A 66,441-nucleotide genomic window follows, 5' to 3' on the forward strand; every position below is an offset into this window, starting at 1 on the left:
ACCTGGAAAATCTCCGGGGCTTGCTGCACTGACCATGCAGTTAAACCCCGGAAGATTTCCGTGGACAGCTCTAGTGCTGAAATGCTGGCCAGGACACACAGTTATTGTGCCGCTGTACATATTTGCCACTTCGAATTACCTCTGGAAAATCTCTGGGGCTTGAAGGAAAATAGAGTTCGAGCTCACGATCGTAATTGGCGTTTTTAAAGTCATTCCCAGTGGGCCCTGCAGCGCCAATGTAAGAAAATACGCTGAAGCAATGGCAAGCAACGATCGGAAGAAATCCTCGGAATAGCAACAAAATGCCTAATTAGGGCAGCGCTCTTCCTTTCCCAGTGTTGTATGCCAAGTAACTGATTTTAACAGTGGCCACTAGCGGCGTTCTCGCCCGTTAACACATGCGGTAAAGCTAGGGCAGGGCTTATCTTTCCGCATTTTTATTCGAACTTGCGCACACTAGTTTGAACAGTCTGAGAAAAAAAAATACGGTTCATGCACAACTACGCCGCGTAGCCATCTGAAGAAGCCCTCATTATGGTCCTCTTCAAACCTCGTTCATGTGCGGATATGCTGCGGTGAGCGTATTTGTACGTACGCTCGCGTCAAGCCATGCTAAAAAAAGTAAAAACACTAGAATAACTAATGTAAACCACACATCACTCCCCGTGAAATCAGTTAGTTTTAGGGTTTAGTTTTTCTACGTGCGAGAAAAATAGGGCAGAACCTATTATCGTCCTGCTTTGTTTTTTTTTTACAGCACGCAATACCAAAAAATGTAAATAATAAATTTGACTTGTTCGTGCGCAAATACGCTCTGTAGCGGCAAAAGGATTTGTGCATATGCTTGTCTGTTTGAGCTAGAGACTAGAGATGAGCGAGCGTACTAAGGCTAAATACTCGAGCAAGTATTGCCATTTTCAAGTACATGCCCGCTCGTGGCAAAAGATTCAGGGGCCGGCAGGGAGGAACCAGGGGGAGAACGCTCTCTCCCTCTCTCCCCCCTGCTCCCTCATGCTCACTGCCGCAACTCACCGCTCACCCTCACGCGCAGGCATGTACTCGAAAATGGCAATACTCGCTCGAGTATTTTGCCTTAACGAGTACGCTCGCCTACTAGAGACTCAAAAAAATGAAAAAAGCATTTTTTCCAAAGCCATTTTTTCCAGAAAAATTAGAAAAAAAAAAAGTTTGTAGAATATGTTATTCTCCAATGATAAATAATATATCGATGACACGGAATTCAAACGATATAACATAAAAAATACGGGGATAAAAGGTTTTTTCCAGACCTTTCCCTTAAGCCCTTACACTGACAGAAATCACACTCACTCCTGTGAATAAGGCCTAAAGTGAAGCCAAACGAGCGTAAAACTCTGTCTGATGGCCAGAATGTACCTGATAGCGGCAGCACTGAGTGTATCACTCCGCCATTTGTGGTTGGGGATTGGCCACCTCTGCCAAACGTCACTGGTGCCCATCATATAGCCGTTGGCCAGAGGAGAGTTCAGGTGGCGAATCCGCCAACCACAAATGGCGGAGTGATACACTCAGCGTTGCCCCTATCGGTTGCATTCTCTTTGGTTTCGGGACAAAATTGTGTCCCAAGGCAGACGGGGTATATCACCTACAGTTGTTCTTCTCTGCCACCTCCCTGATCCGCTAGTTCTGGGCAGCCTTGTCATTGGCCCTCCAAGATGGCTGTAGCAATTTTCCAACTACCTACTGGCCAATCAGAGAGCAGGTATAATGCATTAGTTGTCTAACACTACCAATGCACTGTGGGGATTAGGTAGTCTGAAGTTTGCAGTGGCCATCTTGGAAGTCTGAAGATGGGACCTCGGACCAGCAGATCAAAGGGACTGCAGGGAAGGATAACTGCAGGTAGTGTAACCCCCTCCCCCTCTGGTCCCGGGACAGAATTTTATCCCAAAACCGGAGGGTCGCCTTAAAGGTTCTCACCTCAGAAATTTTTTTTCTTAGATGTCTCAATTAAGATGCTTTTAAAAGTTATCCAAAAACAGCGCCACACCTGTCTACAGGTTATATGGTGGTATTGCAGCTCAGCCATATTCATTTCAATGGACCGAGTTACAATGCCAGACACAACACATGGACAGGTATGGTGTCGCTTCTGGAAGAAGGCAGCCATGTTTTCCTAATCCTAGTCAAACTCATTTAAAGGAGTACATGCCCTTTAAAAGCATTCTGGAGATTGGACAACCCACTGAGGGAGGGGCAATCTTTATGTCTATGGTCTCCTGTAGGGAAAACGGCAATTTAGGAAATTTTTGATTGCGTCATTTATCAATTTATAGATTTTTTTTTTGATTCTCTACAAAAGTCATTTGCGAATCTAGCGGTCGTTTTGCAATATCAGGTCTACTTGTTCTCTATCATGGAATGTTTACATTAGCGTTAAGGATATTTCATGGCGACGATTGTTCCAGTTTCTGGTACTCGGCTGAATTATAACACATAGCACAGAGACATCAAACTAAGGACACGCTAAGTCATTAGATGTATTTCTTCTTTAAATACCAGTAGGCAAAATATCCCATCCCCCCTAGTGACCCCATAAGGAAAGATGCCCCGAAGAAAGATGGCGGTTTCCGTTTGACGAGGCGGAATGCGTTGGGTAGAACAGCTGATAGGAGAGTGGTGTGGATGTCGCCCAGTACTCTCCGGAATGCATAGCGCTTCTGTATTCTCTCGAAGTAGGACTGTAAGTTTGGTCTGCTCCCATCTTCCCAGTGTTTTTTGGAAAGTCCCAGGAACTTGAGTCGATGCAACGTGGCTCCTAGAAGGATGTCGGCTAGCGTGAACGTGTTCCCACAAAGCCACAGCTCACATTTTCGGCCTAAGGAAGAAACAAAATCATTATTTGCCTGATGACGGTGGGTGACATCATTTTTCTTCTCCATTTACATCCAAAGCTCAACCTTGAATTTTGCGGATTCCTTATTACTAGAGAGCAAAGGATTCTGGGAATCTATGACAAATGGTTGTAACATTGTGCAAGCAAAATTCTACTTTGGCTATAAAACGAGAATAATGTGCTCAACATCAGTATGCAATAAATAAAGTATCGGCAAACTCTCCTTAACCCTTTCCAATCGAATTTGTATCCTGGTTTTCCTAGGGGGCTTACTCTTTTTCTGCCGTTATATGACGGCGCTATCTGCTGGCTAAAGCCAGTACTGCATGAGGTGACACATTGGATAGGCTCCGACAGCAGAGAGGCTGGCAATATACAGTAAGAGAACCCCGACGGACGTCTACCAACATCGGAGCTGTACAACCTTAAATCATAATGTCTTCAGACAGCGGATTGGAAGGGGTTAACCCTTTAATGACAAGCCCATTCTAGGCCTTAAAGACCGCCTCCGCCCCGCCCCCTCCCATTGCAAAGGGTGGAGAGAAGAGAAGAGAAAGCGGAGGGAGTTTAGCAGTCACGCTGCTAAACTCCCTCCCACCTCCCTTCTCCGGCCGCTGTCAGCCTATAGGAGTCAATGGCAGCGGCCATGGTCTGGCCGGCTTCCTGCCCAGAGCTTTTATGCCGCGGGAATATGCCTATGTGATCTGATGTGATGCATTGGAATCCAAGGCATCAGATGGTAGCGTATATCGGACGGTTGTGAAAACGACGTCTGATAATCGCTTGTGCCCGTGATGTCACCTCGAAGAGCTGGCAGTTAGGCTCACTTCTATAATTACACCAGCCCTCTTCTCCGTTTCTGCATCAGCTGGAAGGGGGCTGACTTGCTTAATAAAATGAGCCTAACATACAACCCCCTGAGATGGGGTTTACCTGTCGTGCGGAGGGTCCGGCCACAGCTCACCGCCGGAGGTCCCATTGAAGTGAAAGGGGCAGTGGTGCACATTCCACCGCTGGCATACATTACCGGATGAGCTGTGACCGGACTCTCCGCATAGTAGGTATAACCTGTCCTGATAAAACCCTTTTAGGGGACCCCCATTCTTGCATCAATCCCACCTATCAGGCAAGAGAATGTCATAAACACTCAAGGTGGGACTATCCCTTTAAATGACAAATTCGGCTCCGCTACCTCCATGGCATGGTATACTCTGCAGTGTGTGGTATGATGGGGCGTACAGATGGGACTGTAGATTAATAATACAGGAAGAGGATCGTGTGAGATAAAAAAAGAACAGAGTAACAGATATGACCGGCAAGGTCAAAATCTGAGAGGTAATTTATACCAGATGTCATGTGGTAAAGGTGCCAGAAGAGGGAGCCAGAGAGAAGCGTACAAAGTATATAGACAAGCTCTGCTACATAGCGGGATCCAGGCTGGCTGCGCACCTACCTACCTATTAGGGGACGTTCACACGGGTCGAATTTGCCGTGGATTTTCTGCACGGAAGATCTGCAGAGTTTGCATGGGTGATATCTGCTTTGAATATCTGCAGCTGCTGTTGCAGATGGGATTATATAAAATCGCGGCTTTCTCTATCTTTCTGCGATGTGCGATTTATTTACTTTTAAATCTTCCATGTATTCCTATGGCGGGTTCTTTTTATTGCAACGCTACAAATGTGCGCTGTGATGCGATTTTAGTGATTGACTTATGCAATAAAAAATTGCGTGAATTGGTCGCACGATCATATCGCGGGCAGCAGCGATGAAAAAAAAAAAAAAACACATCGCTGACGCTCACAAATTCCAGTGAAGAAAGATGTGATTTGGCCGCGATTTTCTTGCGGCAAAATCACGATCGCCCGTGTGGAATTAATCTGAGGCCGTATCCACACGGGCGATTTTCTCGCGCGATTATGTAGCGTTGCAACAGTGCTACAAATCACATGTATGTGGAGCCCCTGCTTTCCTATGGGTTCTTCAACACAAGCCATGTTTTGTAGCCAGAGAATACAAAATCGTGGCCTGCTCCATATAGCCACGAATTGCAATGTTTTGTAGCCCATGTGTCCCTATGGAACCGCCTTGTTTATCGCGCTGTGATTCTAACATTAGAAAGTCCTATTAACCCTTTCCAATCCACTGTCTGACGTCTTCCTACATTCTGATTGAAGCTCGTACAGCTCCAATGTCAGAAGACGTCCGACAGGGTATTCTTACCATCTATTGCCAGCCACTCCACTGTCGGAGCCTCTCTGGTGCACACACTGGCTTTAGCCAGCAGATGGCACCGTTGTAGAACAGCAAAAAGAGAAAGCCTTTTAGGAAACCCCGAATCCAAAATTGGATTGGAAAGTGTTAACCTTCTTGCTACAAAATTGTGCGAGAAAATCGCGGGCAGCCGCGACACAATGCTACATTCCCCACCCCCAAAAAGCATCACTGAAGCTACAAAGTCGTGTGTACATGGCAGGGATATCGCTGTCACCCATGTGGATGCAGCCTAAAGAGGCTTTTAGGCCTCCTGAACACTGGCAACAATGCATCGCCGCAAGAAAATCACAGCAATACCGCATATCCTTTACTCGTGGCAATACCACGATTTTGTAGCGTTACAAAGTCGCATGTGGTGCTACAATATCACGCGACTATAATATAATAGGGCTTGCAACTATAAAGGGCTTGAAATATAGACCGTACCCCGAAAATAAGCCCTAGCTGCAGGTCGAAGATGACAGCGCTTCTAAGGTGATGTATATATTTTTTTCCCTGCAGTTACGGCTTAGGTTAGGGCTTTGACAATAGGATTTCCTACTGTCAAAGTTGCATCGCATCGCACAAAAAAAACGCGTTTTCGTGCGATGCAACAGAGAGAAAGGTTCCATAAGGAATCATGGGCTACAAAACCTCACGAGTCGTGTGCATATCACCGGACCCGTGAGGTTTTGGACTTGCAATGTCACATGCTACAAAACATCGCAAATGTGAAGGAACCCATAGGAAAGCATGGGCTTCACACACATGCGACTTTTAGCTTTGTCGCCTGTGTGAACGAGGCCTTAAGGAGTTTTCGGGGCAATTCTTATTGATGAACCAATCCTCGGGTTAGGTCATGAATTGATCAGCTGGGGTCGGTTACTCGGGACCCTGACTGATCAGCTGTTCGTGCGCCCATTATCAGCGCCACAACACAGTGTTTGTCGTGGAAGCAGATCGCTCTGACCCCTGTGTAATGACTGACACTGCTCTCACTGTGCCTGACAGAGGCGTAACTTGAAGCTCCTGGGCCCCAATGCAAAACCTGGAACGGGGCCCCCAACTATAATGCTTTATTCATAGTACTGAGCCTTATGGGCCCCCCAAGGCTCCTGGGCCCAGGTGCAACTGCATCCTCTATAGTTACGCCCCTGGTGCCTGAGGTTACCAGCGCCGGCACTACACAGGGGTCAGAGTGATCTGCTTCTACTCCATATCCGTGTGTCGTGGTGCTGACAGCGGGCCCTAAAGCAGCTGATCGACTGGGGTCCCCAGCAGCAGACATGATCAACTATTGGTGACCTATCCTGAGGATTGTTCATCTCGAAAACCCCCTTCAATCCAAGGATCCATAATATGCCTTAATGAACTAATGATAACGGGTGCATCCATAAATGACTTCCCAAAGTCTACTTATCTGTGACAAGCTGCATTATGTGATCCCTCTCATTTACATATAACCTACTGTCTCCGCTGACCTCCTTAAAGGGTATGTACACTTTGTGCAACTTTGCCTTGATTAAAAGTCCCCTACCGTTTGGGGTACACAGCTTCTATGCGTCTGAACACCAACTACTAACTTCGTATTCTGCAGTCATACGTTGTGTCTGTTCCCTATTCTTGCTAATTTACAGACAATACATGTAGCATTAAATCATCTGAGGTCCCACAATGCACTGCTCTTGGTAACAGGAAATGAGCAGAATTTTGAAACAAATTCAGTTTTTAGCTAAATCTGCTCTAGTAACATGACAAAAGACATATTCCCCTTCTTCACTCCTCTACAGCTTTTGTTCCACCACCGCTCAATCCCTTCTGATTTTAACTTCCAAGAAGCAGCTGAAGGGAGCCAGTGATTGGTTGCAGCAGTCACATGGCCTGGTGATGTCATTGCTAGTTCCCTGAACCTGGAAATGAAGACCAGCAAGGACCAGGCACCAGCAAAACAACAGCGGAAGAATGAGCAGGGAAGCTGAGTATGTCTTCTCTTAGGCTATTAAAGGGGTTATTCGGTGACTGGACAACATTTCCATTTCAGTTCCAACTTTAATAAAATAACCAAAAAAAGCAGTACTTACCCCTCTTCTGCCATCCAGTGCTGTGTGTTGTGCAAGATGATGTCATCAGAAGTCACCTGACCACTGTAGTCAATCAGAGGCTGGAGTGTCACCGCCTGTTCTCTAGGGGGTCATGATTCCAGGAATACAGAACGGTGATGCTGCAGCCTCTGATTGGCTGCAGCAGTCAGGTGACATCACAATAAACACCAGTAGTACTGCGGGGCTACAGCACTGCATCCACATGGCAGAGGACAGGTAAGTACTGCTCTTTTTGTTACTTGAACACAGTTGGAGCGATAGGGGCAATGCTGACTGCTGGATAGTGGAGAACCCCTTTAAAGAAGTCTGACCCAGTTCTGGAAAACTGGAGAACCCCTTTTAGAATTTCCTAGAGGTTCCCAGAAAATAAGAAAGTTCCTGACTTGAAGGTTGCTGGTTCAATCCCCGCTTGGTTCAGGTAGCCAGCTCAAGGTTGAATCCTTTGTGTAGGTGATAAATATCTGATCAGTAGGGTTCACACTGCTGAGACCCCACTGATCGATGGGGGTCCCAGCAGTCAGACTCCCACCAATCAAACACCTTAGTTGTTTTTGTAGGTCGACCCTTTTAATGTTTATGTCCCTTTAAGAAGATACAGTATATATTATATATGATTACTAAGCATTAGCCAGCAATTACCAGACATCCTGCTATACAGCAAGAGAAAGCTGATCGCAGCTCGGTCCTTAACACCATTAAAGCCATCCTTTAGGTTAAACACTCAGGTTGCTGGGATCGTGGCGGGAGAGGGCTGGATGGTGGGGTGGGGGGCCCTTCTACGCTAATAACTGACTACACAGCGGAGTTGGGGGAACAGATCCTAATGAGACTCAGGAAAGGTCACATCAATTATTCATTTTCTTTCTAAGCATTAACATGGGGGAAGGTAAAATCAAATCAGGTAGAGAGAGGGAGCCCAAGAAGTCTGCATGGGGTGAGTACTGGGAGGTCTGCAGAGCGGAGACATCAGTCCAGGAGGGTTGGTGGACAGCGTGTAGCGGGAGGTTGGTTGCCTCGGGGCATGTGGCATGACCTGGTTGGTACAATCCTGAAACATGGTGGATAGAAGGGGTTTGGTGGGGAAGGGCTCTCAGCATGAACTGCAACCAAGAGTTAGGAGGAGTAAAGTTTCTGCTTAGGAGGAGCACATAGTAGATGTGAGAAGACTTATAAGGACATACATGTTCCTCTGGGAAATGTATGTAAAGGGAGACGGAACAATGCCTCTACAGCGCCACCTATTAGAAGGCAGCACTACTGCAACTCAATTTATGACCTTTTAATGGGCCTATTGGGGATATAAGTCAAAGCAAGAGTCTTCACCAAAATGAAAAAAGAACCATGTACAGACAGACTGTTTTTGGATGCCAGCCAGAAACCTACTGTACACTGATGAGGAGCAAAAACATGGAAACTGTCCATGCATGGTTATCTTTCCCTTCTGGAGAAGACTCTGACTTTGGCTTATATTCCCATTCATTGTTCCAAGGCCTGTTAAAAGGATAGACAATGACTTGCAGGAATGCTGCCTTTTAATAGGTGGCGCTATAGCGGCATTGTTCCATCTGCAACCAAGAAGTATCTGTGCCCTATATTAGAGTTGTAACCACCAAGTCTACTGTGCAGAACGATAAAGTAAATTTCCTATTTGAACTCATTTAGTTCTATGACTCTTTCTTTAAAGGGGAATCACTTTAATACGGCGTTACAAGCCCCTTTCTCTACCGCATGACTACAAGTATAGAGCATGTTTACGTAGATCACCATGTGGCCCTCCTAGTGGGCCCTGGAATCTGCACAGATTTGCCTGATGTTGACTGTCTGATGTAAACCATTCGGTGGGTATAATAACTCGAGTAGAAGCTTTGAGGGTCACAGCAAGTAGGATGGAGCTGCTCTGAGTATGGTGGGGACAATGTATCTCCTGTAGAGTATAATGGCAGTGATAATAGCCAGCAAAGGTGGACCAGGGACCCTATACTATGAATTAATGGGGATCCCAATGTTTGGACCCTAACGGATCAAATGTTTATGGCATATCCAATCCATGTGCCTTTTAGGAGTCTGATCGGTGAGGGCCAGGCAGTTACTGCCATTGACAAAGAGGGGGAGAAATTGGAGTGATAGAGTAATTGGGGAAGATGGATGATGGATCTCAAACCCCCCCAGGGATCACGGTGCTACATGCCGTAGATGTGAGTGGGATCTGCATCCCTGTACTGCAGCATTCTGGTAGTGAAGCTCTTGTCTGGACTGTACAGCGCTGCCTCCTCACATCCCGGTGGCCGGGCATTCACTTTGTAATAATGAACAGGAAATTAAGGCAATTATTGATTTTGCTTTTTGCTGGGTTTGGTTTGCTAATTAAAATGGTCTTTGTGCTGTTCGATACAATGATTTAAGCTGTGGGCATTCACTTTAAAGCAAAGCAAAGAGGACTTGTCTTCAATGTGCTGCGCGCAAACACAACAGATCTCAAATTCAGCATGATATCCGTTATCCACAGACACAAGTATCTATACTGGACTTTACAGTCAATGGTCATTTTAGGGCCTTTTACACGGCCTGGTGGTTGGGCGATAACATTCCTAGGAATATTCGTTTGCCTGGGGGCTCTTTCACACGAGTGCATAAATGGCGACAGCGCTTTTACGCCCGCTCCGTATAAGTGCCCGAATGGGTGTTTTTCCGCGATCACAGCCAGCGTTTTCTCGTCCATTCACACGACTGCGGGCGTCGTTTTTAGCGGAAAAAATACGCCGCACCCCGGAAATCCCTTGCTCTGCCAAAATCCTCGGAATACCTTCCAGTGCCTATATAGAGGCACCTGTAAGTTTTTCGCAGCGTTGGACGCTGCATAAATGCCTCCCCCTCTCTTCTTTCCCTGCTCCCATAGGAGTCTATGGGACCCGCCGTCCAAAACATAGTTCCAGAGCTATTTTTTGGCTGAGTGTATATGTCCCGGACGCATATGTGTTCTAATTTTCACACTGCTGGTGTATTTACGTGCCGTATATTTGCGCATGTAAATGGATGCATTGAAAATCAATGCCTCTTGTGGGCGCGTATATACGCCCGGACATGAAAACGCGTCGTATATGTGCTCATTTAGAAGAGCCCTGATCTTCAGGTGATTTGCATCTTTTGAGCGGCACAAAAAAGCACCGTTGTCGGCAGCACATCTTCCCTCGTGGACAGGGATGTGCTGCCAACAATGATGAAACTCTATGGGTCATATGAGCAATCATTTATCTCACTATAGAGTCTAAATCAACTTGTACAAAGGCCCAGTGGATGATCACTGGTCAAAAGGATCACAACACCATGTAAAAGGCCCATTAAGGAAAAGGGATGGGGGAGGGGGTGTCAATAGAAAATGACCTGATATAGAAGTAACATTTTTGTGTTAAACATATTTAAGAATTTGTGGTGATTTTTTTTTAAAATTTTCCGTCACAATCTATATATAAAAAAGAAAACAAAACTAAAAAAGCTTTGCAGCAGTCATCTCACTTACATCACAGGCAGGATTACACTGAGAGGTAACACCTATATGTAGATGACACAGGATCCACCATTCATAGGCCGCCTGCAGAATTCTCACCGCGGGACCCGACCTGAGAGCCTGCAGGGACGAGCGCGTACTCACCCGCGCCTGGCGGCCCCGGCTCTTTCATGTGCCGGCTGCAGTGCAGACCGGAGCCGGCGGCCGGGTGAGTGCGTGCCCCGCACAAAAATAGGACATGCCGCGGTTTGTTTGCCGCGCGAGATTTCGCGCGGCCAAACCGCGGCCATCTGCATAGGAGTGCGTATTGTAATGCACGCCTATGCAAACTTTCAGTGGCGGAAATCCCGCGGGATTTCCGCCTGTGTGCAGGCGGCCATAATAGATGACAAGCTGTAACTATCTACTCCCCCCTCCTGCAAAATTAACCTCGCAGAGGTCACAGATCATGTCTAGAACAGTCTCCCATACAACTCAATGGGTCTGCTGTACAGGAAATCTTTAAAGGCTCTAAATGCTGTTAAATGCAAGATGGCCGCCCCCACAGTCATGTACAGACAACAGAATAAAAACATTTTACAATCAGAAAATAAAAGTTGATTGGAAAAATGTAATATGTTACTCTATCTTTAAATGAGGATCTCCACTTTAATGTATCTTTTGCTGATAATATCGGACTGGTGAGACCAAAAGGTAAGACCATACGTGCCATAAATGTTACCGTTCACAGCACTGTACCCCAAACCAAATGATGATTATGTATGAAGATTAGGTTCTCATGGATGGTCTCGTCTTCTACAAAGAACATGTGACTATTTACCTTCATACTCAATTTTCCTCTTCTCCAGCTCAGCTTCAATCTGATCTAAGACCATAGCTAGTTCAATTAGGATTTTCTTCAAGTTGTTCACGTTGTCATGTTCCAGGATTTTCGCCTTAACAAATTAACAGGAATACCAGCATTAGACATATGGATTATGGGACTATGACCATTGAGGATACTATTATATATAGGCATGGATGAACGTAGTGACTGTTTGAACCACCATGGGCCTTAAGGCCCATACACATTAGTGTTTAGTTGTCCGATGCCGTTGATAATGGTGAGGCTAGATGACTTTCTAATGTGTATTGGGGCTGCTCAGCTTTCCCCCACTAGATGATGTTACGGGCAAGAAAGATTGGGGACGTTAAATATTGAACACCCGATCCTATTGTTCCCTGGGAGATAAGGCTCTTTTAGTATCATCTACTACCCCTACACGCCACTGTTAGTTACTATTAGTGAGTAGTAGATGGTTGGTACAGGTCCCAAGACTTCACGTCTTGGTGGCAATGTTCCTCAACTCGTGGCTTAAGAACCACAAGTGGCTCTCAAGCTCTCTGGACGTGGCATATTGTTGTGGCACCAGGGATGTCACAGTATTAGTGAAACTTGGCACTAAGGTCGAAATCACATTACTGGCCTTTATAGGTGTATTCTCACAATCAGACGTATCCCTCATTGTCCCATACATGTAAAAGGAATAATAAATGCAGATACAATCAATCGCCCAAAATGTTTAGACCATCTACAATTTCCCACAACCCCCCACCCCCCTTCTTTGTGGACTTGTTACTATAGCATACCAGTAGTCTTCAGTCAATCCTGTTGACGGAGATCTTCTGTTTCTTCAGTGGATTGCTCTTTCCCTGAGCAGCGAGCTCACGCATGCGCGGTTTTGTCGAATCCTCTGCACAGAGTGAGTATGTACGGTACAAAGTACACACGATGCTTGCCCAAGGTTGGCTTTCTGTAGTAACCACTGGACTGTGTTTACAGCTACAGCCCAACATGTGCAGGAAATACTGTGACAATCATACAACATGCCCGAACTTGTATCACCGCTAATTAGAGTAGTATCAGCCACAGTTCACAGCACAATATGGGTGAACTCTAAAAAATGATCTCCATATGTAGAAGAAGCAGGGAAATGATAAGAGTAGAGTAAATCCGTAGATATATACTACTCCAGGGTCAACTGCTGATCCCTTGCTGTTGGTATTCTCCCTAGTGCATTGCCCTTCTTCTAAATGGACAAGAGCATAAGTGGAATGTAAGCGAGCCGTGGCTGAACCTGGAATGTGATGTCTATACATTTACTTGGCCCTACCCATTTCACTGCATGTTATAGATATGGAGAGGTTTTTTTTGGCATCCACCAAGAGAATTGTGGCTTATAATACTTGAAGGAGGCTGAAGGGGTCTGGAAGAAGATACAGGGGGCTTCTGAGAAATGTAGTTTCCCAGTCTGAAATGGTGGTCATGTGTGCAGACTAGCAGGGACAACCACAAGTCTCAGTCAGGATCAGAGACGTCTTGAATTTCACTAAGTCATTGTAGTGAAGTGTAAAGTCTTGGTTAAGACTCTGAATTAGAAAGAAGGTATATAGAGAAAAACTATGGGGGAATAAAGCATTATATGGTGCCCACTGAAGTGATATGATACATGGATGCCGTGAAACAGACTAAGCAAGAGCCTCTATTTCTGGTGGCTTTCTGCTCTGGCTAATAAAGGGGGTCCCTGACCTCATTGGACGTATAGAAAGAGGTTGTCTGCTTTTAAATAAGAGTATTGTATGATGATGATTCTATAACTCACCATGAGCTTTTTGTGTTTGGAAAGGTATGGCTCTGTTAGTTGAGGATCTTCATGGTCAAGTTTCAAGAGTTCGGTTGTGGCGTTGGCAAGGTGCCCTGAGGAGTCAATGATGAGAAATATGAATATTTCAGTTGAAAGAAAAAGGAAGAGTCAAGATGGATGTTGCTCTTGGTGTTAGAAGAAAAAGGAAGTCTTCTGTAAGAGACCTCATCAATACTAGATGGACCTAGTAGGTCATATGGATGTTAGTGGTCTACATAATGACCAGCTTTTCAGTAAAGAGTTACATTCCTAGTAAGCAGGGCAATCCTATCATCTGACAAGCACAGAAGAGCCATTTAGATGGTGTTTTTGAAGACCTGACCACTTGTGGTTACCATAGGACATATATGGAAGGGAGCTAAATATGAGTAACTAATGGTCATTTAGGGTTCCACCCCCTAAAACAAGGATCACAGCTTACAACACTTCCTACTTATTGATGCCTCTTGTCACTGACTTCTAAAGGTCTTCCTAAAAGGCAGCCAGCTAACATGGCCACTTACGGCGAATCTCAGCGGTGGCGTACTTTGGGATCATGGAATCTATGGTGAGCTCCGGGTGAAGAATACATCCATGCGTGTAGGCATCCATTGGCAGGCTCTCTAGGGTTTCTCTGTATTGAAGAACCCTGGAGTGAAGTAGGCTTCCAGCTTCTGGTATTAACTGCGGAATAAGTTCTAGAATGCAAATACAACATGTGTTATATCAAAGGCCACAAACCATCATGCTCTAGATTTTTCCATTTAAGATTTAAAGGTGTTGTCTAGGGAGGCGAACTCCTTACCCCGACCTGTTGGGACGGAACTTCCACTTCCGACCAGGTTCTGACACTGTGTCACATGGTATCGCTCCTCATGTCATCGGAAGGGCTGGTTACTAGGCTCATCTTAATAACTAAGCCAGACCCATTGGCCAATGCAGAAATAGAGAAGGGGACTGGCTTAGTTATTACAATACTAATGCCCTTCAATGGTAATGGGCACAGAGAGGGTCCATACCATGTGCTGCAGTGTTGGAACCCACCTGTAAATGGAGGTTCAGACACCACAGGTCACTTCCCTGACAACCCCTTTAACAGGTCCTTTTCTAGTGCAAACTCCAAAGGCTGAGCCAGTTAGCTAGTCAAAGGCACCGAAAAGGCTGCTATCTACACAGTAATCCACTTGAAGATTCAGACAGCACACATTATTAAAGGGGACCGATCAGCTCTCCAAAAACATGTAGTGTAATAACATACTTGTATATTACTTAAATCCTTTAATCACTGTTGGGAACCACTAATAAATAAAATATAACTTTTATTAAAGAACTAATTAAAATAATGCGCAGCTTATATATGGTTCAAGATATTTCTATGCACTTATAGAACCGGGGTAGTATTGTGTTTGCACAATCAGTCGTACTTTTATAGATCTTGGACTAATATACCAAAACAGTCCAAGATCTAATAGATGATACGTGTATCGCAGCTTATTCACTGTGATCACCCATAAGTGAGTCTCTATTGGACATAGCTCATTTACTCTCGGACATGGTCACTGATGCAATCGACCATATCCGTTAAGATCCAGTAGTGCTCACTTATGTTACTTATAGTCCTCTAAGTATGGAGCCAAAGACTATGCATACCTCATACAGAACTCTATCAAGAGAGGAAGTGCATATATCAAAAGGCACTTCACTCACAATGAGCTGTTATATTATCAGTCGTACGTCTATAGTTCTTGGACTGGTATAATGTACTTTCAAAGTAGTTCAAGATCTAATAGATGATAGATGTGTCGCAGCTTATTTACTGTGAACAACAATTGTTCTCACACATTGTCATTGATGCAATAGACCATGTCTGTTGGGACCCGAAGGTGTTCACTTTTTCCTTATAGTTCTCTGAATTTAGAGTCAAAGATTATGCATGACTCATACAGAGCTCTATAAAGAATGGGAGTGCATGTATCAAGCAACCCTCCATTCACAGTGAGCTGTTGTGCTATCGGTCGTACGTTTATAGTTCTTGGACTGATATGACATATATTCAAGATAGTCCAAGATCTAACATGTGATAAGTGTATCGCAGCTTATTCACTGTGATCATCAATTATCATCAGACATGGTCATTGATATAATAGACCATATCTATTGAGATCCAGTGGTGCTTCCTTCTGTCACTTGTAGTTCTCTGAATCTAGAGCCAATGACTATACATGACTAATATAGAGTTCTATAGAGAGTGGGAGTGCGTGTATCAAAAAGCACTCCATTCACAGTGAGCTGTTATGCTGATAGTGCATTACCCCTTCTGGTTAAATAGAATAGTATCACCAAGCATAATAGCTATGTTGTGATTAATGCTTTCCAGTTTTTTAGTTTTTTAGTTTTTTAAGAGAGCTAAATTTTCTGCCTGTGATTTCTAAGCAGAAAAAGACTCTTCTTAGAAAAAAACCAAAGTAAGAGGAATGGGATATTTTTGTGTTTTTTATGTATATTATCCCATATTCCCCAATAATGGGGAAATCACAGGCAGAAAATTTAGCTCTCTTAAAAAACTAAAAAACTAAAAAACTGGAAAGCATTAATCACAACATAGCTATTATGCTTGGTGATACTATTCTATTTAACCAGAAGGGGTAATGCACTATCAGCATAACAGCTCACTGTGAATGGAGTGCTTTTTGATACACGCACTCCCACTCTCTATAGAACTCTATATTAGTCATGTATAGTCATTGGCTCTAGATTCAGAGAACTACAAGTGACAGAAGGAAGCACCACTGGATCTCAATAGATATGGTCTATTATATCAATGACCATGTCTGATGATAATTGATGATCACAGTGAATAAGCTGCGATACACTTATCACATGTTAGATCTTGGACTATCTTGAATATATGTCATATCAGTCCAAGAACTATAAACGTACGACCGATAGCACAACAGCTCACTGTGAATGGAGGGTTGCTTGATACATGCACTCCCATTCTTTATAGAGCTCTGTATGAGTCATGCATAATCTTTGACTCTAAATTCAGAGAACTATAAGGAAAAAGTGAACACCTTCGGGTCCCAACAGACATGGTCTATTGCATCAATGACAATGTGTGAGAACAATTGTTGTTCACAGTAAATAAGCTGCGACACATCTATCATCTATTAGATCTTGAACTACTTTGAAAGTACATTATACCAGTCCAAGAACTATAGACGTACGACTGATAATATAACAGCTCATTGTGAGTGAAGTGCCTTTTGATATATGCACTTCCTCTCTTGATAGAGTTCTGTATGAGGTATGCATAGTCTTTGGCTCCATACTTAGAGGACTATAAGTAACATAAGTGAGCACTACTGGATCTTAACGGATATGGTCGATTGCATCAGTGACCATGTCCGAGAGTAAATGAGCTATGTCCAATAGAGACTCACTTATGGGTGATCACAGTGAATAAGCTGCGATACACGTATCATCTATTAGATCTTGGACTGTTTTGGTATATTAGTCCAAGATCTATAAAAGTACGACTGATTGTGCAAACACAATACTACCCCGGTTCTATAAGTGCATAGAAATATCTTGAACCATATATAAGCTGCGCATTATTTTAATTAGTTCTTTAATAAAAGTTATATTTTATTTATTAGTGGTTCCCAACAGTGATTAAAGTTGTTCCAGTGGGAACTTTTCTGCCTCGGTGATAAATTACTTAAATCCTGAAGCATCTTTTCTTAGAACTCTATTATTCATCCTTGATATTTAATAATAATTTGATGTCTGGGTGGTACCAGTTGGGGGCGTGTCCCTGCACACTGACACTATCCAATCAGTGCTGTCTGTTTAGGGAAACACCCATTTGACAGGAAGAATGGTAACACCCAGTTGTCAATGTATTCACAAATATCCAGGAGAAATAACAGAGGAACAGCACAACACAGAATTATGAGAAACGAAGCTCCGGAATTGTTATTTCATGAGGAATACAACAATTTACTAAAACAGACATGTTAGGACAGGCGACCGATGCTCTGTGATGGTGGCACATGCTACATATTAACCCTTTCCAATCCACTGTCTGACGTCTTCAGACATTCTGACTGAAGCCTGTACAGCTCCGATGTCGGAAGACGTCCGGCAGGGTATTCTTACTGTATATTACTGGCTGCTCTGTTGTCGGGGGTCTCTCTCCGGCATGTCCCATACCGCAGTACTGGCTCTAGCCAGCAGATGGTGCCATTGTATAATGGCAGAAAGAGAAAGCCCCCTAGGAAGCCCTGAATCTAAAATTGGATTGCAAAGGGTTAAACCTTCAACTGGCACTTTGGTGGTATACTGGCAAAATGATCAGCACTATTTTTAGGGCAGTCAGTTACACATTATTGCAAAGGATGCCATGAATAGTACAACACAGGTGACTGGCAATGTTATCAAAGCGATAGAAAAAGTCAGCTACAAAAAATGCAAGATACATCACCAACGCTGCATCTTTCTCCACCTCCAATGGATTGTATGAGGCCTCATGTCCACAGGCATGCATGGATTCCCAGTGCAGAATCCCACAGTGGTTTCCAGCCATGCCCGCAGCCATGAGCCCAAAAAAGACATTTTCTCACCTGTCCGGACGAGGCGTCTCCTTCGTCACGGCAGGATCTTCTTTCTTCTGCATCTGCACGGTGGATGCGTCCAGGCACACAGACGGTGTGCCTCGCACATGCACTGCGCTTTTTTCTTTTAACGTCTCCTGCATTCCCACGGATCCGCGGCATGGTCACAGTGTCATCCACGGCCGTGCCGCGGATCGGACATCTTCCATTGACTCCAATGGAAGCAGTCCGTGCGAGAAACCGCAGAAAATGGAGCATGCTGCGATCCGCATGCCGGGATAAAATGACATCCGCAAGTATTTAATTATCTGTGGATGCCCAATGAATGTCTATGGGCATATTGGACTGCGGATCATCTGCGCGGATTCCACAATTCAATTTTGCCCGTGGACATGAGGTTTGAGACTGGAAGAACATGGCTGCTTTTTTACAAAGCGGGCCATAAGTAATGTGCAGGAGGGTAAAGTACTCCCAGTGCCAGCTGGCTGTGTGCCTCACCTGCCCTGCAGATGCCACAGGAGAGTGAGAAGTGGGGCGCATAATGTGACTAGAAATAAAGAAAGATGGAACAATACCTCCACAGCGCCACCTATTGGTTTGAAGCATTCCTGCAAATCAGTGGCAGACCCTGTAAATAAGTCTTAATAACAATGATTTGCCAGAAAACCAAACACAGACAGCTGCTTGGGGGTTTTGCCCCTCATCCATGTGCAGTAGGTTTCTGGGTTGGCTAGTGAGAGGCCCTAAGGACATGGCCCCCTTTTTTTTTCCATTTTTTGCTTTTCTTCCCCCTTTAAAAAAAAAAAAAAAAAAATCATAGCTCTTTTATTTATCCATGAACGTCGCTGTATGAGGCTTGTTTTTTGCGGGACGAGTTGTATTTTTAATGGTGCCATTTAATGTTACATATAATGTACTGAAAAACTTAAAAAAAGTTCTTAGTGGAGTGAAATGGAAAAAAAATGAAATTCCGCCATCTTTCGGTGCGTCTTGTTTCTACGGCGCACACACTGCAACAAAAACGACCTGATGACTTTATTCTGTGGGTCGGTACGATTACTGCGATACCAAATTCATAGAGGTTTTTTCTTTGCTGTACTACTTTTATTTATTTTCAAAGATATTTGACCACCATAAACTTTTTTATTTTTTTGTCGACATGGCTGTGCAAGTTCTCGATTTTTGCGGGACGTCCTGTAGATTCCGTTGGTACCATTCTGAAGTACATATGACTTTTTGATCGCTTTTTATTACACTTAACAGCTCCGATGATCCGTGCAGCTTATCGGAGCTGTTGCGGGCTGGCGCCGGCTGTAAAGGACAGCTGATGCCTGCATTATATAAAGAGAGATCTCTCTTCATATATACCCTGGCGGTGCAGGATGTAACTGTACTTCCTATAGCGTTAAGGGGTTAAAGGGGTTTTGTCATTACAAAAAAAAAAATCAATACTTATTCCTCCCCCATCAGTCTTCTTACCACATCTTCTCCTCGCTGGTCTTCTCTTGGCTCTTCCAGTCCCCCAGGTCACGTCGCCTCCAGCCGGCCGGATCCTCCTCTTCCTGTGATGTAGCGTACATTCTCAGCATTCTGCTTCCTACAGGGCGATGTACGCTACATCACAGGAAATAGAAGAATCGTCCGACTGGAGGAGCCAGAAGATCGGCGAGGAGAAGATGCGGTAAGAAGACTGATGGGGGAGGAATAGGCAAGTATAGAATTTTTGTTTTTCCAATGACAGAACCCCTTTAAGGAGAGCACCTAGGAGGTGAGTGTGGAGACATAAAGCAAGCTCATCTGGGAAATATATGCAGATAAGGAAGATGGAACAAAACCTCTGCAGCGCCACCTACTGGATGACAGCATTTCTGCAAATCAATGTAAGACCCTTTAAACAAGTCTTTATAACAAGGAATTGTAGTGGCACTCCTGAAGTCAGCCAAATGTTCCCTTGGACTACAGACTGAGAGGCTGCATGCACAAGGAGTTGCGAGAGGGCGGAAGGGTTGAGAGGGCATGACTATGTAAACCCAGGTGCATCAGGGACAAAAGAGGACAAGGATGTGCCAGTGAGAGGACGGAGAAGAGAGGAAGAGACCTCCGAGGAAGGACTATGGGATAGGAACTGCTGCTACTTCCTCTTCCTGTATGCCAGAGGGCATAGAACTGTGCCCCACATTTAGGCACTGGCAACATCTAATGAAGTGTAATCACCACCAGCTGAGATAAAAGCTAGAAAGCCCCTGCATTCTCCAAGTACTCCCATTGGTCTTGTAATGAGCCAACACTAATGATTGTCTTGCGTGTCTTCAAGGCTCAAGCCAATGAGCTACCTAAGAGTATGGGCCCTTTTACATAGGACCACCTATTGGGTTCACATGCCGCACAGGTCGTCCCAGCGATAATTGTTCTTTTACTCAGGAATGAGCATCGATCAGTGAATGGAGGTAGAACGGATCGTGGATCATTCCGGCTCACCCGCTTCCATTCACAGTAAACAGGCAGTCATTCAAGTGATACTGCCTGTTTGCACAGGCCGAACCATCCTTTAGTTTTCTGCATGCAGAAACTGAACTACGAACCAGGAGCGGACATTCTTGTTCGGCATTGAGTCGCAGCGTCCATTAATACTGAACGACAATCATTCACATTCTGCTGGATGTGGGAATCTGAACGACTTATTCGTCGGCGTAAAAGGGCCGTAACGGTGAGTGTTTTACTGCAGTTGTAACAGGGTAGTACCGTCTAATTACTAGAGATGAGCGAACGTACTCGTTTCGAGTAATTACTCGATCGAGCGCCGCGATTTTCGAGTACTTCAGTGAAAAGATTTGGGGGGCGGCGCGGGGGGTAGCAGCGGGGAACAGGGGGGAGCCCTCTCTCTCCCCCCCACTCCCCGCTGCAACCCCCCACGGCGCCCCCCGAATCTTTTCGCCCGAGTACGGAAGTACTCGAAAATCGCGGTACTCGGGCGAAAAAGGGGCGTGGCCGAGTAGGCTTGCTCATCTCTACTAATTACGGTACTTGTTAGAGCGATGCTGTTTTTATTGTTTGAAGAATTGTACTCTTGGGGCTGGGGAGCAGATGACAGAGCTGCACAGCGGTAGTCTCAGAGGCGGCGGGGCTTATCTATTGCTATTGGGTTAGTTCTTTTCCTAATTTGTGCATTCCTTTCACTTTAAGGGCAGCATGGGTGATTCAGGGAAGAGCAGAGTCTGGCGCATTGACACACTTCTGGTATCCGGGTATTGCAGGATGTGGCAACAAGTTGAGCGGGAAAGAGCGGCGTGAAGTAGCTCCTCAAAAACAGACAGGCCAAAGAAGAGCCCATTTACACGGGTGTATACGTAAAACGGTGCATGGATCACACAGTGCGGTACCACCTTGGGAGCCGGATACCGCCAAGCATGGCAGCGATAGTCCACTAAGCATGAGAGCGTATCTCACACACACTGTCAAGCGCAGTGTGACTCGCTTCTTTTTTTTTTTTCACCCGCTCTGTCTCGTCAGACGACCATATATAAAAATATGCTTTATCCTGCACAGAGAACTAGTGTATTTTGCACATGTGCCTGCACAAGTACTGTGCGTACCTGCGCAGGCACCGCTCGTTCACACGGGAGGGGTAATTACCCCGCCCTGATTGAAATGGCTAGTTAGCCTAACGTGATGTTGCTGATCGCGGGTATACCCACGCGTGCAGATGTGTGTTTGCGCACCTCCCATAGACGTCTTTGGTGCACAAATATGCACAAAATAGAGCAGGTCCTATTTTTTCGCACCCATGATAACCACGGGCCAAAAAAAAGAAGTGTGAATGAACCCATTGAAATCAATAGGTTCTATTCTGCACGTGACACCGCCCATACTCAATGTATTGCGTATGGACAGCGTTAAATACGCGCCCCATAGAGAACAATAGGGCTGTTCTCGGGTGATACGTGGTGAAATAGCATGCTGCAATCTTTTTTACGCACTAAGGGCTTATTCTGACGGGCTGGGAGCAGTGCAATGAGCCCCCACCCCTATTTGCAATGGGAGGGGGTGGGACAGCGTGGGACTTAGCTCCACCCCCATTCCGCCCCTCCCATTGCAAACAGTGTTGAGGGGCGGAGAGGGGGTGGGAGCTCAGTGCACTGCTCCCGTTCTGGCCCACCTCCTCCCCCTGCAGAGAGGGACAGCGTATATCGTCCGGGCATGAAAACTTGGCCGATATAGGCATGTTGGAATAAGCCCATATCTACTCGCAATCTACATATGCTAGTATGAAAGGATCAATTAAAATCAACGTACTTTCATTGACCCAATTCACCTCTTACTATGCGGGCAAGCATTGCGTGTGTAATACGTAGTGAAATCACGCCCATGTCAATGAGCCCAAAGTCCAATGGACAGCCAACGGGGCAAGAGATTGTGACCCTATGGGCACAGAAGGCATTCTGAAATCTGCCGGACTTTGATCTTCTCACGGATCCTACCAGCTCCACTAAATCATAAACAGCCATAAATGGGAATCCAACTCTGGTAGGCCTGTTGTGCAATAGCCCAGTACCTGGGAGAACTTTTACTATACTCCGTCCATGAAACGGAGTCTGCTTATAGCTTTGTCAAACAGACTGTTCTTACGGCCAGATCACCGGCCTTGTTTGAAAGACTGACGGATATCATCAACCCATTTGGCAATATGTCTGGAGAAAGAGCCTCTATCGTGTACCCCAGGAGCTCTAGGTTTATGGTCATGTCATGGGGGCATTTTAAAGAGATACTGCAACAGCCAAAGCCCAGTCTAGAGTGGCCAGAGCCTGAGCATGAAGCCCTCCTCACATCCATACCCTAGATTGCTGATGATGCCACTATGACCCGGGTGAAGGTGCAAGCATCGGTACAGACAGGGTAGACCCTGAAGCCAACTCCAGTGCCACGAGCCGTCTCACCACCTTGGTCCCCTCTGGTGGACAGGGAGAGAGACCAGCCTTTTCCCGGATCCACTGCTTTAATAGAGCAGCCCAAAAATTGAGCTGTGTAGTTAGAGTGAGTAGGTGTTGGTAGATGTTGCCGTAGAGTGGATGCATCACCTACTGAAAACTGCGAGTAGGCCTCTACTAGTGTGAGTTTTAAGGTCCTGTGCCAGACTCTTGTGGCTGAACCAAGTCTTGGCTACTGTATTACAACCCAAGGAAACGGAGGAAGTAATTGTGCCTCCAAAAGTTGTACTATGAGCAGTCAAGCAAGCAACTGCTGCCACCCGTAACCCCCATATCGGCAACCCGGTCGTTCCATGCTACTGGTGCTGAGGAGAAGGTGAGCAGTGACCGCTATGCGGTCAACTCCTCTGTGTGGATTCTTGAATCGTGGTTCCCAAACCCTGACACCCAGGGGTTCCATAGTATAACAGCCTCTACTGGAACTGTGCATGACCATACAGGACTAATTCTAGGAAGGGAAATGCTGTATAAGAGTATAGGCGACTGGTTGCTGAGCCTGTCAAAGGAGAGCAAAATGTGATTGTTCTCAGCAAGAGAAACGACGTAATCTTGTAGATATGATACCTTTTAATGGCTAACAAAAATACATGATGTAATAATAGCGAGCTTTCGTACCAACGCAGGGTACTTCTTCCGGCTTAAATGGATTGGATCTGAAGAGGCATGCATATTTATACACACTTATAACATACATACTTATGACAAGGCACAGATATGGATGTGATTGGTTCGCACTTAAAAGGAATTCTGCAAACCAGAAAACAAACTTTTTTTGTCTAGGCACTGATAGCGGAGTGAAAGTTTTATGGTCTCTAAATTACTGTTGGAGGGGGGGGGAAAGGTCAACAGGCCTGGCCGGAGTCGCACTTTGGACAAATACATAGACTCCTTTAGGCATGCAGTGCAATCCACTATACTGGACAAGCATGGAAGTGAAACATTTAATATCAATATGCAGGAAAGAAGGGCCATCCATGCACTTAAGAGCAACAAGGAAATCACAATTAAGCCTGCAGATAAGGGTGGTGCTATAGTCCTCATGAACACATCGGACTACAAAAAGGAAGCAAACAGACAGCTGACGGACACCAGATACTACACTAAACTGAATCAAGACCCGACTCAGAAATATGTGAGGGAATTGAGAAGGGTCATTAGAAGCCTGTCTGTGGGCTCCACAAAACTTCTGGACTTGATACCGGAGAACCCCAAGGTGGGGACATTCTACATGCTTCCAAAACTACACAAAGCTGGCAACCCAGGAAGACCGATTATCTCAGGTGTGGGAACCCTCACTGAAGGAATCTCAGGATGGGTGGAAGGCATCCTCAAACCACTGGTGAGAAACACAACCAGCTACCTGCAAGACACCACGGACCTACTGAACAAACTGTCAACCGTAGGTCCCCTCCCCAATGGCACCATCCTGGCCACTATGGATGTGGAATCCTTATATTCCAACATCCCACACGAGGATGGACTGACTGCCTGCCAGGCGCACCTTGAGGCCAATGGGGTCGCCTCTGATGCAGTGCTACAACTCACAAGATTCATTCTCACACACAATTATTTCTCCTTTGGCAAAGAGAAATTCCTGCAACTCACAGGGACTGCCATGGGCAGTAAAATGGCACCGCAATATGCCAACCTTTTTATGGCAAAACTGGAGAGTGACTTTCTGGCCTCTTGCCCCAGCAAACCATTGGCCTACTTCCGCTACATTGATGACATCATGATCATCTGGACCAACACCGAACAAGAATTAATAAAATTCCATGAAAGATTCAATGCATTCCACCCCACCATAAACCTGACATTAAGCTACTCGCATACAGAAATCAACTTTTTGGACACCACCATAAAGATTTCAAATAACTCAATACAGACATCCCTGTACCGAAAACCGATTGATCGGCCCACATACCTCAGATGGGACAGTTTCCATCCTAAACACATCAAAAAGTCCATTGTCTACAGCCAGGCCATCAGATACAACCGGATCTGCTCCAACCCAACAGACAGAGAGGAACATTTACACCATCTTAAAAGAACATTTATAAATCAGGGCTACCATCCCACCTCAATTGATGACCAAATCACCAGAGCCACCAGGATACCCAGAAGTCAACTACTCCAATACAAGGAGAAGGAAAGAAACAATCGTGTGCCTCTAGTAGTGACCTACAATCCGCAACTAGAGGTACTAAGGAAAACCGCAAGAAAACTCCACCATACCCTGCACAAGGATGACCGTCTGAAAACCATATTCCCGGACCCTCCGCTTCTGTGTTACAGGCAACCTCCTAACTTGAGGAACTTTATAATCAGGAGTGCATTGTCCTCTGACACACAAATAAGAACTTATCCCTGTAATGTAAGGAGCTACAAGACCTGCTCACATGTACTGACTGCGGACAGGATACGGATCCCCAACACACAGCAGGACTATAAGATCCAGGGGACATTCACATGTTCCTCGTCCAATGTTGTGTACCTGATCATGTGCAGTAAATGTCCTGTTAGGGGTCTTTATGTTGGAGAAACAGGACAGAAACTCAAAGCCAGGATGAGATCTCATCGCCACACGATTGAACACAGAAGAAGAGAATTACCTGTGGCCGAACACTTCTCTAACCATGGACATGACATAGGAGATATGAGAGTTTTGATATTGAAGGGTGGTTTCAAGTCACAAAACCACAGAAGAATTTGGGAGTATAAATTGATAACAACCTTTGACACGCTGAATACTGGGTTAAATTATTCCCCAGGATTTATGCGTGAATGGGAGGTGTGAGACTTGATTGCACAGATAAGACCCCCATCAACAGTAATTCAGGGACCATAAACTTTCACTCCCTTATCAGTATTTAGCTAAAAATGTTTGTGTATCTCCTATAACAATTCGAGCCTGTTGACCTTTCCCCCCCCCCCTCCAACAGTAATTTAGGGACCATAAAACTTTCACTCCGCTATCAGTGCCTAGACAAAAAAAGTTTGTTTTCTGGTTTGCAGAATTCCTTTTAAGTGCGAACCAATCACATCCATATCTGTGCCTTGTCATAAGTATGTATGTTATAAGTGTGTATAAATATGCATGCCTCTTCAGATCCAATCCATTTAAGCCGGAAGAAGTACCCTGCGTTGGTACGAAAGCTCGCTATTATTACATCATGTATTTTTGTTAGCCATTAAAAGGTATCATATCTACAAGATTACGTCGTTTCTCTTGCTGAGAACAATCACATTTTGCTCTACTGGCTAACACGGTACCAGATCTTTGTTGTCAAAGGAGAGGTATTGACTAGCCACCATGAAAACCTAACACATGTGCTTGTTGTAGGGCGAGCTCTACGTAGAGGGGGCGCCTTTGAAACCTATGAAGGCACATCGGTTTGACAGAATAGTCGGCATAGATGGTGAGAGAATCCCGTGTAGTTGAGTTCCCCAGGCATGCATTCCCTTTAACCAAAGCTGAGTAGAATATAACGTATGATAAAGGGAACGTGCCTCGCCGGTTTGGTTCCTCCGTGTGTGCAATAGCCTTCCACATATGTCTGACATTACGGCATTGACATGAATAAGGCTGAATAACAATACCAATCTCAGTCTATAGACATGAGTGGTGCTGTTTGTGGAAGACAGCAACCATGTTTTTTCAATATCATTCAATCCCTTCAAGAAAATGTAACTGTTTCGGTTTTGCTGATGTTTGTATTGCTTATGTTAGATATGGTCTGCACCTTTAATGGGGGAGAGAGTGAGCTGACCGAGTCTCTGCGCAGGACAGGAAGTTCTAAGTGTAAGGGTTCCTGCACACTTGCAATTGACAATTGTCAATGGGACTTTCTAATGTTAAAAACACATCGCAAGTTTGTGCTTTGCAATTTTTGGGCGATACGTTTTTAACATTAGAAAGCCCCATTGACAATCGCGCTTAAAAAATGCAGCGATATCGCAGCATTAAAAAAATTTAAGTGGGTCTTCACCCTAAGGCAGCTATGCTGCATGCTCAGTAGCTGGGGATACTCCCTGGAGTAACCCTACGGGCATTTGGGCTCTTTATTGGGCTTAGATTGTTGATAAGTGTGGTTCGCAGAAGTTGAGTTCCCAAGCAGAGGCTATGTTCACCTCACTCCTACCCCCGCATCGCATCATAATTTGTACAGACATTACTGGCAGTTTCCACCATTAACCATTCGGTCCAGAAGTGGGCACAGGGAAGTATGTGAGCACCGATGCCCAGCAGCTTGTGACTATTAACCCCTTAACGACTGCCGATACGCCTTTTGACGGCCTACCGCGTCGGGGGATGTATGAAGAGAGATCGAGGGGCAATCTCTCCTCATACAGTGCGGGCGCCGGCTGTTTCTTATAGCCGATATCCAACGGCAACAGCCGATAAGCTGCGTGGCTGTTAACCTTTTAAATGCCGCTGTCAGTTCGAACGATGTTCGGGGATCCCGTACGGCCCCCTGCTGGGATATCGCACGGAGTTGTGGGGGTGTCATGGCAGCTGGGGGCCTTTTGAAAGGCCTCAGAGCAGTCATGGCAGAATGCCTATCAAGCCATGCCCGTGGGGTGGTTTGATAGACTGCCTGCCTGATAGCAGGAGCGATCAAAGCATCGCAAGTTGTTGTCCCCTGTGGGGACTAAAAAAAATACATAAGAATAAGATCAATAAAGTTTTACTAATTATTATTATTAAAAAAAGAAAAAGTAATATATGTTTACAAAACCCCCCTTTTGCCATATTAATCATAAAATCTAAATAAAACAAAAATACATATTTGGTATCGCTGCATCCGTAAAAGTCCGATCTATCAAAGTAATGCATTATTTATCCCGCAAGATGAATGTCATCAGAAAAAAAAAATGAAGAACGCCAGAAATGCGCTTTTTTGGTCACCCTGTCTCCAAGAAAAAATACAACAAAAAATGATCAAAAAGTCAAATATATTCCAAAATGGCACCAATGTAAACCACAGGACGTCCCACAAAAAATGAGCCCTTGCACAATTATGTCGATGGAAAAATAAAAAAGTTATTGCGCGAAGAAGATGGCGGCAGAAAATAATTTAAAAAATTAGATATCTTTGAAAAAAAATACAAGTAGTACAGCAAAAAAAAAACTACCTATGTTTGGTATCGTAGTAATCGTACTGACCCATAGAATAAAGTTAACGTGTCTTTTTTGTTGCAGTTTGTGCGCCGTAGAAACAGGACGCAACGAAAGATGGCGGAATTTAAATTTTTTTTCCATTTCTCTCCACTTAAAATTTTTAAACGTTTTTCAGTACATTATATGGTACATTAAATAGTACCATTAAAGAATACACCTCGTTCCGCAAACAACAAGCCCCCATACAGCGACATCGATAGATAAATAAAGAAGTTACAATTTTTTAAAAGGGGGGAGGAGAAAACGAAAATGGAAAAACGGAGAAAAAAAAAGCTTGGTCACTAAGGGGTTAAAAGACGATTTACCCGCCCAGCTGGCATCATGGTAACCATCACAAATAGGGTGAACCATATATAAGAAACATTCCATAAGACAGAACTCATACATTTGTTTGGTTGCTAAACTGTTTTTATTAAAAGTTATTGCGCAGCACCATGGCCTCCCGAGTTTATACTTCAGACAGTTGGCACCTGCGGGTTCCTGCCTTGTCGCAGGCCTGACCCCAACCCGGTGTAGCCTGATCCGGGGCACGAGGACCTGTTACCATCAAGGGCGTAACTATAGAGGGTGCAGGGGATGCGGTCGCACCCGGGCCCAGGAGCCTTAGGGGGCCCATAAGGCCTCTCTTCTCCATATAGGTAACCCAGTACTATGAGTAAAGCATTATAGTTGGGGGCCCTGTTACAGGTTTTGCATCGGGGCCCGGGAGCTTCAAGTTACGCCTCTGGTCACCATCGTCTATCTATGTGGACTGGGTAACCCTTGGCCCATGCCAGTCCATTCCTAGGTCTCTACTACCCCCTCAGGAGCTCGGGGATTCTCCATCACCTGACCCCAGCCTTGGCACGAAGAGCAGGGCACTATACTGTATAGTCATATATACCAGATTCAGTCAGGTCTGTCCTGCGTTTCCTCTAACCTTCAGCTCTCACCCGTCTCACTCATTCATAAGTCACAGGGCTCAGTGAAGCCGACAAGCAGCAATGATTTAGGCGTTTACCAGTGTTAACAGCTGGCTGCTCCCAGATGGCATTTTAAGGAGGAAATTAAACTGTGTTGAGAGAGTCGGGCAATGCCCATAAAAGAAAGGCTGCCTGTACTTACTCATGATTATCGCATTGAATGAAGGCGTTTACCATATATTATAGCCGGCGCCAGGCAGAGTGCAGAGGGTTTATAGACGCCAGCGTCTCCCTGTCCAGATACAAATATTAGCTGTTCCATGGACACATCCTTATGGGAGGAGGTTAGAATGTACAGATATCATCATTCACATTACCGGAAGCAGACAAAGACCATCACAGACCATTGATTCCCAATCTAATTACCATTGGGGAACTCCTGACTTTTTTTCTATATATAGGGGACCCTCAGGAAATTCATTGTATTATCTATATTCAGGTGGGGATTTGCTGCCTGCTCTTCCTGCCCCCTGCGAAGCATCTTTGCGCAGATTACCATCACTATTGCACAGCCTTAGATTAGATGGCACCCTGTGCATAAATTTTTTTTTGCCAGCCCCCCTCCCTCCCTCCATCATGAGAAAAAGTCTATATAATCGCAGTGATAGACGGTCTGACTGTATCCGTGTCTTCTGCGTTCGCAGAAAGCAGCATACCCGCACTAAAACAGATCAGTGAATAAATATTGTATCAGAACCAAGCTCACTGCATAAATACAGCACCAGAACCAAGCACAGAGAATAAATACTGTACCAGAATCAAGCTCAGTACATTGATACGATTCCAGAATCAAGCTGAGTATATTGATACAATGCAAGAACCAAGCTCACTGCATAAATACAGCACCAGAACCAAGCACAGAGAATAAATACTGTACCAGAATCAAGCTCAGTACATTGATACAATGCAAGAACCAAGCTCAGTACATAAATACAGCACTGGAACCAAGCACAGTACATAGATACAGCACCATAATCAAGCTCATAAGATAAATACAGTAGCAGAACTAAACAATTGTGTTAGAACATCAGAGTGGAGGAGACAGTGCCAGGAGGAGGGCGATTATGTAGCTTCAGAAGACGTTGCCACACACAGGAAGAGGATCATATGACCAGGTGGACCTAAAGTGGACAATCACTCCCAAACTAGTTAAAGGAGATGTCTCGAGGAAGCAGTGAATTTTTTTTTTTGCCCAGTCCCCCTAATTAAACATACATTACTAATTACCCCTGTAAATGACTTTCCTAGCTGGTTTCTACTTACCGCTCCAGCGTTTCAGCAACTTATAAAACTTTTTCCCAAGATGGCCGCCAGCTCTTTTCACATCGCTTGCTGTAGCCCGACGTGCGCGCTCCCGAGACGCTACCAGCTGTGTCTCCATGGCAACCAGACGCCCCGCAGCCGCCGACCGGACCCCTGGAGTGAACACGGCCGACCTGTCACCCACCGCCAGGCAGAAGGTAACCGGCGCAGCCCCCCCCCATCACAGCGGCAGCCCCCCCGGCCCAGCGACAGCCCCCCCCCCCCCCCGGCCCAGCGCTAGTTCCCCTATCACAGCGGCAGCCCCCCCCGGCCCAGTGCTAGTTCCCCCGGCGCAGCGACAGCCCCCCCGGCCCAGCGACAGCCCCCCCCGGCCCAGCGCTAGTTCCCCCGGCGCAGCGACAGCCCCCCCCGGCCCAGCGACAGCCCCCCCCCGGCCCAGCCCGGCGCAGCGGCAGCCCCCCCGGCCCATCACTTACCAGGACGGCGGGACAGCTGGACAGCTGGGCGGCTTCTCCGGACAGCTCGGCAGCTCTGCACCTTCCTCTAACAGAGGAAGGTACAGAATGGCCGCTCCAGCGCGCTCCCGAGCAGTGACAGCTCGTCTGCGCATGCGCAGAAGAGCTGTAGCGGGGAGCACACTGAAGCGGCTCGTGCTGAATGGAGAAGAACGGACTGCGCAAGCGCGTCTAAAAAAGCAAGCTGCGGGCGAATTTAGACGGAACCATGGAGACGAGGACGCTAGCAACGGAGCAGGTAAGTGGAATAACTTCTGTATGGCTCATATTTAATGCACGATGTATATTACAAAGTGCATTAATATGGCCATACGGAAGTGTATAACCCCACTTTGTTTCGCGAGACCACCCCTTTAAGGCCAGCCATGCGACTGCAAAATGAATAGCTCTGATGGTATTATACGTAAGACATTACCATAAGAAATTGTTCTACCCTACATATACATTAGAGGATTAGTTTCTGCTTCATTGACCACAGTGGCAAGTAGTGCAGAGGTTCAATAGCTATGGCCAGAACAAGGGGTAAGTGTCCACCTAGATCACCAATTAGCGTGCAAGGATTATGCATTTAACAGCTATCATGTTGAATTTCAGTGACCAGGAGTAGGTGTACAACCCCTGCCTTTGGCATCAAGAGAGCTTGTCCTGCCCTGTTACTATGTTACCTCCTGGGTAAAGAAAAAGCATCAAAAACTACGGTCCTAGATCGGCAGGGATGTGGTGACATGAACCCGCACCAGAAAGAGGGGCCTTTGGTAAGTTTAAATTGAACCCCTTAGCTGGTACTGGTTAATGCCCACGCATCCCTTCCCATTTGGGACTTTTTTTTTTTTTTGCTGCTGCTTACCTGTACCCATCCCCTTCCATTATCCTTAAGCCTACTTCCCACCCCTTGTTTATTGCCATTAACCACAGAGAAGAAAACCCTAAGTAGGTCCTCAGTAATGATAAGTTGGTCACCCACTCTCCAAGAACCCCATAACAGCCACATTGTATGCATGCCCTCTCCACTGACAGCTGTTGACTCTTAGCTACTCCACTACATGAACAGATTGCATTTAGTGATGTCACTTGGTGGGCATGGTGATGTCATTCATACAGTGGGCATGCTGAGCTCGTTCCAGGGCACACCTTTTCTAATTATATCATCTTCTCAACTTTATGATAAACAAATCAGGACTTTACCTCCCACGAAATTGTTCTCAACGTAGTCTATGATCTGGTTATAGTCACTTATGATGTTATCTCCATGGATTACTACTGGCACTTCCTCCCCAAGATTGAGTCTCATGAACCATGGCTCTTTCTGTTCTGCCAAGGGCAGGCTGACATCTCGCTCGTCACATGGTAAACCTTTCTCTGAAATCACCAGACGTATCTGTAAGAGGAGAAGAAGAAGCTGTTATTACATACAAAAACATGTCCATTATGACTAAAAGCTGTAGTGTGGAGGAGGCTCTTCTAGTGCTAAAGTAATTCCGCCATCACCGTTTTAGATCTTAAGCTGCTACCACAGTGGTTTGGGGCACATTAACTGCTTACTTTATTTCATGGCGCCCTATATGCAACTTGACTCGACTCCATGACTCTGTAGCTCACATCATCCTCTATTTATGTACGCCCCTTCCCCTTGCAGCTGACGCCAGTGCAAGCCACAGTGATATCCCGCGCTTCTACTGTGTGGCCCTCCGTCCCACCAGGAATGGATATGCGCAATGACCAGGCTTGTGCAGATGGCAGCAGGGAGAGGCGGCCAAGCAGCGGAAGGGGCATGCAAAATTAGAGGATGGCGGGACTCAGGTCTCCAGCGCCCTGCCTCTGTGACTTGAAGCAGGCCAATTTGTATACAGGAAACCATGAAAAAAGTAAATTTTTGTGTTAATGCACATTCTACTGGTTTTCACACCCATGTGTCCAGAGTGGGTTAAATGTGCCCCAAATCGGTGGTGGCTTAAGATTGAAAAATCTGATGACAGAATCCTTAAGTGTTTCAGTTACCTACACTGAATGCACATTTTTTTAAAGATCCCCATCTAATAGCGAGTTGGACCTCCTCCTTAGAGTTGCAGCAATTCGTTGTAGTGTCCATGACACAGATATCAGAGGACCCAAGAAACCCTTCCCCACACCATTATTCCACCTCCGACAGCTTGACAGGAAGGGGTCATCGATTTATACTGCTCGTACCAAATTCTGACCTCCCATCATTACGGTGCAACAGAAATCTGGACTCTTTTGATCAGGGAATGTTTTTCCACTGCTGATATAATTTTTTGTGCTCTTTTGCCCGCTGAAACTGGTTGTCTGCTGTTATAGCCCATTGTTAGGTATAGCAGACAAGTCTGCTGCTCTGCCCTGTCTGTTATGTGAGTTTGTATTTATTTTGCTCCAGCATCTTCGGAGTTAACGGTTCCTGACTCCTCCATCCAGCTGGAGGCTGTTTGCCAATCACTCCACTATATAGCTTCCCCAGAGCTGCTATCCAGTGCTTCCGGGTTGTTGTTGTACTCCTATGATGGCTTGTGGCTGCTGCTCCTGCAGTCTCTCTGTGACAACTGATCTCAAGTCTGCTGTAGCTGTAAGCCACTTGTGCTTTATCCAGATCTTCTGTTCCTACTCACATCCTTGGTTTCTGTTGCAACTTGGTATGTTCTGTCCGGTCAGGGTCTTGACAGGGTTATTCAGCTCCCAGGTTCCAGTTCGGGGCCGTCCTTATCGGGACGATTACTCCACTCTGTTAGGCAGGGACTTCATTACCCCACTCCGGCACAGGGCTAGCTCAGTCACAGTCTCTGCCTGGCACCAAGCTACATGCCTAGTAGTGAGCATCTAGTCTCTGGGTCAGCTGTCAGTCCTTCCAGGTCGGTTCTCCTGCTCGGGGGGACAATACAGTGGTTCCACATCCAAATATGCAACACCCATCCGTGCTAAGGAACTATGGGTCTGCATTTGTACATGTTAATTACCAGTGTTGTATTTAGCTGCTCCTGTCTGTTCATCAGAACGATTCCTGACATCCTCCTCTGACCCCTTTTGGCAAAGATTTATTTCAGTCTACAGGATCCCCTTTCACTGGATGTTTTTCCTTGATCATACGATTCTCAGTATACTCTCCTCACTGTTGCATGAGGAAACCACACAAAGTTGGCAGTGAAGTCCTGTCCCTGGCTAGTCTAGCATTGATGATCAGTCCTCGTTGGAAGTCCCTCAGATTGCTGGATGTTCGTATTCTTTTGTGAGCTCACACTAACATTGAGTTTTCATTACCAGACAACCCCTTTAATTGTTAGAGATCCAAGAGCATGTTGCCTGACTAGATATATTCCTACATATTTGGATCGAGCCCATCTGTTTCGTTCTACTATTTCTTTACTCATTGGCATAATCTACATATCATTATCGGAAAGCAGAGCGCATCATCGTACAGTGACAGGCGCTAATTTATAGTAATGCACCTGGCAATTCAGAGCTACATAAAATAAATCTGTTTTTCGGCATGACATTTCAAAGTCTATGTCACTATTTTCCTTTTGTGACATTAAAGAGCGATTTCAGTCACAACTGATATTAATAACAATGATACAGTGAACATTCATATATTAAAGAAACACTCCGGGCATAGCTCATAGTCTGTATTATGTCTGGTGAGGGGTCTCTGGGGACAGAGGATGAAATAGGAAGTTGGAGATCATCAAAGAGAGATTCCCTGGGAGCCGTGCTCATTTACATTTATGATTATTGTTACCCCAGCACTTTGAATGAGTTTCCAAAGTGGAAGGAGTTAATGAGTGTAATAACTCCTCCAACTCAAAGAAGTGGTCAACATGGAGTATTTTTATTTTTTACCCACCAACAACAGTAAGAGTTATAATACATTGCTATGACTAGTATAACAATGACATATGCTTATAACTACTATAATACTGCCCCCTATGTACAAGAATATAACTACTATAATTCTGCACCTATGTACAAGAATATAACTACTATAATACTGCCTCTATGTACAAGTATATAACTACTATAATACTGCCTCCTATGTACAAGAATATAACTACAATAATACTGCCTCCTATGTACAAGAATATAACTACTATAATACTGCCCCCTATGTACAAGAATATAACTACTATAATACTGCCTCCTATGTACAAGAATATAACTACTATAATACTGCCTCCTATGTACAAGAATATAACTACTATAATACTGCCTCCTATGTACAAGAATATAACTACTATAATACTGCCTCCTATGTACAAGAATATAACTGCTATAATACTGCCTCCTGTGTACAAGAATATAACTACTATAATACTGCCCCCTATGTACAAGAATATAACTACTATAATACTGCCCCGTGTACAAGAATATAACTACTATAATACTGCCTCCTATGTACAAGAATATAACTACTATAATACTGCCCCCTATGTACAAGAATATAACTACTATAATACTGCCCCCTATGTACAAGAATATAACTACTATAATACTGCCCCCTATGTACAAGAATATAACTACTATAATACTCCCCTATGTACAAGAATATAACTACTATAATACTGCCCCCTATGTACAAGAATATAACTACTATAATACTGTCCCCTATGTACAAGAATATACCTACTATAATTCTGCACCCTATGTACAAGAATATAACTACTATAATACTGTCGCCTATGTACAAGAATATAACTACTATAATACTGCCTCCTATGTACAAGAATATAACTACTATAATACTGCCCCCTATGTACAAGAATATAACTACTATAATTCTGCACCCTATGTACAAGAATATAACTACTATAATACTGCATCCTATGTACAAGACTATAACTACTATAATACTGCCTCCTATGTACAAGAATGTAACTACTATAATACTGCCCCTATGTACAAGAGTGTAACTACTATAATACTGCCTCCTATGTACAAGAATATAACTACTATAATACTGCCTCCTATATACAAGAATATAACTACTATAATACTGCCCCCTATGTACAAGAATATAACTACTATAATACTGCCCCCTATGTACAAGAATATAACTACTATAATACTGACCCCCGTGTACAAGAATATAACTACTATAATACTGCCCCCTATGTACAAGAATATAACTACTATAATACTGCCCCCTATGTACAAGAATATAACTACTATAATACTGCCCCTATGTACAAGAATATAACTACTATAATACTGCCCGCTATGTACAAGAATATAACTACTATAATACTGCCCGCTATGTACAAGAATATAACTACTATAATACTGCCCCCTATGTACAAGAATATAACTACTATAATACTGACCCCCGTGTACAAGAATATAACTACTATAATACTGCCCCCTATGTACAAGAATATAACTACCATAATACTGCCCCCTATGTACAAGAATATAACTACTATAATACTGCCTCCTATGTACAAGAATATAATTACTATAATACTGCCTCCTATGTACAAGAATATAACTACTATAATACTGCCCCCTATGTACAAGAATATAACTACTATAATACTGCCTCTATGTACAAGAATATAACTACTATAATACTGCTCCCTATGTACAAGAATATAACTACTATAATACTGTCCCCTATGTACAAGAATATAACTACTATAATACTGCCTCCTATGTACAAGAATATAACTACTATAATACTGCCTCTATGTACAGGAATATAACTACTATAATACTGCCTCTATGTACAAGAATATAACTACTATAATACTGCCCCCTATGTACAAGAATATAACTACTATAATACTGCCTCCTATGTACAAGAATATAACTACTATAATACTCCCCCTATGTACAAGATTATAACTACTATACTACTGCTCCTATGTACAAGAATATAACTACTATAATACTGCTCCCTATGTACAAGAATATAACTACTATAATACTGCCCCCTATGTACAAGAATATAACTACTATAATACTGCCCGCTATGTACAAGAATATAACTACTATAATACTGTCCCCTATGTACAGGAATATAACTACTATAATACTGCTCCCTATGTACAAGAATATAACTACTATAATACTGCCCCCTATGTACAAGAATATAACTACTATAATACTGCCTTCTATGTACAAGAATATAACTACTATAATACTGCCTCCTGTGTACAAGAATATAACTACTATAATACTGCTCCCTATGTACAAGAATATAACTACTATAATACTGCCCCCTATGTACAAGAATATAACTACTATAATACTGCCCGCTATGTACAAGAATATAACTACTATAATACTGTCCCCTATGTACAGGAATATAACTACTATAATACTGCCTTCTATGTACAAGAATATAACTACTATAATACTGCTCCTATGTGCAAAAATATAATTACTATAATACTGCCTCCCATGTACAAGGATATAACTGCTATAATACTGTCCCCTATGTACAGGAATATAACTACTATAATACTGCTCCCTATGTACAAGAATATAACTACTATAATACTGCCCCCTATGTACAAGAATATAACTACTATAATACTGCCTTCTATGTACAAGAATATAACTACTATAATACTGCCTCCTGTGTACAAGAATATAACTACTATAATACTGCTCCCTATGTACAAGAATATAACTACTATAATACTGCCCTCTATGTACAAGAATATAACTACTATAATACTGCCCGCTATGTACAAGAATATAACTACTATAATACTGTCCCCTATGTACAGGAATATAACTACTATAATACTGCCTTCTATGTACAAGAATATAACTACTATAATACTGCTCCTATGTGCAAAAATATAATTACTATAATACTGCCTCCCATGTACAAGGATATAACTGCTATAATACTGCCCCCTATGTACAAGAATATAACTACTATAATACTGCCCCCTATGTACAAGAATATAACTACTATAATACTGCCCGCTATGTACAAGAATATAACTACTATAATACTGTCCCCTATGTACAGGAATATAACTACTATAATACTGCCTTCTATGTACAAGAATATAACTACTATAATACCTCCCCCTATGTACAAGAATATAACTGCTATAATACTGCCCCCTATGTACAAGAATATAACTACTATAATACTGCCTCCTATGTACAAGAATATAACTACTATAATACTGCCTCTATGTACAGGAATATAATTACTATAATACTGCCCCCTATGTACAAGAATATAACTACTATAATACTACCTCCAATGCACAAGAATATAACTACTATAATACTGCCCCTATGTACAAGAATATAACTACTATAATACTGCCCCCTATGTACAAGAATATAACTACTATAATACTGCCTCTATGTACAAGAATATAACTACTATAATACTGCTCCCTATGTACAAGAATATAACTACTATAATACTGCCCCTATGTACAGGAATATAACTACTATAATACTGCCTCCTGTGTACAAGAATATAACTACTATAATACTGCCCCCTATGTACAAGAATATAACTACTATAATACTGCCCCTTATAAACATTTAATGAATATGGGTACATATATACAGATGAGTATATCCACTTTCCTTAGGAGACAAGTGAGTGTATAGCTGCAGTCTCTGCTTGCAGGCTCGTATCAAGGTGATGAGGTGACATCTACAAGCAGGTTTGTTAGGTGGATCATTCCCGTCCTTCACTGGTAATGTATTATGACTCTTAGTACTTGCTGTGGCTTTAGAAATAGCCATGACTGGGCACATTAGGAAAGTGTTCCATATGCTTTAATGCAGGGCAACAGCTGAATCAGGAATACTTGCTGAACAGATGCAGCAGAGCTGAGTGTGACATTTGACACGACTCTTGCAAGCTGAAATTAAATCCCCTTCCGCTTACATTCTGTGGTATAAAGCAGATAAAGGACCCCTGAAATCACCTCCATCGTGTAACCAATGCAGTATTATAGGGGAAGTAAAGGGTTATTTAAAGGAACTCTCCAGGGTAACCTAAAAAATATTCTAATAGCAGGTACCTTTATTAAAGGCAATATGTGAAATTTAAGTGACCCTCTGGTCCCAAGGCAAAATTCTCTCCAGGGACCGAAGGGAAAGTTATATTAGTGCGGTTGGCATTCTGTATCATCGTCCCTCTGCTCTTGTGGTTCTGAGCCCTGTTTTCAGTCATCCAAGATGGCCACCACAATCCTCTGCCTACCTAATCCACACTGAGCATTGGTAGTGTTGAACAATGCACGTTACCTGCTCTCTGACTGGCCAGCACTGCTCATGTGATCAACGCTGGCTAATCAGAGAGCAGTGTATAGTGTGTGTTGCGGTAGGGGCAGGCGACACAGGAATCGGGGTGAGATGCGGACACTGGGCTTACAAAAATCAGTAACACACTTCACTGTAGAACACGTGGTAGTGCCAGCCAACGTTTCAACCCAGCAATGGCGATTGCCCACAGACAGTCTGAAAGTAACACAAGTGTTGTCCAATTACTTGCAGCAACTGGTGGATGAATACGTTCCCCTGGTGTTGGCTCCAGCTCCAGTATTTTCACTACTTTGCAGGGACTACCCTTGTGCACACTCAGGCCTTTTCCTAAGGGCCGACCTCACTTACAGATCTCCAGCATGTTCAGTACTATAATGTAAGTGATGTCTGTTGGGGTAGCCCAATTCGCAGAGCTGGTGGACTATGTGAATCCTTTTGTAGCAGTCTCTCTAGCTGTAGGCCCTGCAGCTTTGTTCTGTTGTGTCTGTGTAAGTCTCTTTGTTGGTGTTTGGGTTCTTCTTTGCATTCTGTTCTCTGACGGGTGTCATTCTGGGTGTATTGCTGTTGGAACACGCCGGCGGGTGATTGGGGAGGGCTTTTATTTTCTCTTCACCTTGGACTCGGTGCTGTTTGATTGTTTCACTCAGTCTTTTCTTGGAAGCATGAGAGGTCAGTGCTGGGTGCAGTTGTTCCTTCGGAGTTTAGAGTCAGAGTTCTGCCTGCACCGTACAGATAAGTTCTGTGGATTTTTTTTGCTGTTTGTGGTGTGAGATCTTTTGGGTTGTTTTATCTTTATTTTCAGAGAGTACCTGAGGTCCCAGCATGAGTGAGTCTTTATCGAGACGGTCCATTCACTATTTAGGCAGGGACGTTCACATGGTAGAGTCCCTTAGGGAAAATTCCTGTTTATTTTATTTTTTTCTTTCCAATTAACCATTTGCGTTCCAGGATCTGTGGTGTTAACAGTTCCCGGGTGTTAATTTCAGTTACACAGTTAGCTGTTCTCTCAGCAATGCCTGTTCTGGTGCACCATGGAAGTGCGCTTCTCAAACGCCGGCTGCCTCCTTTTTTGTGCAACTGACAGGCACGGATTCTCCAGGACACGTTTCACATGGCTCCACAATCATTTGGCAGCTCTTGCTCCCAGAAATGCAGTCTATCTTAAGGCTCAGAATTGCTCTCCAGCTTGCAGCTCTCTATGATCTCAAGTCCTCCAGATCTCCCACCTGACCTCTACAGTCAATGGGAAGTTACATACAACATTCCATAGAGATATATATACAGACTGCAGTAATGTATGACAGTCAGTAGAGGTTGCCCGTACACCATCCACATTAAAAAACTATAGGAACCAAAGCAGAGCTATTTACAGCACAATCTCAAACCTTGGCTCCCTTCTTACATGTGCTTATGGCAGTTAGAAGATTGTGGTTAGTGTTGAGTGAACCAAAACAGTTGAATTTTTTGGGGGGTTGAACCTTGCTTCAAATTCAGTTTGGTGAGAACCTGAACCTTGAGCGGTTCACCTTGGCCAAAACCACCAAAAGAAAAAAAGGAACAAGAAGGGAAAGAAAGATAATGGAGAAGAAGGAAAAGAATGAGAAGGAAGAAGAAGAAGAAGAAGGAAAAACAAGAAGAAAGGAAAAGTGAGCAGAAGGAAAAAGGACGAGGGGGAAAGAAGAAGGACAAAGAAGTAGAAGAAGTAAAGAGAACAAGAAGGAAAAAGAAGAACAAAAAAAAGGATACAGTAGGGGAAATCAAATTTTCCTTCTTTCTTTTCCCCCCATTGCCTTAAAAACAGCTCCTAGGTGACCTAAGAGTTTTATACAGGGTTCTTATGTCTCTTATATAGTGTTATACTCCAGTTAGGGGGATTGGTGAAGTTCCGGTTCAGTTAGAAGTAATATTGGAGGGAACGGGACTTTTTGCTAAAATTTGGTGAACTGGAAGAACCAAAATCTTCAAAGGTTCATTCATCATTAATTACAGCGGCCATATTGGATAACTGAGTACAGGGCCGATCATAGAGACAACGGCAGACAATACGAACCCCCTCTGATCTCGAGAAAAAAATGATCACTTAAGGGTGTAGTATAGAATGTCTAAAATATGAAGGCAATGGACAAACGAATCTACACAGCCATACATTATTCTACACCAAACATCTATTCCCTTTAGTCGTGAGCATCTGCCCACTGCTAGGCCAGTAGCAACACAACCAATTACGGGAACCGAGACTAGATCTGGCGAGTGCATGTGTAAGACAAAGCTGCAAACTAAGAAATGTTCTTGTGCTAAGAAGGATGTACCGCGCAATTTAGACTGCTGCAATGAAGACAAGACTGAGGGTACACAAGGCACAAATGCTGCAGGTTTTCCTGAATTTTGGAGAATGTGCTGCATCTAAAGTGCAGGAGATTGAAGCGCATTACATTAAAGCCGCCTGCACACGGGCGGAAATCCCGCGGCGGGATTATCCGCGAGATTTCCGCCACTGAAAGCCTACATAGGAGTGCATTACAATACGCACTCCTATGCAGACGGCCGCGGCATGTCCTATTTCTGTGTGGGGCTCGCAGAGCCTCGCACAGAAACGTCACTCACCCGGCCGCCGACTCCGGTCTGCGCATGCGCCAGCTGCCCGGCAGCCGGCACATGACAGAGCCGGGGCCGCCAGGCGCGGGTGAGTACGCGCTCCTCCCTGCAGGCGCTGGGGTCGGGTCCCGCGGCGAGAATTCTCGCCGACGGATCCAACCCGCCCGTCTGCAGGCGGCCTTACATACAAAAAATCCCCACAAAATCTGCAGCACTATTGACTTGCAGTGAGGATTTTAAAGGGGTTGTCCAAGATAAAAAAAAAAGTTTTTTTTCCCAAAGGGGCCCCCAGTGTATAAGAGGGGCTGCTGATAAGTCTTTGGCTTTGTGTTCTTTTTTTGTTTCTATGGTAACGGATGTTACATCACATGAAAGCCTTATCTGTCTAATATATGTTTTCAAAATGGTGTGTTTGTAGCTTATGGCAACAGTGATCTCGGCACGCGGGAAAACAAAATGCCAGAGTCTACGTCGATATTCACAGCAAATGAGAGCAGAGGAGTGATAAAAGTCTTGTTTCTGCAAGGAAAGTCCGTGAAGGATATTCATGGTGATATGTCACAGACATTGGGGGATCAATGCCCTTCATATTCTACAGTTAAGAACTGGGTTGCCAAATTTAAAATGGGCCACTTCAGCATCAACGATGAGGAACGTCCTGGACGACTGAGAGAGGTTGTTGCTCCGGAGATCGTCGATGCTGCGCACAACCTCATACTGGAGAATCGGCCAACTTCAGTTAAAGGAATAGCCGACATCATGGGGGTTTCTGGTGAACGTGTTTGTGTCATTATCCATGAACATTTGGACATGATGAAGCTATCTGCACAGTGGGTCCCCAAATGTTTGACAACAGATCAGAAAAGCATGCGAGTGAAAACTTCCCGGTCCATTTGTCAGCGTTTCCGGACTGATAAGAACTTCCTGGATCGACTGGTCACTATGGATGAGACCTGGATTTATTTGTATGGCCCTGAAACCAAGGAGCAGTCAGAAGAGTGGAGGCACAGTGGTTCTCCTCGCCCAAAGAAGTTCAGCCACTAAGGTGATGGTGTCTGTGTTCTGGGATAAGGAGGGTGTGCTGCTAGTGGACGACCTTCTAAATGGTTCCACCATCAATGCAAGGTATTACATTGAACTTTTGGACCAATTGAAGGCAGCTCTGAAGGCCAAAAGGTGCGGCAAGCTGTCCAAAGGAATCTTGTTCCTGCAAGACAACGCCTCCGCTGACACTGCACAAGTGACCACGGCAAATGTGGTGAAGCTAGGCTTCCAGCTGGTTGACCACCCACCGTATTCACAAGATCTAGCTCCCTCTGACTATCATCTGTTTCCAAACCTGAAGAAACACCTCAAGGGACCAAATTTCACACCATTTCTGATGCCATGGCTGCTACGGATGATGGGTTTGAGACAACCAAATCCTTCTTTTTGCAAGGCTTACAGAACTTGGAATACCGATGTAAGAAGTGTGTTGGCATCAGTGGAGAGGATGTGGAAGAAATGTAAAGTTTCATCTTCCTATCCTGTTTCTTTCTGGGTAAAACCAAAGACTTAGCAGCCCCTCATAAATCTACTAAAGAGCTCATAGTCACTTCTCCCCACTCTCTGCTCGTCCCCCGCTGGTGGCTCCGGGTCTACACTGTGCTGTTTGTTTACAGGCTGCAGTCAATGACAGAGCTCAGCCAATGACAGAGCTCAGCATCAATCCCTGAGCTCTGTCATTGGCTGTTTGGAGACGGCTCAGTTTGACTGTAATCTGGAAAGATGACGTCAGGAGGACCCGGAGCCGGCGACAGATGATGAGAGTATGAGCTCTTTATTATGTTTGCATAATGGGGGACGCCGTTGGAAAAAAACTTTTTTTTTATCTCAAACGATCCCTATAAATCTGCAACATGTCAAAATATCCGCAGCAATGAAAACTACAACGAAAATATGCACCGTGTGGTGAGGTTTTTCAGCAGATTTTACACTGCGGACCCACCTTATGTGGACATACGTTAAAGCTAATAACATTTTCTGTTACATTTTTAATTATGTTGGATTTTATAGGTTTTCATTTGCTATTAAAGTGTCCTCTTATATTACACTGTGCTTGGAAGGATGTCATTCCTCCTTAGGGAGAGCACCTAGGACATGTGGGGAGACTTATAAGGCCATGCATGCTCCTCTGGGTAATTTATGCAAATGAAAGATGGAACAAGGCCTCTACAGCGCCACCTATTGGAGGTGTCAGACCTTTTACAAGCCTTCTAATAATGTCTGGGAATATAAGCCCAAACCAGAATCTTCTGCTGAAGTTAAAGATAACCATGATGTGACATGACATACATCACCCGTGTGTTGCGGTTTGCTAAAAGGTCTGACATTGATTTGCGGGAGTGCTGCGTTCCAATAGGTGGCGCTGTAGAGGCAGTGTTCCATCTTCACGTTTGCATTACCCTGTGTCAAAACTAACCAGAAGCTTAACCCCTTCAGGACCAGAGGCTTTTAACACCCCCTGTCCACGGTCGTTGTGGAATCTCAGCAGCGATATTCCACCGCGGGGGAGCAGGGGGGCGAGCTGTCAGTTCTGTGCGGTGAGCCTATCTGACAGATAGGCTCACCGTGGAGAATCGTGGCAAATTGCGATTTAGATCCTGCAAGCTGAGAATCGCTATGATTCTCCACTCGTGGACATATGGAAAGCGTTGACTGCGTTACCCGCGGCCAGATTATTTCCGTGGGTAACGCAATGGACAATCGCCCGTGGACAGGCAGCCTTACGAATTTTACCCATTTAGCGGTTTTACTGCCCTATTTTTTTTTTTACTTCAGCTACCAAAATTATTTTTGCTGCGTGTTTTCTCCGTGACGTAATGGGCGATTTTTTAATATCTTTTTTCACTTATCTTTTTTCCGTTATTAGGGGTAGAAAGCTAAAAAAAATTATTATTTTTAAAATTAGTATATTTACGCTACAACAAAGTATGGGAATGGGTCCCTCATTTCGGATGTTTTGATATACAATTTGTGTAGTTCTGGATTACGGGGCGCATATGTCTGCCGCGCACCCGCCATGCTCCGGGTCAGGAGGTTTTTGCCGCTGTGGTTTTTCAGCAGATTTCCTAAAGTTAATAACATTTTCCATCTCTGTTGTCTTGTTACATTTTTAATTAGTTTGGGTTTTATAGGTTTTCATTCGTTAATAACGTTTCCTCCCCGTTGGACTATTATATTATACTGCGCCAAAACTAACCCGGAGCTTTTAGGGACTCTGTCAGCACCCAGGAGCCCCATAAACTAAATGTATGGGCTCACAGGAGCTGACCTACTGCGCTCGGAGATGCATCCTGCGGACTTCATGGCGCGAGCCCAAAACTAGTCCAAAACTCACTTTATGCGTGCGCTAAGTACAGCGGATTAAGGACAGGAAGTAGACGGCTGCAGACTTGCGCCAGCTTTCTATTAATTTCCAACAAGTGTGATCTATGCCCTATTTATGAAACAGCTGCACGGCGTTTGTAAATGTGGTGAAAATTCCGAAGCTCCGGAAAAACCAATGGATGCGACAAAAATTTCAAAATGCGCCAAATTTTGACTACATTTATGAAAGAGACGTCCGCAGGCTAGGAAACAGCTCATAGAGGAGGTATAAGAAGCTGAGATGTCCAACCATTTATACTAGATGCCCCAAAATTCACGCAAATGCGCCAAAATAGCAATTTGTCTCACTTTGTCATCCCACTAAATTAATAAAAAATATTTGAAGTTTATAAAAACTAGAGCCATATATGAGCGCCAAAATGACGAGAGATGCGCTAAAAGCACAGCGACACGCAGAGGCCACGTCCACATTCATAAGAGAAAAAGTCACAGCCATTCATAATTTTTCACTCTTTTTGGCACAAATCAGTTGTAACTCTTTTGCAGAAACCGTATTCCGTTTTTCAAGTGCAAATTGCGCCACAAATCCGTCAAACAAGGCTACATAAATAAGCCCCGGTGTGTCAGCCAATCAGTTCAGTTTATGGGACCCATAGGAGCTGACAGACACCCTTTACTTCTGTCCATCTTCTTTGCATTGCGCGTGCCTTTGTGCATCCTCCATTGACTTCTATGGGGCACCTGGTGCGCAAATACACAGAAAGTTAGAACGTATTCTATCTTCATTTGTGCCAAAATATGGAAATGTGAGCGAACCCATTGACATCAATGGGTCCTATTCACTGTGTATTGCGGTGGTAAATATGTCCGTGCGAAGCCGGCCTAACTCCACTATCCCTAATCCTGTTAACTCAAAGTAAGCTTAGAGGCCATGGAGTACACCTTTGGCAATTTCTTCACTTAAATGCGTGTATTTTGGGCAGACAATAATTTTTGCAATCGGGTTTAATTAAAAATGCCCCTTGTGCCTTCTGCAGCTTTTACATATCGCTGTCTATAGACAGTGCAGTCCAAGTCTTAATAGGAGATCCATCAGTGAGGCTGGACTGACGGCTTAGCTTCCCTTTGCTTTCTCCTCCCCTGCACGTTCTTATCAGCTAATTTATAACCATACCAAAATGTATACAGTATAAACTAGCTGATAAAAAGGACGTCAGTCCAGCTTCACTGACAGATCTCCTATTGAGACTCAGACTGCAGTTTATATATACAGTGATATGTAGAAGCTGCAGAAGACAAACGGTGGAAAATCTTTTATTAAACCTATTGCAAAAATGACCGTCAGCCCAAAATACAGTTCATGCATTCATGTGAAAAACATTTGCCCCCCTCCATCCCCAAAGGTGGCCATAGCCATTAATCTTAAATCTATATAACACCCCAACCTTATCCTGGGGCAAAGTTTTGTCCTGCATCATGAAATTGGTCTCCTGTGCTGTTGTCCATCCGATCCACCGACTCCAGGCCCACTTTTTCAGTCATCTAAGATAACCACTGTAATCGTTTAACTACCCGCTTTCTGATTGGCCATTGCTGATCACATGAGTACCATTGGTTAATCAGAGGACAGGTGTAGTGCATTGGTGATCTAACACACTATCAATGCACTGTGTAGATTACCTAGTCAAATGATTGAGACGGCAGGTAATATAACTCCCCCTTCTGGTCTCTGGACAGTGTTTTATCCCAGGACTAGAGTGTCACTTTAATCCTGCTAACCCCACTTACCCTAACCCAAAGTAACCATGACCCTAACTCTATACAATACGTGGACCATAAACTGTTAATGAAGCGCATCGCTTTATTGGAGCAATATTCGTGTCCCTTTTGCAGTTGCAATCTCAGACACCACACCCGGATTTACGTAGCACAGTGATGGCATGACCGCTCAACACCCCTTTTCTGGTTGGGGATGCAGGTCCCAGCAGTTGGACCCGCCCTGATCATTCGTGGATGGCATTCTAGGTATAAGCCCTCAATGTTAAACAGCTTGTTAAAGGGTTTGTGCATTCTGAAGTGGCCGATATATGTTTCCTGTTCTGATTTTATCCCATTTGGTCTAATGCTCTTAAGCGCGCCCTTTATTGGATTTACGGTTTATTACATCAGGCAGCTTGGCGGTCATACGTGAGGCTCATCTGCTTGTGTGATTTTCCGGGTCTGGTAATACTCACTACAACAACATTATATAAAGTACAAAACCGCTCATAGTAATATAAAGTAGGCCCACAGATGTCATCCTCGTCACAGCCACCGTATGTGCTTTGTTACTCTTCCCCTGGGCTCAATGAAATGGATTAAAGTATGATGCCGCTCATTGCTGGCCACACCAGCCGCCCCGCGGCCCAGGGCCTTTTTATTACGTTTATCATATGACGGAATGGATGAGCAGAATTTCTGGATGGGGAGTCGGAAGGGATAACATCTCTCCTTAAGAAGGTGAGTGAGGAGACTTATAAGGCTATCCATGCTCCTGTGGGTAATATGTAAATAAGGGAGATGGAACAATACCTCTGCAGCGCCACCTATTGGATGGCAGCAGTCCTTCAAATCAATACTTGACCCTTTATACAGGTCTGTAGAGCAATGATTGAGAATTGAAAGCTAATCCAGAATCCATACACAGACAGCTGTTTCGGGGTTTTTGCCCCTCATTAGGATCCTGGCTTGGCTAGTGAGAGGCCTGTGATGTGGGTCAGAAGGGGTAAGATTGAAGGAATGCTGCCATATAATAGGTGGCGCTGCAGAGGTATTGTTCCATCTTCCTTATTTGGACGGGGAGTGTCACTGCCATCTCTAACCATAACCCGGCCCCATCACTTTGCCCTGTGTCTGCTCCTTCCCTTGCTATGTGAAAGTTGCCTATTTTGGCAGTAAAACACGTATCATTAAGGGCATGCTCATATGTAGCAAAATATGCACCGAAAACTGCGGCAAAATTCGCACCACTGGTGCGGCAGACTTCCCCGCTTCTATTGAAAGGGCGAAACATGCTGTGGATCCGAGTCCAAATTTGCACCAAATGGTAGGACTTTTGATGCAAAGTCACACCAAAATCTGCAGCGCAAAATATGCCAACATACCTTAAGGGCTCCTTCAAACGGGCAAATTTGCGTCTGTTTGCAAAATTCACGTGTGCAATACGCAGAGAATAGCGCAATTCCGCTGGAAAAAGAACAGCCATTTAAATCGGAGTGTGTTTGTGTATCGCACGCAAATGAACATGCCCTCACGGGCGAAGGAGTGCGGTCCAGTGCGCCAACATGTGCAAAACACTTTGTTCATAGTGCTAATATGCTGCACTGAGGCGTGCGCAATTGCCTTTACGCCCGTGTGATGGAGCCCTAAGGAATTTCCAATATATTTTTCCACACACTTTAATTGCGGGATCACACCCCCTGTCGGCCCGCAGCAACAATCACACAAAATGTTCTTCATTCTCAAAGCTTTTCCGCTGTGGAATTTAATTTTGCGCTTTTGAGTGCAGATTTTAACAGATGCGGAATTGAAGCTCCATCGGGATAACATGGTGGCGCAGAAATGGCCGCACTAATTCTGTACCGTGTGAAAGGTCCCTGAGGGGTAGGAGGTTCTTTGGTGGGTGTGTACTTGAAATTTCACCCACTCCCCAATGCGCAGTCATTGATTGTTCCGTAGAAGGTCCAACCAGCCGGAGATGGAGGCAGCGAGTGTTCAGTTGAGGATCACTCGCACGTATTTATATGTTTTCACAAACCAATGAGCATTAAGTGGGAGGATGGAATGTTCAAAAAACAGCCAATGAACGCTTGGTGGGAGGGGCACCCCGAACAAGCGCACACCTCCCTGCAAAATCACTGACTAGTCATTGAAAGACAACGATTACCTGCTTATAATAATTAATCAACCAGCGACAATTTTTAAGTGAGTTGAAACAAAGCGACTAATGAACGACTTCTCACCCGGTTGGCGGCCGTGGTCACACAGAACAGCGGTCGCTTACATTCGCTCTGTTGAACAACTATTCGGATGATAGTTGTCCTGTCAAACATCACTCTGAGGCCTTCTTCACATAACCATATAGACGTAGCTAACTTAGCCACGTCAAAAATCACGTCCATCTAAAGTAACGGATTCATTCAGATGAGCACGTAAAAAAAAAAATTGCGCCGGTAAAAATAAGACATGGGTGATCAAAAACGGAGACCGATTTTAAGTGGCGCGTGAGAAGATAGGTCTTGCCCTATCTTTTCACGAGATACACTGGCAGCTCCCACAGCTGGCTCTATTTAAGCACTAGAAGACATTCTGAGGATGTCCGCGCTGCAGCGTATTTTTTTTGTCGATACGCCGCAGAGACTCTTATGAGTGAACGAGAAAACGCTTATTAAGATCGGGACTTTACTGAGGCTATATTTCTTTTTATAAGATTTCTAGCTGCGATCAACCGAGCGTAAAAACGCATACGGTCATGTGAAAGAGGTCTAAGGCCGAGCTTGTGCGGGCATGTGTACATGCAGAATATGCATGTGAAATACGCAGATAATAAAACCCATTGATTTCATTGGTATGACTCTTTTTTTTACTTGCTTTTGCGCATGTATTCCACACGCGTGAAAAAAAACACAGCATTCTCTATTTTTGTGCGCATTTGTGCAATGAAGGCCCGATAGGAGTGTATGGGAGGTGCACAAATGCGCACTCAATACCCGCATGATTGCGCAATATGTTGCACAATTCCGCAGGAAAAAGAACACATCTGGAAGTAATTAGGCTTAATAGCATAAAAAGTACAGTAGTACGAGTATGTGCAAAAATACGCGCAAAAGCGTGTCGTTCACAGTGCAAATGTGCTGAGCTTACCCGAGTGTTTTGGCGCATACCACCGTGTGAGTCCACCCTAACTCTTCAGGAGAGAACCTCTGTAAAGTGAAGATTCGCTCGTATCATGTAACGTATAAACATAGGACTATGGGGGTCCACAGCTTGACGCCCCTTACTGATCCCCACAGTGAAGGAACTGCAGCTCTTTGCAGCCCGCCTCCAGTTACAATGATCAGGCCATCTTCCACAGGTGAACCGCGGCCTGTTTACACGGAACAATATGGCGTTCAGTTTTTTGCATTCACATATTTAGCGACAAACAAGAAGCGAATGAATTCTCGCTGGTGGTTTAGTTGGCGCGCGCATCTATACTGAACTGACAGGCCTTCCGATTTCCGCTGAATGCAGGAATCTAACAATTCATCGCCCCCTATTCACAGGGACGTATTTGCGAGCACATTTGCGCATTAAAAATTTGCACTTTGCGCGTTTGCAGTATGCAATAAGCACGCAGTAGGTTCGTTCAGATGCGCATATTTTGTGCGTGCATTTCGTTCGCCAAAAAAATTACGCAGCGCGCTCTATTTTCCTACGCATTTGTGCAGTAAAACGAGACATCTTACACTAACTGGCCATTTCAATGGCTGAGAACATTAATGCGCGCACAAAAGGTATAGTAAGAAACGTAGTTGAACATACAAATTCGCAACACCCATTTCGCTAAAACACATGCAAATACACTTACGCACTTGTGAGTCCAGCCTAAGGGCGCCCACCCACTGGCGATTTTTTTTCCCTGCGAAATTCGCAGCATTTTTTTCTCTGCAGGGGTCTATGGGACTTGTAATGTTAAAATCGCGATCGCGCAAAATCGCAATTTACCGCGAAACCGCGATTTTGCGCGATCGCGATTTTAACATTACAAGTCCCATAGACCCCTGCAGAGAAAAAAATGCTGCGAATTTCGCAGGGAAAAAAAACGTCAGTGGGTGGGCGCCCTAAAACAAAGAAAAGTGGGAGAGGGAAGGATTCTACACTGAATGGCCCCTTTATTAGAGCCCCAGCCCTCTCACGATCGGCACTTCCCCATATAGAAAATCTCCCCGTGACGCCGGAGTGCAGCATAAAATCCTGTGACAAGTTTTCCGTGGATCAGTTTCAGTGTGAATCCACATTAGATGGGAACATCCAGCGATCTGAGCGACTTCCAGCGAGGCCGGGTCATCGGTGCTAGACTAGCCGGGCCAGGATGTCACTGCCAACCTTGTGTGGTTTTCTCGCACATTGGTGTCAAAAAGTGTACAGAGAATGGCATGATCGAGAAAAACATCCAGCGAAAGGGGATCCTGTGGATGGAAATAACTCATTGCTGAAAAGGGTCAGAGGAGGATGTCAGGAATCAATCTGATGATCAGGCGCTGCACAGTCAAGCAAATTACAGCCGAATACAATGCTGGTGCTCCAACTACATAGTAACATAGTATGTTAGGCTGAAAGAAGATAATGTCCATCCAGTTCAGCCTGTCTTCTAGACGTAGCGGATGTCCTCTTGTTACCGTCACGGTCCTGGGTGTAAACAGATCCTGGGAGAGATCCTTGTATCGTCCCCTCATGTATTTGTACATAGTTATTTGATCGCCCCTTAACAGTCTTTTTTCCTGGGTGAATAATCCCAGTTTTGATGCCTCTCTGGGTATTCCAGTCCCGTCATTCCATGTATTAGTTTAGTCGCTCTTCTTTGAATCCCCTCCAGCACTGTAACATCTTTCCTGAGCCCCGGTGTCCAGAACTGTACACAGTATTCCATGTGAGGCCTGACAAGTGCCTTATATAGTGGGAGGATAATGTTCTCGCCTCTCGCCTCTATAGTAATGTGTCCGAAAGCACAACTCACCGTTCCTCAGCATGGATGGCCCATAACGGTGGATGACCAGTTTCAGCGCCATTGTTGTTGAGCGATGGATATTCCCTTTATGCTGCAGCTCAGTAAAGCCAGCTGAACAGTCCTTCCACGAGCAGGAGTCTCTCCTACAGTCTCCCGCTCTCTCTGTATTCTGCGGTTCTTATATAAGCTTTGCGTGCCAGTTATTGTGAATTCATTATATTGTAATTAATCATTGAATTTCTTGGGTTCTAGAAGGTAAATCCATCTGCTCCACTTCCACAAGTCTCTGAACGTTACCTAGAAGACAGGAGACTCCCACAAGTATCCACGTGTAACCTAGGAGGCAGGAGACTCCCACAAGTCTCCAAACGTTACCTAGAATACAGGAGACTCCCACAAGTCTCTCAGTGTTCCCTAGGAGGCTGAAGACTCTCACAAGTTTTCGAGTGTTATTTAGAAGACAGGAGACTCCCACAAGTATCCATGTGTAAACTAGAAGGCAGGAGACTCCCACAAGTGTCCAAGTGTTACCTAGAAGGCAGAAGACTCCCAGAAGTCTTGGAGTTTTCCCTAGAAGGCAGGAGACTCCCACAAATCTCCGAGCGTTACCTAGAATACAGGAGACTCCCACAAGTCTCCAAATGTTTCCTAAAAGGCAGGAGACTCCCATAAGTCTCTGAGTGTTCCCTCGAAGACAGGAGATTCCCCCACGGCTCTGAGTGTTCCCTAAAAGGCATGAGACTCCCACAAGTCTTTGAGCGTTACCTAGAAAGCAAGAGACTCCCACAAGTCTCCGAATGTTATCTAGAAGGCAGGAGACTCCCCCAGGTCTCCGGGAGTTCCCTAGAAGGCATGAGACTCCCACAAGTCTTTGAGCGTTACCTAGAAGGCAGGAGACCCCCACAAGTCTCCAAGCGTTACCTAGAAGTCAGGAGAGCCCCACAAGGCTCCGAGTGTTCCCTAGAAGACAGGAAACTCCCACACGTCTCTGAGTGTTACCTAGAAGGCAGGAGACTCCCCCAAGTCTCTGAGTGTTCCCTAAAAGGCATGAGACTCCCACAAGTCTTTGAGCGTTACCTAGAAAGCAAGAGACTTCCACAAGTCTCCGAATGTTACCTAGAAGTCAGGAGAGCCCCACAAGGCTCCGAGTGTTCCCTAGAAGACAGGAAACTCCCACAAGTCTCCAAGCGTTACCTAGAAGTCAGGAGAGCCCCACAAGGCTCCGAGTGTTCCCTAGAAGACAGGAGACTCCCCCACGTCTCTGAGTGTTCCCTAAAAGGCATGAGACTCCCACAAGTCTTTGAGCGTTAACTAGAAAGCAAGAGACTCCCACAAGTCTCCGAATGTTATCTAGAAGGCAGGAGACTCCCCCAGATCTCCGGGAGTTCCCTAGAAGGCATGAGACTCCCACAAGTCTTTGAGCGTTACCTAGAAGGCAGGAGACTCCCACAAGTCTCCAAGCGTTAGCTAGAAGTCAGGAGAGCCCCACAAGGCTCCGAGTGTTCCCTAGAAGACAGGAAACTCCTACACGTCTCTGAGTGTTCCCTAAAAGGCATGAGACTCCCACAAGTCTCCGAATGTTACCTAGAAGACAGGAAACTCCCACAAGGCTCCGAGTGTTCCCTAGAAGGCAGGAGACTCCCACAAGTCTCCGAGTGTTACCTAGAAGGCTGGAGACTCCCACAAGTCTCCGAGTGTTACCTAGAAGGCTGGAGACTCCCACAAGTCTCCGAGTGTTACCTAGAAGGCTGGAGACTCCCACAAGTCTCCGAGTGTTACCTAGAAGGCTGGAGACTCCCACAAGTCTCCGAGTGTTACCTAGAAGGCTGGAGACTCCCACAAGTCTCCGAGTGTTACCTAGAAGGCAGGAGACCCTCACAAGTCTGTATCATGTCATCGTGCTTAACGAGGTCTATTGGTTAGCCTTAGGGCTTAAACCCACATTCGTCTGTTTCAGCTTTCAGCGCTCCTTCAGACAAGAATATGTTCAAATATGTGTGTTTCCGCGCCGTGACCAAGGTGTATTTGCGCCCGTATGTACTGTGCTTTTTGCGCACAAATATTGTTCATGTGAATTAACCATTAATGGCTTCTATTCTCTGTGTATTGCGCGCACACATATGTCCGTCTGGGGCTGTGCTCATATGTGCGTATGCGTTTCTGCGCATGCCCCCGCCATTTAGCCTAAGGAGTCCCAGATGCGCTCCTATCCCAGCGGAATTGCATTGTGCTTCAGGCATACAGTTGTGCAACGCCCATGGACTATTTTTTGCTGTGTGAGAGATATGTGCAAAAAGAGAGAATGCACACGCTGCCATAAGGACGGCTTCACATGGGCGTATTTCCGTATTTGTGTCCGCGAATATTGCCCTATTTTGCATGCAGCATGCTCTATTTTTGTGGGCATTTGTTTACCAAGAGTCCCCAAAGACGTTTATGGGGGGAGCACAATACATCGGCAATCCCGCTGGAAAAAGAGCGCACTGAGGCTAAATAGCCATTTAAATCGGGGCGTATTGGCCTGCTGCGCGCAAATGAACATGCACCATGGATGCAAGAAGTACCAGAAAATGTGGCGATCCACGTGAAAAAAAGACTCATTCATAGAGCAAATACGCTGCGCTGAGGCATGCGTGTCAAGCTGCACTAAATGTGCGGTATATGTCCAGCAGGTAAGTGCACCATACACAGCATGTAGGCATCATGTGAGTTACGTGTGTGCGACATGTGGCCATCATATAAGAGGCGGACACACAGCCTGCGCCCAGAGTGGTACGTAAGGGGCCACACACACACCTTTTGCAATTGAGCCCTCTACAGTAATTGTCCGCCCCTGGAAGAATGGAATCACACTGACGGATGAAACCCTCGCGGGGATCGGGGATGGGGGGGGCGGGGGGGGGGGCGTAGGTATCTGCTATTAATGTCACTAAATGAAGCCACTTTATTGATCTTTCCAGAAAATAAAAGGAAGCTTCTAAAACACTCAGCTTTTAGGAAATATTCAACGGGGATCAATCAGCATGATGCACAAGAGCTGCATACACAAAGCGAGGCCTGACAAGGCGGTAATTAAGAGGTCTTTTCATCTGCCAATTAAATTAGCAACAGGAGACGGATGGAAATCATTGCCAGATTTATTAAAGCGCGTTATATAACAGACGTGATGATACCGTGAGAGCACACATAAGGTCTGCATACGTAGCCCCCCACAGTACCCCATAACCACGGGGACCACAATACCCCATGACCACGGGGACCACAATACCCCATGACCACAGGGACCACAATACCCCATGACCACGGGGACCACAATACCCCATGACCACGGGGACCACAATACCCCATGACCACAGGGACCACAATACCCCATGACCACAGGGACCACAATACCCCATGACCACGGGGACCACAATACCCCATGACCACAGGGACCACAATACCCCATGACCACGGGGACCACAATACCCCATGACCACGGGGACCACAATACCCCATGACCACAGGGGCCACAATACCCCATGACCACAGGGGCCACAATACCCCATGACCACAGGGACCACAATACCCCATAACCACAGTACCCCATAACCACAGGGGCCACAAATACCCTATAACACGAGGACCACAGTACCCCATAACTACAAGGGCCACAGTACTCCATAACCACGAGGACCACAGTACCCCATAACCACAGGGGCCACAGAACCCCATAACCACAGGGCCACTAATACCCTATAACACGAGGACAACAGTACCCCATAACCACAGGGGCCACAGAACCCCATAACCACAGGGCCACTAATACCCTATAACACGAGGACGACAGTACCCCATAACTACGAGGACCACGGTACTCTATAACCACAGAGACCACAATACCCCATAACCACAGGGGTCACAGAACCCCATAACCACGGGGCCACTAATACCCTCTAACACGAGGACCACAGTACCCCATAACTATGAGGACCACAGTACCCCATAACTACGAGGACCACGGTACCCCATAACTACGAGGACCACGGTACTCCATAACCACAGAGACCACAGTACCCCATAACCTTGAGGACCACAGTACCCCATAACCGCAGGGAACACCCCATAACGGTGATGTCCTCACAGTAGGGTCAATAATGGTAACACTTACAGCTTGCCCAAAACAGTAGCAGACAAAGTGCCCATAATGCCCCATAACCCTCCTGATGGCCAAAGTACCTTCATTAGCATATATTCACAAAAATTATTTTCCCGTCTGATTTTCGGACTGAAAGAATCGGATGTAAATAGAAGACCTTCGTGTCACTATGACTGCACACGGGCTTGTGTTACTGGGACTAGTAGTCCGGGTGAAAGAGGATGGCAGAGCGCCCTATTTCAGTGTGATTTTCGTACAAAAATCACCCATTCAAGTCAATGGGAGCGTTATAAAAAATACATTGCATTTGCATGTTGGGGGTGTGGTCTGCTTATAACGCGTGTAACCATGGGGACCATAAAAAAACCGTAAGAGAACAAGAATGCATTCGCATCGCAAGTCAAATAGGACTGAACTTCCAAGCCCTAAAAAACATTTCTTATATGTATGTCGCCTCAGGCCAGGCTCACACGGCCGTATGGCAATACGCTACGGAAAAATCGTGAACTGCCTATCCCTGTGCAGGGGCGTAACCTGAAGCTTCTGGGCCCCGGTGCAAAATCTGTAACAGGGCCCCCAACTATAATGCTTTATTCATAGTACTGGGCTCCCTATATGGAGAAGAGAGGCCTTATGGGCCCCCTAAGGCTCCTGGGCCCGGGTGCAACCGCATCCCCTATAGTTACGCCAGTGTCCCTGCGTACTGTCTCATTTTTGCAGATGTATGCCTGCGCATGAACAGTGTATTGTAGAGTCTGATCTATTCCTGTGTGCAATTCTGCAACAAAGGTCCCCATGGAAGCCTATGGGGGGGGGGGGGGGAGGGGGGGTGTAGAAATGCGCGTGTAATACGCAAGGCGATGCATAAGACAATTCAAAAGTCAGTGAAATAAAAGAACACATTTGGAACGCATTAAGTTAAATAGCCGTTTAGCTGTGTGCTAATGAACATGCATGCGCAAAAAGTGCAGAAAATACAGCGATACACCCAAAAAAGCTTCGATCATAGCAAGAATACGTTGCACTGAGGTGTGTGTAAAAACACATACGCCCCTATGAAGCCTCTAAAATACTTGAAAAATGAATCGTACATGCATGCAAATCACATGACATGCAAGGGCGATGTGCTTTTTCTCACGTTCCCATAGAAAATAATAGGCAATTCTTGACCAAGAATCACCCAAAGATAGGACATGAAGCGATTTTTCTATTTCGGCCTATATGCTAAATAGAGATGAGCGAGTAGTGCCTTAGCCGAGTATTTCCCCACTTGTCTCTAAAGATTCGGGGGCCGGGGCGGGTGACAGGTGAGTTACGGCGGGGAGCGGGGGGGGGGGGGGGGGGGGGGGAGAGGGAGAGAGAGATCTCCCCTCCATTCCTGCTCGCTCTCCCCCGCCTCTCCTTAGACGCCGCCGGCCCCCGAATCTTTAGAGACGAGCCGGGAGATACTCAGCTAAGGCACCACTCGCTCGAGTAATGTGCCTTAGCGAGTATACTCACTCATCTCTAATGCTAAACCATTGAAATAAGCAGGTTATTTTCATGTGCGAGTTTTGTCCATCCTATAATTAGACGGAACTTCTGTGTGAAAATTGCCCATGTAAATAGCTGTAAGGGGGTAAAAGTTATCCTGCTTCCCCTTAGTAGTGGCTCTGGAAGCTGCTGTCAAGAGAAGCTTCCCCTTACTAGTGGCTCTGGAAGCTGCTGTCAAGAGAAGCTTCCCCTTACTAGCGGCTCTGGAAGCTGCTGTCAAGAGAAGCCAGATGGTCATGTGACATGTCATGTGCCTTGCTGCCGCCAAGAGAAGAGATCTATATGTCCGCGAGAGACGCTGAGTGATGAAGAGTATATTTTGAGTTACAATAGATGTTCAGAGTACTGTCACTTTAAGAGAGTTTCCGACCAGTGAACAGTAGGCCTTCAGACGTCACGGTGACATATTCTGTATGTTGTGGTGACAAGACCCGATGGGACAACTCTATATACTAGATGCTGAGGACAATATAATACAGTCTGCGGTGACATGTTCAGTCAATACGAAGCATGAGGTCAACAAGGGCGCAGAGTCCATCCAGCCCTGAGAGCTCCCTGTCATCACCTGTGGTTTATGTATCCCGTAGTTCTCTTAGGCCGGACTCACACAGGCGTGTGGTAAAACGCTGAGAATATAACGCAGCGTTTTACCGCGGTGTGGACCCGTGTATCGCCGCGTATGGTGATTTGTGCCCGCACATGCCAGCATATCTCTGGCACGCTGTCAGGCGGAGGCTTCCTGCTTTCATTTTTTTTTCTTATTTCCCGCTCTGTTGCTTAGCGATTATGTGTATGTGCGGCGTTTATACGTAATTAAGCATGTACAGCGTTTTGTACGCACCGATAGAGAACAATAGGCCTTTATCATTCGTAATGCGCGGTAAAATAGAGCATGTTGTGTTCTTTTTTAGCTCGTGTATAATACACAGTGCAAAAAACTGTAGTGTGCGTGTAATAGCGAAAATTAATGTATCTGAATTGCCGCCATGTACTGCGTTATATTCACGTGTACATCACGCGCATAATATGTAACTCACGTACGCTTGTGTGAGCCTGGCCTTATAGGAAGTATAAATGTGCAACTAGTGTGAGGATATAACGAGCAGAAACAAGGATTATCATAAAAGGGAAGAAATACAAACAGAACAAAACAATAAAAAGAAAGACATACAAAATAAATAAAACACCGACCCCACAATGTCTGCGAGGGGGGAAATGCGTGGTCCATTATAATTATCAATATGGCATTTAAAAAAATCAAGAATGGAGATAGAGAGAGATAGATAGATAGATAGATAGATAATATCAGATGGAAAGATAGATAGATAGATATGAGAGGGATAGATATGAGATATGATAGATAGATCAAACGATATTAGATAGATAGATATGAGATAGATAGAGAGATGTGACAGATAAATGGATAGATATGAGAGCGACAGATATGAGATAGATCAATAGATATGAGAGGGATAGATATGAGATCGATAGATAGATAGATAGATAGATAGATAGATAAATAGATAGATATGAGATAGATAGATAGATAGATATGGGATAGATAGATAGATATTAGATAGATAAATAGACAGATATGAGAGATAGATATGAGATAGATGGATAGAGAGATATGAGAGAGATAGATAGATAGATATGGGATAGATCGATAGATAGATAGATAGATAGATAGATAGATAGATAGATAGATAGATATTAGATAGATAAATAGACAGATATGAGAGATCGATAGATAGATATGAGATAGATAGATAGATAGATATGGGATAGGTAGATAGATATTAGATAGATAAATAGACAGATGTGAGAGATAGATATGAGAGAGATAGATAGATAGATAGATAGATAGATATGAGATAGATAGATAGATATGAGATAGATAGATAGGTAGATAGATAGATAGATAGGAGAGAGATAGATAGATAGATATTAGATAGATAAATTGACGGATATGAGAGATAGGTAGATAGATAGATAGATAGATAGATAGGAGATAGATATATATTAGATAGATAAATAGGCAGATATGAGAGATAGGTAGATAGATAGATACAAAAATATATACATAGATGGATAATAGATAGATAGGGGATACATGTATGGATAACATAATAGACAGATAGATATACAGTAGACAAAGAGATATATAGATAAATATGAAGTAGTTAAATAGAAAGATACATTGATTGATAGATGGATAATAGATAATATATAGCCAATAGTCAGTATCTAGATACAAAGATACATACATAGATGGATAATAAATATTCAATAGATAGACAGAGGATAGACGTATGGATAGAATGATAAATAGACAGAATGACAGAAGGATAGATAAGCACTGTGGAATATGTTGGCGCTATATAAAGATTATTGTTAGATGATAGATATTCAGTAGATACAGGGATAATAGTGGGATAGTTAGATAGAACATAGCACACAATCCTTCCTGGCACTATAAGATGTAATTGCTCTCATCCTCTCCCTCAGTGACAGGCCCCAGTATATCACACACCTTCCTTCCCCAGCACATATCAGCACCTGTATCTGCAGCCTATTCTCCCCACATCTATGATGGCCAGGACTACAAGCTGCCCTGCAAGGGCTGCTGCTAGTAATGGAGGTTCCTACAATGCATCATGCCCTCTCCTCACCTTCTGGGAGCTGAAGGATTGTGTCCAGTGGTATAACACCAGCTTGTCCTTGGCTTTGAGGTCGGGCTTTGAGGCTTCAGCATCTTCTTCCCCTTCATCTGTTTTGCCCGCATCATTCTCAATTGCAGAAATAGGCCACCAGCTGCAATTTGTGGGAGTCAGATTGCTGGCAGTAGCCATGACAGCCTGAAACAGAAGAAAGGAGGCTGCTCCTGAGCTGCTGCTCCTCCAGCACTAGCATCATCACATGGTTCTGTGGCCACCACCAGTAGCAGAAGGCCTCCTATCCCTCCTCATCCTCACCCCGTCTAGAATACCAACTCCCGGAGTCTCCCTCAGTGCGGGTCTCACCGATGTCTACGTGCATCAGCAGCAAATCCTCCTTGACCTCCTTCCCACTCGCTCAGTATCCCCCAAGGTCACCGCCGCGCAATTACCAGGCACTATTAATGTAATAAGCTACGCAAAAATAATCAGGGATGTCACGTGACCCGCTGTAATATGCAACGCCGGATATTTTGAAGTATTGACTTGGATATGGATGAGGCCGGGATTGGCGGACGGAGTATTGTGACGTGTAAACAAGATTACACGATGGGCAGATTATGAGACCGATGGGGCAAATGACTGCAAAATGCAGTTATTGTGGGTTAGACGGTTTTAACCCCTTAGTGACACGGCTTATTTCATCTCCCCTTTTCAAAAGCCATAATTTTATCTTCCCACTGACACGGCCGGATGAGGCTTGTTTTTGCGCGGCGAGCTGTAGTTTTCATTGCTGCCATTTTGGGGTACATATAATGTATTGTATGATTTTTTTTTGGAAGGCAGGGATTTTTTTTTTTCTTTCTAGCGTTAATCATGCAGCATAAGGGCTCATTCACACGGGCGTGAAAATCGCGCAAAGGATAACCGCATAAAAAACGTAAATGGATGATTTTTCTCAGTCGAGCCTCATTAGCGTAAAAATTGCCCATTCACACGATCTGGAGTGGCGTGTTGCAGAAAAAACGCGCTGCTGTTCGGAATTCCCTGGGTCGCCTTCTTTTCCGAGCGTTGGACGGAGCTAAACTTCCTCCAACTAACTTTTTCTCCCATAGGAGTCTGCGCATCGCTCACCTAAGATAGGTCGGGTCCATCTTTTCACGCAGTAGGAGATTTCAGTTGCCGATGTTCTATCTTGTTAGTGGTTACACAAACGTATTTGCGCAGCGTTTTGTGCGTGCGACACGCAGTGAATAGAACCCATTGGTTTCAATTCAATTTTCGTTTGCACTAAAAATAATCACCATGTTCTATTTTCCTGAACTTTTGTGCATTAATATAGCCCATATTGAAGTTATTACCCCAATAGCCCATTTCAATGAATGGGAGCGTGCTTGCAGTAGAGCACAAGTGCGCTTGTAAATGCGCTTACGCCCATGTACACCCAAGACACTACATGCTGCTCGCATGGACAACGCTGGCCAATCGAAGCAGGTTTAGTGTCTTAGACTAATGATGCATAGTAATACAGTGTACACCGGGATGTCAGAGAAGTGGTGTGATCAGCTTTGTTTGTCCCCCCTCTAGTACTCCTGCTCCAGGTGCCCATGCTTTAGATCAGAGGCGTAACTTGAAGCTCCTGGGCCCCGGTGCAAAACCTGTAACAGGCCCCCAACTATAATGCTTTTTTCATAGTACTGGGCTCCCAGTATAGAGAAGAGAGGGCTTATGGGCCCCCTAAGACTCCTGGGCCCGGGTGCAACCGCATCCCCTGCTTCAGATATTCTCTTCTTTCTAGTGCTTCTGCTCCCTCTTCGAGTACCCATGCTCCGGGTGTCCCCTCTAGTCCCCCTTCGTTAGGTGCCCTCTTTAGTACTGCAGGTCCAGGTGCCCCTTATAGCACCCCTGCTCTAGGTGCCCTCCCATTCCCCCTGCTTGAGGTATCCTCTTCTTTTTAGTGCTTTTGCTCAAGGTGTCCCTTCTAGTTGCCCTGATCCAGGTGCCCCCTCTAGCAACTCTGCTCTGAGTGCCTCCTCTAGTACCCCTGCTCCAGGTGCCCTCTTCAAGTACACCTGCTTCAGGTGCACCATCTAGTGCCACTGCTCCAGGTGCCTCCTCTAGTACCCCTGCTTCAGGTGCCCCCTCTAGCACCCCTGCTCCAGGTGCACCCTTTAGCACCCCTGCTCCATGAGCCCCCTCTAGTACCCTTACTCCAGGTGCCCTCTTCTAGCATCCCTGCTTCAGGTGTCCCTGTAGTACCACTGTGCAAGGTGCCCCTTCTAGTACCACTGTGCAAGGTACCCCTGTTTCAGGTGGCCCCTGCTCTAAGTGCCTTGTCTAGTACCCCTGCTCCAGATGCCTCTCTAGTACCCTTACTCCTGCTGCCCTCTTCTAGCATCCCTACTCCAGGTGCCCCCTCTAGTACCACTGCTCAAGATGCCCCTTCTAGTACCCCTACTCCAGATGCCCCCTCTAACACCCCTACTCCAGATGCCCCCTCTAACACCCCTGCTTCAGGTGCCCCCTCTAACATCCCTGCTCTAAGTGCCCCCTCTAGCACCCCTGCTCCAGGTGACCCCTCTAGCACCCCTTCTCCAGCAGCCCCCTCTATCACCCCTGCTCCAGCAGCCCCCTCCAGTACCTCAGCTTCAGGTATCTTCTTTTTTTCTAGTGCCCTTTTCTCCGGGTCCCCCACCTTAGTTTACTGCCTTTGCGCCAAGTATCCCCCCCTTTAGTGCCCTTTCTCCAGAAGCTTGTAAAAAGGATGTGGGCTACAGAAAGAGGGTGCAAAGATTTTCATGGCACTTTCCCTGTGCGTCACTCTCTTGAGTGTCCTTGAAGACAATCTTCAAAAGTTGGCAAGTGTAAACTCCACTGGCACACGTGCCAGCCTGCCAGGACTTCTATCAGCCTGTTTCCAAGCAGATATGACTTACTTGCCATAAACTGACACATCTGCTGCCTGCTGCAGGGACCGAGAAAAATATGTAAAACCTGCAAAAGATATTAAAATGCAATATTTTTAATTTCCAAGAAACCTGCAGCCTGATGAGAAGCTTCTGTCATCAGTCAGATGGCGCCACCTAGAGGATCATGTCATGTCTGCAAAAATGGAATATATAAACCAGTTATGGATGTTTGTCATAGTTTGCCCCTTCTAACATGTCCTATTAGGGGGGATCCCCTGATATCACGGCTCCAAAGGGGACCATGTGACATGACGGCCGGAACGCCGCATGTGGATCCAGGAGTGTAATGAAGTCCGACATACGGTGATCAAATAATACCACCATACAACAGGCGCGATAGATAAGGCAGCATGATCGATGAACCCCTTAAAGTGATTCTACCACATTCACAGCATGGGGGATAACTTGCTTATCGGTGGCGGTCTCACTGCTGAGACCCCCATGGGTCTCAAGAATAGGACTCCCATGTCCCGTTCTGCCTGTCACTATGGGGGTCATTTCTTCCCCGCAGTGATGTCACTTTGATTGGAACGCTGGCTTAGTACGCTCAGTCGGCATTCCACTCACTTCAGTAGGGCTGATGTGGCTTGGCTATCTCCGCGGTCCCATTGAAAGTGAATGGAGTGTCAGCGCTCTTACGGAGGACTGGAGACACAGGAGCCCGTTCTCAAGAACTGCGGCGGTCTCAACTGTAAAGGTGCATTTAGACTGAAAGATGATCGCTCAAAAATCGCTCAAACGGCAGTTTAAGTGACAGTTTTGAGCGATCATCTTTGCGTAACTCTTAAGTAGCTAATTAGCTACTTAAAGAGTTGAATGCAGGCGGAGTGGGATACCGCTGATAGCTCTGAGAACAACAGCTGCTTTGTTCTCTGAACTTTCAGCTTGTGATACAAGCTGAAAGAATGCCATCAGCGCCACCTGCTGAGAAAATCAGCGTGCAGAGCTGATAAGAGTCGTCGTTGATGTCTAGCTTGCTAGACATCAACGATGAACGAACAGTCCATAATGGCAGCGCATTTAGGCGCAACGACTATCGCTTAAAAGATGGCTTTTGAGCCAATTTTAAGCGATAATCGTTGTGCCTACATGGGCCTTGAGACCCCCACCAAGTCAGCAAGTAATCCATTAACCTGTAGATATCCTAGGGGTAGGGATAACTTGCAATTGTGGTACAATCCCTTTAATGACGGCCCATTTTAGGCCCTACTGGGGGAGTGCCATTGCCTTTTAGATTTCATCCTTACGGCATTCAGCATGCAGAATAAAGAATGTGACAGCACTATTCTCTGTGTCAGCGCGATCCCGGCAATACCAAGTTTACACCGATATGATCAAAAAGCAGAGTCTATTCTTTTCCCCGGAAACAGCGCCACCTTTGTCCGTAGGCGGTGCCTGGTATTGTACTTTTCACTTGCATGGAGTCGGGCTGCATTACCAGGCACAGCCTATGAATAAAAGAGGCACTGTTTCTGAAAAGGAAAATGCACATAGTAACAGTGATGGTGGTCTCTGCACAAGCCCCCGCCGGGTCTCAGTTTATATGAACCTATGGGGATGTAATTATCCTTGTGGGTCGGTTCCTATGATTTCCACAATACTAGTCTTCACCATTTCATGTACTAGTTGCACTTAACTTTCTATTCTGCGCTTTTCGTTTGTGGGGGTCAGAGCAGTCTTGTGCGCAGTACGATATATCATGCAGGTTCATGAGGACAGCTATATAGCAGCCGCGGATGGGTCGCTGCCTCCACCCCTCTGCTAGGTCTGTTCCTGCTGCTAATCCTTAATGGAAAAATTAATGTGCTGTAATAGGGCACTGGTCTCTATCAAGGAATCTAAGCCAAATTGATCGGCTGCCTGGAAAATCGGAACCGAGTCTCAAAAATGTGACAGGTGCAAGACGGATAGAGCTAAACTTACAAGACATATCGTCCAGGCTACACTTCACTGAGAACGGCTCCTATAGAGGCAGCTGTCCTGGGGATCCAGTGATGCAACCCTTACCCCACATTATTGCAAAGCTAGGCCAGGGTGCTACTCAGGGGTCTGGAAAAGCTGGGTGACGAATCTCTGTGATGGCAGTCATATTGGTCTGCACCAGCCTTCATGGATCGACAGTGAATGGCCCCTTTATTAGACACACAGAGCCTCCCTGTATGGAGATTCTCCCCGTGACCCCGGAGTGCGGCATAAAATCACGGGACAAGTTTTCCGTGGATCAGTTTCAGTGTGAATCCACATTAGATGGGAAAATCCCGCGATCTTAACGACTTCCAACAAGGCCGGTCATCGGGGCTAGACTAGCCGGGGCCAGGAGGTCACTGCCAACCACGCGGGGTTTTCTTGTGCAGCGATGTGAAGAGTATACAGAGAATGGGGTGATCGAGGAAAAACATCCAGTGAAAGGGGATCCTGTAGACGGAAATAATAACGCATCGCTGAAAGGGGTCAGAGGAGGATGTCAGGAATCGTTCAGGGGCTTCACAGTCAAGGAAATTGTAGTTTTAGAGGAACCGAAAGTAGAGACTCCAGGGGGCAAAAGAGTGCAAGAATTGTATCACTGAGCAGTGGAAAACAATTGCTTGGTCAGATGCCTCCAGATTTCTGTTGCACCGTGCTGATGGGAGGTCAGATTTTGGCGCAAGCAGCATGAATCGATGAGCCCTTCCTGTCAGCTGGTGAGAACATGTCAGCACCTCCATGTAATCTGCAACAATTACAAGAAGCTTCTGTCCGCAGGGGCCGATATTCCTGCAAAACGATTTTGTCATCTAGTGGAATCTATACCACAAGGAATTACTGCGATTCTATAGGCTAAAGGAGGTCCAATGGGCTTCTAGATGGCAGAGGATCTGATAAAGTGGCCATTCAGCATATACACTCTTTGAAAGAAACAATCCGGCCCCTAGAAGAAGTTGTTGTTTTGCTACCAAAGGCGGCATGCAGTTCCATCTCAGGCTGATATACAAATCAGAGTTATGGTGTGATTAGATGAACGGTCTTCCCACCTGAGAATCACTGAAAACGGCCATATACTTACTAACACAGGAGGGCAAACATGTACCAACCTCAGCAAGCAGGCAGCCATATGTCAAATGAGGGAGCCAATTACACCTGTAAGGGACACCGATGAGACAGCCACTCACACAGCATCCTATATAGAGGGGATGGCTGCTTGGTGTATACTCCTGCAGAGAGTAGATACAGAGTGCCAGACCATTCTGATACATGTAGTGCACCATACAGACCAGC

The 66,441-nt window shown here is 45.1% G+C and overlaps 1 protein-coding gene across 1 annotated transcript; it reads right to left on the reverse strand.

Moving 5' to 3' along the window:
* Positions 1–2,089: 2,089 nt before the first annotated feature.
* GDAP1L1 (ganglioside induced differentiation associated protein 1 like 1) lies at positions 2,090–60,474 on the reverse strand. The gene is made up of 6 exons (XM_066588245.1): positions 60,233–60,474; positions 32,110–32,302; positions 13,926–14,099; positions 13,381–13,475; positions 11,559–11,673; positions 2,090–2,857 (listed from the first exon to the last, which is right to left on the reverse strand). The coding sequence occupies exons 1-6, from the start codon at positions 60,410–60,412 to the stop codon at positions 2,514–2,516; spliced, it is 1,101 nt and encodes a 366-aa protein (XP_066444342.1). The 5' UTR covers positions 60,413–60,474; the 3' UTR covers positions 2,090–2,513.
* Between the last annotated feature and the right edge of the window lie 5,967 nt (positions 60,475–66,441).

Source organism: Eleutherodactylus coqui, chromosome 13, assembly GCF_035609145.1.
Source record: "Eleutherodactylus coqui strain aEleCoq1 chromosome 13, aEleCoq1.hap1, whole genome shotgun sequence".
Classification (NCBI taxonomy): domain Eukaryota; kingdom Metazoa; phylum Chordata; class Amphibia; order Anura; family Eleutherodactylidae; genus Eleutherodactylus; species Eleutherodactylus coqui.

Excerpts from the sequence above, each read along its gene's own strand:
- GDAP1L1 (XM_066588245.1), bottom strand. The coding sequence starts at position 60,412 with ATGGCTACTGCCAGCAATCTGACTCCCACAAATTGCAGCTGGTGGCCT. Across the intron at positions 13,476-13,925 it reads CGCCACCGCTGAGATTCGCC|GGCACCTTGCCAACGCCACA; the intron begins GTAAGTGGCCAT and ends TTGACTCCTCAG. Across the intron at positions 11,674-13,380 it reads CCAAACACAAAAAGCTCATG|GCGAAAATCCTGGAACATGA; the intron begins GTGAGTTATAGA and ends TAATTTGTTAAG.